This window comes from Thalia democratica, chromosome 2, assembly GCF_965202585.1.
Source record: "Thalia democratica chromosome 2, ktThaDemo2.hap1.1, whole genome shotgun sequence".
NCBI lineage: Eukaryota > Metazoa > Chordata > Thaliacea > Salpida > Salpidae > Thalia > Thalia democratica.
In genome coordinates this window covers 43,998,846-44,070,934 of record NC_139166.1, presented here as the reverse complement: position 1 = coordinate 44,070,934, position 72,089 = coordinate 43,998,846, and the positions used below count along the sequence as shown (strand labels likewise).

The 72,089-nt window shown below is 25.1% G+C and overlaps 3 protein-coding genes across 3 annotated transcripts; 1 reads left to right on the top strand and 2 right to left on the bottom strand.

Moving 5' to 3' along the window:
* The first annotated feature begins 20,747 nt into the window (after window positions 1-20,747).
* LOC145829697 (uncharacterized) lies at window positions 20,748-27,898 on the top strand. Its single transcript, XM_082937554.1, has 7 exons — window positions 20,748-20,864; window positions 21,967-22,084; window positions 23,494-23,571; window positions 23,893-24,001; window positions 24,167-24,228; window positions 24,871-24,954; window positions 27,026-27,898. The coding sequence occupies exons 1-7, from the start codon at window positions 20,757-20,759 to the stop codon at window positions 27,115-27,117; spliced, it is 651 nt and encodes a 216-aa protein (XP_082793680.1). The 5' UTR covers window positions 20,748-20,756; the 3' UTR covers window positions 27,118-27,898.
* A 10,305-nt stretch (window positions 27,899-38,203) lies between these two features.
* LOC145829324 (lamin-B3-like) lies at window positions 38,204-56,073 on the bottom strand. Its single transcript, XM_082937088.1, has 13 exons — window positions 56,029-56,073; window positions 51,778-51,831; window positions 50,702-50,822; window positions 50,348-50,422; window positions 49,605-49,741; window positions 45,502-45,632; window positions 44,831-44,982; window positions 44,091-44,255; window positions 43,738-43,863; window positions 42,527-42,747; window positions 42,263-42,380; window positions 42,007-42,045; window positions 38,204-38,579 (listed from the first exon to the last, which is right to left on the bottom strand). Exons 2-13 carry the CDS (start codon window positions 51,801-51,803, stop codon window positions 38,544-38,546), a joined length of 1,347 nt encoding a protein of 448 aa, XP_082793214.1. The 5' UTR covers window positions 51,804-51,831; window positions 56,029-56,073; the 3' UTR covers window positions 38,204-38,543.
* Window positions 56,074-62,670: 6,597 nt separating this feature from the next.
* On the bottom strand, window positions 62,671-63,773 carry LOC145828601 (ras-related C3 botulinum toxin substrate 1-like). The gene is made up of 4 exons (XM_082936357.1): window positions 63,768-63,773; window positions 63,403-63,596; window positions 63,041-63,212; window positions 62,671-62,877 (listed from the first exon to the last, which is right to left on the bottom strand). The coding sequence occupies exons 1-4, from the start codon at window positions 63,771-63,773 to the stop codon at window positions 62,671-62,673; spliced, it is 579 nt and encodes a 192-aa protein (XP_082792483.1).
* Between the last annotated feature and the right edge of the window lie 8,316 nt (window positions 63,774-72,089).

The following is a 72,089-nucleotide window of genomic DNA, read 5'->3' as shown; positions in this document are numbered from 1 at the left end:
TAGTGGTATAAATTCCTATATATTATTGTTAAGTAGGTAAGTGTATGAAAATTTTAAATGATATTTCAAAATATTTACTTATTTTTTTAAGATTGATAATAAAAACTAAAAAGTTAATACTTTTTGTGAAACTTTTAAATACGTCTTTTCTAAAACAATACCTGTAGTTAAAAAAGACTTAAGTACTAAAAAGTATAAAAATCAACCAAACTTTAAATGGAACTACCACTGTTGCCTTTTATAAATACCAATCTTCAGATGTTATCCTCAAACGCTGTTCTATATTTTTTTTCTCCGGAAAACATTCGCAACTGCTCTCCATAGATAAGTCATAGCACTCTTTATCCTTCTTATCCTCTCACGTCTTTCGTTTCTTTCTATCCTTCTGAAATGTTAATAATGAAAATTCATACCAACACTTTTCCTGTATTGAGCTACCGAATTAAAAAAAATTTTTGGATTCGGCCAGATCCGAATCCGAGCCTTATTTTCAAATTAGGATTAGGCCGAATCCGGATCCGAATTTCAACTTTGAAATTTTGATTTGGCCGAACCCAAATCCGGATGCGAATCCGAGTTCGATTCCGAGTAATTTAATAATTTGAATCCTAAGAGTTTAAGCTGCTTGTTATGTTAATACAATACAAGTTTATAAATAATGAATACTTACTATATCATTACTTATTTAGTAAATTAAGTTTGAATAACATTTCTAACGTGTTAATAAATAAATACAATTTTATTTAAGAATAATTCATTTAAAAAGCGAACAAAAAAACGAATGTATTGCTGAAAAAAAAATCAAGCTACATACACAAGAACTTAGCTTCAACATTTTGATCTCCATGATAGCAACATTAATAATTTACTTGTACTTTTGTTATGTAAAATAAATAAATCATCGACTTTATTAAATACTTAAAGCAGAAAACAAATCACAAACAAAGTTAAAACATTTTACGTTTAACTTTAAAGTTAGTTTTTATTGTGACCATAAACGAATTAGAACATAACTTTTTGCAAGTGTTCATATTCATAAAACAAAGTTCAATTAAAAATAACGTTGAGCCGTAATTAATTGAAATGTATTACCAACTATAGTAAAGGCCTAAGAAGGAATAGGAATTAAAATTGTAATAAAAAGTTTTTAAATTCCACTTAAGATTACTTTTTTACCATTACAAAAAAGAAGTATAAATTAACCTTAGCAACTGTTTAAAAATATAAAAGGAAATACAATTGCAAAAGATGTCTTTTTTATACTACAAAAGACTATTCTTGTATTTTCAAGTTGTGGTGGAGAAATAAAGTTTTTCGCCGGTATTTGGAAGCAATCAAACACGCTTTTCCTTGTACAAACTACCATCTTCAAAAAATAATCTTTTAGAATACACAGAAGATGATAGTGCAGCAAGATATTTTCTTGCAAGGCTGGCAAGATGTGGGTATTTTGTTTTGTTAAAGTTCCACCAGTTTAAAACTTATCCTCTTCAGTTTCTGCATGTAAATTCCCTGTAGCAAAAAAGCCCTTTATTTCTGCTTCAATTTCTTCATCAATATAATCCTGTTGCTCGTCCCTCCTGTGTAACTGTGTTTGATTCTGTTTTAAACAAAGAATAGTAAGTTGAAAACTTTTTGGGATTAAAAGTTACAGAGGGTTATGGTTTTGGTTTCTCTGGCGGCAATATAGGGGAATCACCTATTTGATAAGCCTCAAAAAAGATATGCTTTTTAATATTAAATTTTAGCTTCCCTTTAACATTATTTTTGAGGTAAGCGGAAAGTTGATATCGTGGGTCAACAGCTGTTGTGACTAGTAGTAGTTTGTTGTCATTCATGTTTAAGTTGTTATTATTGGTATAGAAAAGGGTGGGAATAAACGGCTCGCGGAGTTAAAATGACCGGCCCCGACTGTCTTTTGAATTACACTGGAATCTGGCCCGCAGATGAAAATTACCGGCCCGCAAAGTTTAATATTGCAAAATTTTTATAAAACTTTATATCTTATTTTTACAAAACAAAACTGTAAGACTTTGACATAAAAGCATGTTTAAAAATGACTTTTCAAATTAATGTCTACTGGTAAAAAACATTTTTTCCTAATATCTTATGTTGTTCTAACTTAGTTGGAATATATTTTTGTCAAATGACCCAAAGCAAATTGTTTGTTTAAATCTGATAATTTGCATACCAACCTTTGTTAATTACCATGCCAATTCTATTTGTAGACATTACATAAACGGTTTACATGTCTCAATCTACATCTTAGTTGTCACGTTTGAGAAACTTTTGAGAATTAGAAGGATTCAGAAAAGTGATCAACTGTATTTATCAAATTAGATTCCAGCCGAAGCCAAATTTTTTATTTAGTTTAGAATCCAACCGGATCCGGATCTCGATTTAAAATTAGTATCCGATCAGATCTGGATAGTATTTTCAAACTAGGATCCGGCCGAATCCAAATTTAAAATAGCGTTATCTGGATACTGGATCTGGTGAATCACTAATTTGAAATGCTCCGGCCTCCAAAAGACAACATTTTCCGGATCCGGTCCGATTAAACACGTTGCCCACTACTAGTATAGAACCTTCTTTCGCAAGCCTCTCCTATATATTTGACTAAAGTTTTACAAACATTTGATAGTTCTTCTGAATTTTCATTAGTGTTAACAAATTTTGTCAGTGATCTTGCATGTGGTATCACGCTTGAGAGCAATGCATTGTTTTTACTACATTCATTTGTTATAAAAAAGGTTCGAGCAGTAGAATATTGTGATTAACTAGTTGCCAATCTTTAGCTGTAATAATCGAACCTTGATCGTTTTTATAGTTAGCCACATAGTACCGGACACCTGATTTAACCTTTTCAGTCTCTCTAGCATAAGATATGTTGAGTTTAACCTTGTATACACATCTTGAACAAGAAGCAAGGCTTTTTGTTTTGTTTGTGCTTTTTAATGTTTCTTGCATTGTCTCGCGAAAAAACGTGAACATGATCCAAGGTTTTATTCCAATTACTAAGCATATCCTTAATGTAATTACAAATGTTTTGGCAAGTGTGCTCACCCTCCATTTCCCGGCAATGCCAAACACGATGTTTGCACTTAAAATTTTCATTCAACCAATGCACGGTTAAAGAAATATATGATTTAAAGATAAATAACAATTAAAGATCTCCAGTTATTGCTAAATAGAATTATATAGTTTCAATTATTTTAAGATTATGTTTTTAAAATAATCTTTCACTACAAAAACAGATCATCTAATAAAATTAAAGTATATTAAAAATTAATTATGATTTTAAGAAGAATTAAGAAGAATGGTTAAAGTGACTAATAGCTTGACGAGCCTTGGTTATTAACACACTTATGTTATTTTCTGAAAACAGTGAATCTTTAATTATCACTTGAAGCGTGTGAATGAAACAGGGTGCTGAAGAGGATTCTAACATCAACATACCAGCCTTCATGTTAAATGCATTGTCGCGCAGAAAAACGCGAATACGATTCATATCAATACCTCAAATTTCAAGCATCTCCTTTATATTTTCACAAATATTAAAGCCAGTGTGAGAACCTCCTATTTTCTTACAGTGCAAAGCTCGGTGTTTGTACTCAAAGCTTTCATTTAACCAATGCGCTGTTAAAGAAAGATATGATATCTTTGTCTTCAAATTTGCCCATATGTCATTTGTAAATGACAAAAACGAAGCTTCTAATAATTCAGTTTGTATTTTTATATTCAAACTTTCATAAGTCGCAGGAAACATTGTATCAGTGAAGTATTTAGTGCGTGGAATCAAGTAACCTTGCTCTAACGCAGCCAACAGGTCTATGGAACCTTGATTGCTAGGAATTGAAAATGGTTGATTGTCCATAGCAATCATGTTCATATTTTTTAATGAACTTGATTGATTTTTGATCGTTAATTTTCAATTGTTTAAAAGAGCAATAACTCTCAATACTAGCTTGGTTCATTGCTGTTAGATTATTTTGTTTTAGAGAAAGGGATGAACTATCGCTGACTGCTTTATTGGATGATGAATTTCTAGCCTTTGAAATTTCTCTTTGATGTTTAGAACTCAAATGTAAAGAAGAAGTGCTGTACGAATTAGCATTACCTCTTTTAATGAGTTTATTGCAAAGACTGCAAATTGCATAACAAGGGTCTTCCTCACTTACGTTGAAAAATTTCTATGCAATTAACATTCTTAATTAAGGAGAAACAAGCTATGTAACTGTAATAAATTAATTATATTAAAAACAGTATGATTAGTCTTTTATTTCTACAGGGTTGCCACTCTTTTTGCCAATGAAACTGTACTGAGTCATTCTGAGTTTTATCACATGCTTTAAAATGTTTTTCTAACCTTTTAAAATTATTAAAATTCAAGTTTTTATCAAAAAATATGGCTATAAAAAATTAATTACAAGAAGTTGAGTTTCATTAAATCTTACTTTAATAAAAATTTAGAATATATATTTTCTAAAATTTCAAAGTTTCTTAAATTAACAAAACTATCCTGAATTATCCTGAGTATCCTGACCGTGTGTAAACCCTATTTCTAATTACTAATTTAAAAGAAGAACCACATCTTATCTCCCTAAATTTATTTTAAAGGAACTAAAAGAATATTTTCTACTCCAAAAGGTTTTCAAACATCAATCAATAATAGATTAAATAATAATCATAATTAAGATGAGAACTTGATAAATTTTTGATAAACTACTGTATGTGCCTGCATTTTTACAACAAATAATTGATTTACTACAAATTAATTAGTCTGTTTCGCTTGACTCACTTTATATATACTAAATATTCAAACACCAATAATCTAAGTATATAAAACTGAAAGAAGCTGATCGCGGAAAACAAAGTATTTTCAGACTAACTGGACCCGGACCCGGCCAAATTTCAACTAAGATCCGGCCGGTTCCGGGTACGGGACTTTTTTTTAATTAAGATCCTGCCGGGTCCGGTTCCTGATCTATTTTTAAAATTAGGATTCGGCCGGATACGGCTCCAAGCAAAAAATGGCCAGTTTCGGGCGGTTCCGGTTCCGGATCTTGGGTCCGGTAGATCACTAGATATTAGTAAGCATTAGTATCGCTTTTTGCTAGTGAAAATATTTTGTAATCTGCCAGCTATAATAAATTTTAAATTTTGATGTCATATATTATTACTGAAATTATGAGAACCTGTTGGTTAATGGAAAGTTTATACTAAACTGTTTAAAGATTTCATTTGAAAATTCTCGTATACATAGCTAAACTATAAAAATAAACTTTTTTAATTAGTTACTGCAATTTAATTAAAAAAATGTTAAATGTTAGTTATCAAATTAAAACTCCTACTAATAGAAAGAACTTTATTAGAGTAAACTTTTATTTTTACAAATATAAAGCAAATAAATATTAAGTTATATTAAAGCATACTCCCACACATAATTTCATATTATTACTAAACTTCTAAACTTTTTAAAAAATAAAAACCATTTCGTTCTCAAACTTTTGTTGGAATAAAGATTTATAATAACTAAATAAAAGTATTTAAGGTAGAGCAATTGCAATACTTATACTATTACAATATACAATAATTATACTATTAAAAAATCAAAAAATATTGTTAGTTATGTTTATTAAAAAATTGTAAGTACAACTTAGTAATAAAGGATTTTTCTTTAACTACAATTTTAAAAATTGTGCTAACAACAAATTTTAATGAAATCAGTTAGAAATACAATTCAGTGCGCTGAAAAACAAATTATTATTACTGGTTAATAACTAATTTAAAGATGAAGATTAAAATTAATTGTTTAACTGAACAGCTATCTATAAATTCTAAAACAAAAAATAAACCTAACACCTCTAGCTTAACTAGAGATATACCCGAGCGCACGATTATTCAAATTCAGACAATTCTTTTTTTTTTTAATTTATATGGGCCACAACTTAAAAAGTAATCTGTATTTTAAAAAAGTTTTCAAAAAAAGTAGATGTTGTTAATATCTACAAGCTAATTTTTATTGTTTAAAAACTAAAGAAAAATGAGATATAGCGAAAATAAGTTTTAAATGAATTAATTTTAATTAATTTTTAATTATTTAAAAAAATATAATGAATAGAAAAAATAGCTTGTAGATATTAATAAGACTTAAACACTTACTTTCAATTTATATATATATACTACTTTTTTGATATCTTCAATATATTTTTTTTCTAATTTGAGTAGTCGGAATTTTAATTGTACGAACTTGAGTTGTCATGCAACCGATGTACCCATTTGTTTACTTAAAATACTATTGTTAATATAAGATAATTTGATTATTTATCATGATTTAATCTAAAAGTTTTTAAAAAGTGTTTAAAATATCATACACAAAATATTCAATAATAATAAAAGATATCTACAAAGTAGACTATCTAAAAATTTTACAGCCAATATTTGTTCAGTTTATTTAGTTTTTTTTTCTTGTCTCTAACTTAAACATTTTTTGTTTTTAAGTTTTATCAATAGTTCTTATATATTAACTTTGACAGAAAATTTTACAAATACTAGTTAAGAGGAGCATGTATAGACTTTTTTCATGGTAGTCGCACAATTTTTTGTTCATTAAGAAAAAAAGTATTTTAAAAAAGAGTATTTTTATAGTACATTTTAACAATGCACTATAGAAAATTACAGAACTGTTTACAACATAACTGTCTAAAATTTGTCAGGTAAATAAAAGTGCTTAAAATTTGAATAGTCTTGAAACAAAAAAAAAACAGAATTCAAAATCTTGGTATATATTCTAGTTCTTTGTTTTTCAGTAAAGTAATTATAATATAAACATAAGTCGTGTTATTATTAACAATGAGAAAATTTTGCCTTACATTATGAAACTGACATGCATAACGAAAACTTTTAAACATAAAAAAATAAAGTACTAATCAAAATTAGTAATTAAATTATCCTATTAATTAGTTTAATCTTCCTATTAAAAACCCAGTTGAAGTGTCATGATTCGTTAACACACAGAAACATATGTTGGTACAATAAAGGAAGATTACCGTATAATTTGTTTTTAATTAAATTGTCTTTATAATAGTAAACAAATATTTTGAATAGTTTGGTTTTGGTACTGGTTTTAACTAAAAAATTTAAGTCACTGATTTTCAAAAAAAGTTTATTAATTAATTTTGTTTAGCACATCCTCAGAATAATTTTGCTAAAAACTATTAATGTTATAGTGCAATTTTAGTTATATACAATGAATTTGAAAAGTCTAGCTAAAAATAGTTACGTCATAAAGTATAAAAGTCTGTTTAAAAAGTTTAAAATAGAATTGAGTTGTACTAAGCTAATTTGAACTTTGAAGTAATTTATAAGAAAAATTGCAAAAACATTCAAAATAGTAGAATTTTTTTACCAGAAACTATATTAAATAAAAAGCACATTACAAAATACGACAAAAACGACAACAATAATACTACTAAAAACATGCTATTTATAAAGTTTTAAATTGTAAAAATCTCGTTGTTTGCAATTTTTTGGCTCGCGAGTTCTAATAAACAATGATTCTAGAACTGAGAGATGGTAGGTGTTTCTAGCTTGGGATAGAATTTCGAACCTACTATCCAGGTAGTTCTCGGCATAAACAGGGTTGTTGAGGAGGTGCTGATGAAAAAAATATTCAATAATGTGTAAATAAGTTGCTTAGTAAAATAGTTCCGGTTAAAATAGTTTAGCTAAAATCAAATTTTAATCAATAACAATTACATTTTTGTAAATAATTACGAAGAAGACGTGAACAATTATTTTACAACTATACAAAAACAAAATTGTAAAACTACGGATTTTGTAATGTTGTAAAAACAAAAGCCACATGCGAGTTGGAGACTATATAATACAGTCCTTATCCCAAATGCACATTGTGTCCACATCAAAAGTGCGTAAGAAAACGAGAGAACGTAACTAAACGAATGGTAGTAAATATACGTACTATATTGGCTGTTTTTTGTTTTATAATGCAGGTAATTAAACACAGTTTGGTGACTTTCCTACTTTTTTGATTATAAAAATATTTTTTATTCAAGTTGTACATTATGTGAAATGTTTTTTTTAATTGTTTGAGTTTTTAGAAGGTATTTTTTCTAACTTTTTCCTTGTCCACCTAAGATTAAACTTGTCTTGGACGTTATTGGAGAAACATCTTTTTTTTAAATATCATTGCCACATTGTGCTGAGAAATTTCTTTTGAGCTGTTTCATTAGATATTTATTCATTTTGTTCTGAACTTTCATTATCATAGTCAGATTGTTAGTCAATGAAGTTTATTTCAGAACTCTAATTAAAAATGTTGTTAACTAGTAAAGTTATATTACACAGAGGCACTGTTAAATGTTTATCCAGTCTCCAAGGAAAATAGTTTTACAAAGTCCAAACAAATACAGAAGTGAGTTAGCATTAAAATTAAATATATTGTTAAGTCAATACATACAATAAATTTAGAAAACTGAAGACTAAAAAAAAAACTAGAAAAATTTAAAATGCGTAACTAAACGAGAGTGCGTAACCAAACGAGTACGTAATTTCTACAAGACTGTATAAACTGTTTTTCTACAAGAAAACTTATAAAACTACGTAATTTTTGCAAACAAAACTAATTTTTACTTTATAGCAAGCTGTTTTTGGAGAGATATAAATTCTAATAACTTATTTTAAAAGAATATCATATTCTATCGCTTTTTTATTACGTTTATTAAATTTTTATTTAAGGGATTGCACAGGAAACAGGTCGCCAGTCAAAGCACGCCCCTGCTAGTTAATTAAACATTTTCTAGTTTTTGTTCAATTTCTTTTATTAGTTTTGTTTTCAAGTTTTAGCCAAAAGTTATTATATTTACTATTACTTTCTTCTAAGTTTTTTTTAGTAAATTTTTATACTGTTATAACACAGTTAAAGAAATAAGTTCTTGAGAAAAACAAATCTTTTTGTTATATATAATAAAATAAAAAAAGCATTATTTTATTAAATGCTTTTTGAACACTTAATTTTATTTACATTGTAAGAAATTATTATTTACTTTATATGTGGATAGTTACTTCATTTAAGTAAGTTTTTTAGAGGTAAAGTAGAAAGTACTGTATTATTTAACAAAAAAAGTATGTGCTATCCAACAAAAATAAGCTTAGCTAGACCGGTGCACGACGATTCAAATTCTGACATTCAAAATATTTTAATTATGAGTAAATGTAGTATTGTTTGTTAAACCGCAAAAATGAGCTCAAGAAATTTGGTCTAAGGACTTGGAGTACAAAAACCCTTTCGGTTCTTATGTAAGCTTTAAAAACAGAATATTATTAAACAGACCTGCTATATGTAGCTTTATTTTTTCAAATTTAAATCTACTTGAAATATGACAAGAAGAAATTTTCAAACTTTCTAGAATTGACTGTTTATTTAATTATTCGTTTTCTCTTTAAATAAAAATGTTTTTACATCAATATAACTTAGTTAAGACTTGACCTTAACAATTTTTTTAATTTAATTTTTTAAATTTAGTTGCTCAAAATTTATTATAATAGTTTGAGTTTTTCAATCAATTTTTTTCAAACAGTCATTTAAATAGCTCAACCTTCTATAGTTTCAAGATTTTAGTTATACGAAAACTTTGTTAATGTAAATACATGTGTGAATTAAAAAAAAATTAGCAACGCTGCTCCTAATTGACACAAGTTTATGTAAAAACTTTTTATAAAGCTACTTTTTATTAAAAAAATTCAACAAATAAATAACAATTATTTCAAACAAAAATAAAATCTGTTTTAAATAAAATCAATGCTTTTATACTTTAGAAGTACATAGACATTAACAAAAAAAATTAAACTAAGCCGTATTCACATGTTATTTTACAGCATGCAAATTGCAAACAAAATTTAACTTTAATTTGAAACTGTATTAATTATCTTCACTAGATTTTTTAAGTACAACCTGTAATTTGCATATCGTGTTTAGTTTCTAAATTTTAAACTATTTTTGTTTATCTTTATTCTTTAGTCCCTAGATTTTTATGAGAAAATCACCATCCATTTACTAGAACAGTAAATTTTGAGCTCTGTCCTCATTTAAATAAAAAAATGATGCTAAGGATCAATAAGGAACTATAGCAGTTACAACTGCTAAATTTACTCTGTACTTTAATTTTAGCAATTATATCTCGTTAAAAGGTTATATAAAAACTTTTAAAAGCTGTAACAACTCAAAAGTTTAATATTTATATGTACAGAAAAATTTCTTTATTAAAAAGTAAATTAAGTTAGTTTAAATCTTAAAATAAAAGATGAATAGTTTAAAAAGCTTAAGTTGCGTGTTTTGAAATTAAAGTTTATCGATTATAACAAAAATTATAAAGTGAAAAACTAGCATTTATTTTTAGCATGCTTAAGAAAAAAAAGGGAAGGAACTATAGGTTTAGGTTAGTTATGCCAAATATTTTATAAAATTAAACTACAGAATTTTTATATTTTTGATATAGTAGTAAAATTATATTCATCGTATTTAGAAATGTGCAGCAAACATGTAACACATGATAAAAATATGTTATAACCTTAATATTTAGGCATAAGACATTTTCTACATTTGTTTTGATTTTGCTAAAATAAATAAATGCAATATAATTTATATACTATATTTTAAATAAAAAAATACAAAATTTTGAATTTTGTGTCTTGTATCTTTCAAAGGTTTTTCTAAAAAGTTTTTTACTGTAGTTTTTAGAATCTCACTAACTAAAAAAATATATGTTTGCTTTGTTAAAAAGTTTATCTCATATACAGCAATTGCTAAGAAAATTTATAACATATACTTCTACAAATAATATTTAAAAACATTAAATAAATAACAGAATTACCACTCATACCAATCTGGCATAATTTAGGATAATTTTCAGTTTCAGAAAAACTCTATAGTTTGATAGTTTGATCTTTTCAGAACCTCTAAGAAAAAATCAAACTCAATGGATTAATTTAAAGTCTTTTTAAAATCTCAGCTACTGAACAGCCAAAACAAACTTTCTTTTTTTTTTAATACAAAAAAAAAAAAGTGTTCATAACTACTATCAATGAACCTGACATGGAAAGAGAACTTACTTTACATCACTAATGTAAATTAATTACTTCAGGCTTTGTAATTTTAGAAAAGAATAATAATCTTTATTTAAAGATAAGATACAGCAAGTCCTAGAGGTCCAAAGAAGCAGAGCTTGTTGGTAAACCAAGTTACAATAGTAATCAAGAATATAAATCTTAAAGTTTCTGTAAAAGACGATTAAAAGGATCTTACTTCCCTGAATTTCCCTAGTCTTCCCTGTATTTTTGCTATTTTCTGAAAAATCACTTTGTTTGCTATTTTCTGAAAAATCACTTTGTTTACCTTGGATAAAATTTAAAAAATCATAAAAATCTTGTGATTTCTTTTTTTTATAGTGATGAAATAAAAACTAAAATATGAAAACTTGTTTAGTTTAATTGAGTTTAATATTTTTCAGAGATTTAGCATTAAAATATAGTTTGGAAACCAAAATTATATTTTTGATAGTTTTTATTTTGTGTGAAGGAAGTAAAGTTATAGGTGATATATTTAAAAATTCAAAGTGGTAATTTTACACTAGACAAATATTTCATCATCTTAAATACTATTGTAAGTTGTTATTTATGTTTATTTTAGTTGGTGTAAAATTCAAAAAAAAAACTTATTTTTTAGAAAACTTAAATAGTTCTATTTTGTCCATTACTAAACGCTTATTGTTGTAGAGGAAAGAGTAAGTCTGATGTTATTCTACCATAAAATAAACTGTATTCAATTATTATTTCTTTTAGTTTCTGAAATTTTAAAATAAAATAATGTTTTATAACTGTAAGAGTAAAGTTAATTGACAGTTGTAAGTGCATAGGAGCGGTTTCAACATTTTGTTTTCAAAAATTAACTTTTTTTTCTTATGGTAAAAAAAATCAGTTTCAAACTCTACCCCTTGTAACAATAAAGTTTTCAGGGGAAAAGTGAGTGTGTTACATCATATGTAATTTTACTTGCCCCATTAATATTTAACTTTAACTATACCAAAATAAAATTAATAAAAAAAAAAGCTTTTTGACATGCCATTTGGAGAATACTCACAAGGCTAAAATCTCAACACTAAAAACCACAAAGTGTGGGAAAATCATGAAACTCAAATCCCCGTCGCTGCAACAAAAAATCACACCAACAATCCAATCATGTGATCACAGCCACCATAGTGAACCCACAATCAGTTGTTGTGAAAATGCATTAAACTAGTATTAAAATGAACACATTAGCTATCTTAAAGCTTGATAACTAATTATTTTACTGAAATGTTACTCAGAAAAAAAAAATCTAATATAAGTAAGAAGAAAAAAAAAAAACTTATAGTTATGCAGTAGAAATTTAATATATACGGCTAACAAATAAAACGTACCAACATTGACTCTCATATCAAAGCTAAGAGTATACACAGTAATATAATTTTTATAGAACCAAAAAATTCAAATAACTTTTGAGATATAACTAATTTTGTAAAAAAATTCCAATGCTTTATAGATTTAAAACTTTTCAAGGCCCAATTTTCATAGAATTTTAATAAACTAAATAAAAATCTATCTCTACCTTCATTTTTAAAGCAATTTACTTGAAATTTTTAGGAAATGTTCTTTTAGATATTACTAACAACTTGTAAGAAGCATATTTTAAAATAAAACTTATTATAACTAAAGTTGAAAAACACATTTTTTTGTATATAAAATTTTTTTTTTACAAAAATGTGTTACTTTATTTTTCTAAGCTTTAAAATGGTAAAAGATTAACATAAAACCTTCGAAGCCAGACTAAAGTTGCAAAACTTTCCTAGAAACATGTTAAACTATTACCCTATTTGAACAAGTAATTATTGTATTTAATTTTTTTAGTATTGATGATCTGTGGCAAGAACACTTCCATAGTGAAGCTTTGATATATAGTGATACTTTGACACAAAAGTCTTTTTTGCAAAACTTTAGAATCAAACTGTTTTTATTTTAGTTAATTATTAAGATGTTAATGATTAAAAACATATTTTAGTGTTTTATGTAACAAGTTTATGTGTATGGTTTATCTTTTAATTAATTTTTTTTCAGAGTTATATAAGTTTTAAAAATAAGTAAAAGCAGATTATGTTATTTATTTTAAAGATTTATAACAATTAGTAGGAGGAAGTATTTTATAAAACAAATTTATGGTTTACTTTATTACAATTGTTATTAAGTTTGTAAAGTAAGTAAGAGTAAAAAATCATTTATTTATTTTTTAATTTAACGGGGTTAATTTAAATGAAATAAAAAATGTTTAATTTATATAATAGTTAAGTTTACTTATTTGTAATATTTAATAGAATTACTTAACTTTAAAAAAAAGTAGATTTATTTGTTTCAAATTTTCAAAATTAAAGGGTTTATAATAAATGATAAGAGGATATGTTTTATATAACAGATATATACTTTACCTTTTATCATTTTACAGTTTCTTAACTCTGAAAAGGTATTAAAATAATTGAGGTTTTTTCTTGTTTTTCAACCAATATTTAGCTATATTTTTTCTTTCAAGCTTGATTCATTTTTTTTTTGTAAGCATTAGTTATTAGCTTATAGTTTATACTATTTAAATTGTTTTTTAGGTCATTTACACTCTAAACTGTTTCTTAATAAGAGTTAAATTTTTTATGCATCATCATTTCATAAATAATACATTACTTTAAAGTTTAGATTGTAAAAAAGATTCTAACGCTTGTTTATTAATAATAGTTACTATTTCATTACATGCGTTGTTTTCTTTATTTTCGTTTGTTTTTGTAAGGTTTATTTAAATATTTTGTTTAAGATCATGACTAATTTTTTTAGTATACATCATAATATATATAAGTTTTTAATTATAACAAATGAATTACAATTTTTTGGTTTAGCTACCATTTTTTGTTTTACAGAATTTATTATGATTGTTTGATTATTTAAATTAAAAATTTTTTGCTAGTAGTTTACTTTACATTTGTAACACTGAAATATTATTTAAAAAAATATAAGCAATGAAAAAAATGTTCATTTAGTTCAGTGCAAAAGTTTTTATATTTAAGTTTATGTTATTTGTTTTTACATTCCAATAGCTTATTATTACAGTTATCTTTTGTTGAAGTACACATTATGAACACAACAGCTACTCAATAGAAAGTTTGTAGCTAAAAATTACTAGTTTAAATAAAAAAGAAACCTTTTTGTTTCAGAAAGTTTTTGTTTTTTTATTCAAAAATGTGTACTGAATTAGAAGTGCGTACTTGTCAAAATATGTGTACTTGAATTGCATACTTAAGAGGCAGATAGAAATCAGGCTAAATAGGTCAAAATTTTTATAAGTCAGGCTAAATTTACAAAACTTTGTGTGGTAACCCTGTTTAAAGTATTGTAACTTTTATAAAACTAAAAATTTGCCTAATAAATTTTCAACTGTTACACTTTAATAACTTATACCTAAGCAACTTCTTATCATTAAATTATACTGTTTTTCTTAAACTTTGATCAGCAATATTCTGGTAATAAAACTGTATATTAGCAAAAGGTATTAAATACAATAAGTTGCTGCTAAGAAAGCTTGGAGTAGCTCATAGGACGTGAAACTGATTTAGGATGAAATAAATTTGTAATAAATCAAGTTTAGTTTATAAATAAGTGTTCTGATGGTTTTAAAAAATAATGTATTGTGTATTTAAATATGTTAAAATGTAACAATACTCAAACTTTTAGTTTCTATATTTTATTTAATGTACTTAGTGTTACAATGTTGATTTATTGTTTTATTACACTATTGTAAACTTTCCCACCTGTTATAAATAAAACAATTTCAAATCAGGGGTTAGGATATAATTAGTCATTTACATCATTATCAAAGAAATTATCAGTGAAAGTCTCAGGGTTGCTTGACACTTAAGATATTTTTATTTTTTAACTCAAACTGACTAAGGATAGTTTTGTTTTACTTAAAAAACTCCAGACAGATTTTTTATTTATTTAAATGAGATTTTGTTGGTTTAATTTTAATATTTGCAGGGTTGCCACACACTCAGGGAAACTCAGGGAATTTTCAAGTTATAGAAAATCTCAGGGAAACTAAGGGAATTTTGATTTTTTTTTTAACTCAGGGAAACTTGCAGTTTTGGTTTTATCTAAAAATTTCAGGAAAATTTCAAGATTTTTTAGGAAATCTCAGGGAAAATATTTTACAGATCTAGAATGAGATTTAGTTAATCCAGTTTCAATATTTTGTTCAAAAAAGTTAATTTTAATTATTTTTAGGTGCTTATTTATAAGTTTTTTAGCCCTGTGGCTAGTTCTTCAATGTTTTTAGAATTAACATTGTAATTTTTTAATAAATAACACAACTTTTAAGGATTTTAAAAAGACTCAGGGAAATTTAAGGTTACTCAGGGAAGTTTCTGGTCACTCAGAAAAGATTTTTTGACTCTAAGAGTGGCAACCCTATATTTGTTATTTTATAGCCTATTTTGTTGAAGAACTTGATTTTCATTAGTTTTGAAAAGTTTTAATTTTTTTAAGATTTGAAAAAACTCAGCATGACTCAGGACAGTTTTTTGAATCAAAATAGCAACCCTGGTCTAACAGAACCTAAGCCTGGACTTATGTATATTATGATACACAATCAGTTTAATAGTAATTTGATCATACCACTTATTTATGTTGCCATAATTATATATACTTAATATATTTGCTAGATGAGTTGTTTACCATAGTATTTTGAAAACTTATGAATTCAAAGTTATTAAAAGTTTACTTGTTCTTTTTTATAGATATTAAGTCATTTAGTTTCTATTACGTATTTATGTTAAGTAAAAATTTTTATAATTAATTAAAAAACCTGTTTCCAGCATTTGGTAAATATAGAGTTTGCAAATACTTACAGCCATACTCTCAAGAACACTCTTGGGCAAGTTTAAAATTTACAATAAACCCACCAACTGCATACAACTCGCCAACTACATATGGAAATTTATGAATAAGTCAAAAAATACACAATTGAATGGAAAATACTTAGACAGATCAACAGCAGATTCAAACCAAACTTCATGTGCTTATTATGTAACTTAGAAAGACTATACATAGCAAATGCTAACATAAAAAAAAAAAAATAAATATAAAAGAACTGGTTACACAATGTCCTCATTACCCAAGGGAATATTTTTAAAATTTTATTTATTGTTTTGTTATATTTATGTTTGTATTGTGTATATATTTTTGTTAAGAGTTACAACCTTTTCATAAAAAGACCATTTTGTTATTAAAAATCTCCTATAACTCCTAAAATTTACATTTTTTCAAAGCTTAATATAAAAAATATTGTTTTAGTCTTGTACAAAACTAATTTTATTTTTCTTTATTTAATGGACTTAGATAATGTATAATTAACAGAGCAACTTGTAGTTTAGTTAAAACTCAATAGAATAAGACTAATATACTCAAGTTAAACTAACCTATATTTTTATTTAGTTTTTATCAACAATATGTTAATGGTAAGTTATATTTTTAATTTAATTTTTATGTGTATTCATTTTCCAATCAATTGTTCAGTATTTTTGTTTTTCAGCTTTTGTTTGCGTCTGATGAAGTGCTCTCTGCAGGGAAATGGCGTAATGCAATAAAAGTTAAACAATAAATTAGTGTAAGTTTAAAACTTTAGATAAAACTCTGACTAACTTGGGAAAGTTTGATTTTCTTTTGTAAAACTCAGCCTAAAGATCTTTAAACTCCACTTTTTTTCTGGTAAATTTTGTTTTTTCATTTTTATTTAAGGGCATAGTAAATCATCTCTTTCACAATTTAGTCTCATTTTATTGAGTTTTAACTACGCTACAAGTTGCTTTTTACAGATTTTGAAACTTAAAAATATTTTTTGAGATATTGCCGGTTGAAGTCAAAGATTACAATAGGTTCCTTATGGGAGGCGCAAACTAAAACGGCAAATAACTAAAAATCTATCTCCTATATTTTTTGAGATAACTACCTCAAACTATCAGGAAATATTTAAAGAAAATTCTGTCAGAACAAAATTTAAGAAAATAAAAAATAAAAATTTTGTGACACAAGAAAAAAAACTGTTTAAACTCCATACAGGGTTGCCACTTTACCTTAAATCCTGGAAAACCTGGAATTTTAACAATTTTCACATGTTTAGTAGTAAAATTTAAATTTGACTCAAAAAATCTATCATACAAATAGAAAAATTTTGTCATCATAATTTTTTTTTTTTTTTAAAACATATTTAAAGTGGCTTTACAGTATGTTTTCAATGTTTTTATACTATTTAACATAGTTTCTTACTTTTAACTTATCTTTAAATTTAAAATAGAAGACCCAAAAATGTGTACTTTTAAAAAACCTAAAAGAAATTTGAAAAATCTGGAAATTTTTTTTAATAAACAAGTGGCAACCCTGTCTTTAAAGTAAGATCAAGTTGTGAAAAAAGTGATTTACCCCCTATGTCCAAAATTATTTTGTTAATATTTTAATTTAAAATTATTCAAGTACGTTTATAGTTAAGTTTTTAGTTTTTGACTCTTACGTAATTAGACACTTGACTTTTGTTTTTCCAGACTAAAATTCTATTTAGTTGTAAAATTTCAATATAACTTTTTATTCAATATATAGACAATTTTAATCAATAATTGTTAAAAATTTGGCAATATAGCTAAAAACATACTATAAAATGGATTTTGTGTAAACATAAATATTGAGAAAATCCCGTTGATTTTAGTCTTTTCTATGCATTGTAGAATTATGTTTCTCAGAACTGACTATTATTAAAAATAAGAACAAATTTTTATATAAAATCAAGTTACTAAAAATTCCGTACTTACAGCTTTCATATAACAACCATAGCTTGCTTACTACAATCAAAAAAAATGGTTGGAGTATGACCTTAAGATTTAAAAAGATACAGGGTTCTCACTACACTGGGAAAATTTAAATTTACAAAGCATACAAGAAAAGTTTGGGTGAAATTTGAAAATCACAAGGGAATCAAAGTTTAATTTCTACTAGTGGATTATTTTTGTAAAATATAGATTTGCATTATGTGATAAATTTTTTTTACTGAATTTACATGTAAACAAGCAACCCTTATATACTTCATTTTTTATTTTTAATAACTTATTTAATTTTTTACTTTACTTTCTTACATGCAAAGATTTAGTTAGTATATAGTTCTTTAGACTAGAATAGTATTTAAATACTTTTTATTATTAAAGATAAAAAATGTGCTTTAACTAAGGTTTTGTGAAAAAAAGTTTCTACAAAGCTTCAGGGTTGCCACACACTCAGGGAAATTCAGGGAATTTTCAATTTATAGAAAATCTCAGGAAAACTGGAATTTGGATTTTTTTTTCAAATCAGGGAAACTCAGGGCAGTTTTGGTTTTTTCTGAAAATTTTAGGGAAATTTATATATTTAAAAAAAAAATCTCAGGGAAAACTATTTCTAGATCTAGAATGAGATTTAGTTAATCCAGTTTCAATATGTTGTTCAAAAAAGTTAGTTTTAATTATTTTTAAGTGCTTATTTAGAAAAATTTTAGCCTTGTGGCAAGTTCTTCAATATTCTTAGAAGTAACATAGTAATTTTTTAACGAATAAAAAAAGAGTTGATGATTTGAAAAAAAAACGTAGGGAAGTTTAAGCTTACTCAGGGAAGTTTCTGGTCTATCAGGGAAGGTTTTTTGACTCAAAGAGTGGCAACCCTGAAGCTTTCACTTCCCTTGGATAATTGGAATATTACAAAAAACACTGGGTTTGTCTAAATAAAATTGAAAACATCATAATAATACTGGATATTCCTGTATTTTACTTTTTTTTTTCTTAGTGCTGCAATAATTTTTAGTTATATATATGCCGTCATTTATAATAATTCTTTCTATATTTTTGAATGAAATAAAATTAATCCTCTTAAAAGCAGTTAAAAGGCCTATAATATTTTATTCTATCATATTGATCTACTTGAATGCTGCTCATGTATAAGTTGCCATATTTTAAAGAAAGTTGTTAGATTTAGAGGTTGTAAATTCTATGGTTTTCTGTACTAAATTGGCATGGGTTTATTATTAATGAAGTATTTTTTTAGAAGAATAAATTTTTGAACTGCAAGATCAAAGGACTTTTTATCTATAATGGCTTTGCTTTGTAAACAATATTTAAGGGCATAGGGGGGTCTGAAATTTTTTTTTTACTAAAAATAACATTGAATCTTATATGAAAGCTAAAAGTGCAAACTACAAGCCAGTTTTTATAGAATAAAACACTTTTTTTTTGATTTTGAGATATTGTAATTTTTATTAAAAAAATTCGATACAAACTTATCGATTGCAATTTTTTCAGGGTCAATTTTCTTGGAAATTTAAAAAATCACTAAAAATCTGTCTTCTTCTTCATTTTTATGCTAGAGACCTCAAACTTTCAGGAAACGTTCCTTTTATAGCTTAAAAGACTTTGAATGTTGGAATTTTAAAACTATTAAAAAATAAAGATTTTAGATAAAAAAAACATAAAATAGTTGGTTTTTTTTTAATAAAAAAATTTCTTTTTAAAATTAGAAAATTTCCTGCATTTAATCTATTTAATATTTAATAATACACTTTCTGTGAAAATTTGAAGAAGATTGCTTAAAAAATGAAGGAGGATATAGATTTTTAGTGAAATGGTCTTTTTTCACGTTTTTAGTTTGCGCCTTCCATTAAGAACCTATTGAGATCATCAACTTTGATCGTTCATATCTAAAAAAATATTTAAATTTTTTCAAGCGGTTAAAAATTTCTTATAGCTCAAATTAAACTCTATAAAATAAGATTAACTTGTAAAAATCAAGGTTGACCCTCCCTATGCCCTTAATCAGCTTAAGTAATGTGTTCAAAATTGATAATTAAAGGAAAATTCCTGTACAGCTTAGGTTGTTCAGTAATACATTTGTTAACAAAATATTATTTTTGATAATAACTCTACAAAATTGATTTTTTTTCAACTTTTAACAAAAATAGTTATAACAAAAAAGAGAACAAATATGTTGTAATAGAGTCTGGGTCTTCTAAAAGATAAAACTTATTTTTAAAATTTCCTGTGTTTTAAAGCATTCTATTGGGAAACCTGTAACCTAGTACAAAAAATATTTAGTTTCCTGGTTTGTTTGTGTTAAGTAGTTAAGTACAACTCTTTAAAATTACAAACTGCTGTTTCATGAATTAAATTCATATAGAAAAAAGGATTTAAAAAATATTTTTATTACTTGTTAAGGGTTCACAATTTTTTATCTTATTTCATCAAATAAGAAACACTAGTGTATAACAAAAATTGTCTGAGCAACCTTATTTACCTTTTTGGATAGCAGCTGACAGCGCCTTCTACCAGATAGCTATTAAATTTTTACTAAACTTAACTCTAACATTACAAAATTAGTTTTGAAAGTACATCGGGAACCGTGGATATGTTTAATTTTTTAACACTAAACATTATTTTATTACACAAATATATTTTAATGTTGATAACTTTATAATTTTTAAACTTTATAATTTAAATAAATGATTAAAGTGTAAGCTGGTATTTTTATTTTTGATTCTATAATAAAGAATTTATTTTAGTTTTACTAGTTAATTTCTAATTTTTAGAACACATGTTTTTATGTTAATAATAAATTTTTGTGGAACTCGTAGAAATAAGATGTACAATAATGGTGAAGACAAATATTATGATAATCATTGTGAATACAATGAGCATTTAATAAATAAGGTTGGTAATTTATTTTTTTTGCAATTATAAAATGTATTGTTTTGTAATTTAAAACAAAAAAAAGTTTAAAAAGAAGATTTTGTGTAACTTTCTGTTTAAAATATCAAAATATGTTCACAAAATGATAGCATGGTGGCCACACTCATGTTTGAAATTTAGGCTTTTTTAAGAACTCAGATTGACTCAGGCTTGTTTTAAGGTTTTTATTTTTTTAAATAAACTTATCGATTTTTTCCTTTATCTTAGGCTAGTTTTAATGACTTAAAATATACTTAGTTATAAGTTTTTATTTTCCCCTAAACCTAAGGCTGTAATTTATTATGTTTAAATCTACTCAGTTATAAATCTGGATTTTTCTTCTTGATATTAACCCTTATGTTATTGTTATGATTTTTTAAACTTTTAAGCTTAATAGAAGTAGTTTTTTGGGTTAAAGTCTCTTAATGTAAATTGTGGTACAACAAAAAATTTTTATGCAGGGTTTCCATACATTTAGGCCAGATTGAAAGTTTTACAAAACTCAGGCTAGTTTGAACTTAGTGTAGTATTCCACAAACAGTTTGAATTTTTTAAACTAAACCTAGTTTAAATATGTTCATAATACACTCAGGTTAGCTTTGTTTAGTTTAAACTGGATTGAATTCTAAAAACTATGATTCATTTATTTAGTAAAATATTTATCTTTGTAGCTATATTTTCTTATTTTTTAAGAAGTAATCTTTCTAAAAATACTTTAAAGCTGAATAATGTTGTAGAAAAATAAAAAATGAACATGTTCACTCTAAATTATTATATGATTTATTTTAATTGTCAATTATTTTGAGTATTTATGGTATTACTAAAAATATTTTGTAAAGATAAGATGAAAGCATATATTCAATGTCATACTTTTTAAAATACAAGTAGAAACCTAAAAAGAATGTAAATTGTCTCTACCAGAATTTTTATTTTTAGCAAGCTCAAGCAAGCTTGTAGTGACTCCGGCCAATTTTGTAGTTGAGTTGTGTATTTAAATTGTACTTTTTTATAAGTTGATTTGTTTAAATTAAGTGAAACGATGATAATTTTTAAGTTAAAAAAACTAAATTAAAAATTTTATCAGCATTTAGATTGTGAATCAAAAAAAGAATTTCAATGTTTGGAAAAGAAAAAAGAGCTTGAACAGAAAGCAAAAAGCAATTTTTCAAATACAGCGTCTGCTGTAGCTCAACTGTACAAAGGTTTTTTTATAATCCTGTTTGATGTCTTATGGTTGATTTGGCAGTAAAATAAAATTTAATCTATACCATAGTTTTTTTAACTAAAAATGGTATCTAATATAAGATATAACTAATTTGAATTTTGATACAACAAAGTGTTGCATTGATAATTATTTAATAATTTTGGTATGTACAGGGTTGCCACAAGGTCAGGAAAAGTCAGGAATAACTAAAAAAAAAGACAAAAGTCAGAAAAAAATGGGGGTTTTTGAAAAACGCTCAGGAAATTTGACAAAATTTTAAAAAACGCCAGATATTGTCAGTTCAAATTTACAAAACTCCTAATTTTCCAAAGCCTTCAAATGGTAAAAAATCAATTAAAAATCCTTTTTCAGACTAAAATTGCAAAATTCTCCTATAAATTTACAAAGTTACTTAATTTCCAATGCCTTCATCTGGTATAAATTAATAAAATATTCTTTATAAAGCTGCAAAATTTTTCTATTAACATATTGAACAAATACCCTACTTGAACAAGCAGTTTTTGTATGTTTTTTAGTATTGATGATCTGTGGCAAGGACACTTCCATAATTAAACTGTGATATATACAAAATTTTATCGTGCTGAGCTTTATAATCAAAAAGTTTTTTGTTTAAGTAAATAATTAAGTTCTTTATAATTAAGCACTAAGTTTAGTATTTTATGTAACAAGTTTATGTTTATACTTTAGCTCTTAATTATATTTCAAAGTTGTTTAAATTTGAAAAATAAGTTGTTATAAGAGAGGTATATGCCATTGTTAAGTTTACTTATTTGTAATTTTTTAAAGAATAACTTAAACTTTTTAAATAAATAAGTGTTGATTTATTTGTAACAGATTTTATACTAAATGATAAGAAGAAATATTTTATGTAACAGATATATAGATTACTTTTTTATGTATTTTTTACAGTTACTTAAGTATATTCTTTTCTAATTGATTTTTAATTTACGGATTTTTAATTAAATGGTTTTGGTAGTATTTATTAAATTAAGTGAAAAATTATAAAGGTATTACATGTTTTAGATAATATTTTTTATTATTAAATATTATTATCTTCTTTTTTTTTTACAACATTTATGCTAAGTGTGAGTCTATTTTGTTGATAGAGCTGTTTATTAAAAGTACATCAATCATAAACAGATGGTTCAAGTGATGTAATGGAAGTAAGATGATTGAATTTAGCTAAAAAAAATTGTTTTAACCTCTATAAAAATAAGATTAAAAACTTTAGATAGCTTTAAGTGTTAGAATATATATTTTATAATAAGTTTAAATTAAGAAATTGATTTAGAATAGTCAGAAAATTTTTAAGAATGTTCTATTGACATTTACTATTATTTTTATTAAGCAAAATAAATTTATTTATTATGTTTATATTTTTTACAGATGGGTGTTCTGGAAGACGTGAAGACCATTGGATTTCCTTTCAAAACGCTGCAGAACACACAACTGTGATGTATAAAGGCAAGGCATAATTATTTTAAACCAGAATGTTTAATTAAGACTTATTCTTAAGTTTTCAAAAATTAAAAGTATCTATTGTGTTTTGTGTATAAATTTAATTCATATCAAAATACTTGTATCATAAAACGTTAAGTTACTTAGATTTTGTTAATATACAATCTTTATTACATCTGTAAGTTGATTAAAAACTAATAATTTGATATTATTCAGAATTCAAAGTTTAAGAACTTCAAGGCAAAAAAATACTAAATATTTTTATAAAACAACTCTAACAATTTTTTTATTACTATAAACGTAAAACTTTAAATGATTACTAAACAGATTTCACTGACGGGTTAAAAGGTTACTGTGAAGCTGCAGATAGATATGCAGTTTCAAAAGCAAGAAAAGAAATATACTTTTGGCTGAAGAGAAAAAAAAAATTTGTCAGGTTTGTACAAATAGTGCATGTAAAAATTTTTAGATATAGAGTAGCTTTTAGTTTTTTACATAATTTTTTTTGTTGTTTTTTTCTTCTGATAAATGTTTGATAGTATCAATTATCTGATAAGTTTGACACAATGAAACTTGAGATAATTGTTATATATGCTTACAGAAAGGATGAATTAATGAAGTTTTTGGCTGGTAGTCCTCCGCCATACAACAGAAATATAAGTGGTTAGTTAAAAATATGTCTCTAATATTTTCGAAGTAATATTGACTTTGTGTTTGTTATTTTTATTATCATTGTTTGGCGTTTGTGGAAATAGTTTGTATATTAAATTTGGGAGCAGGTCAAATATGCTTAAAGACATTTTTGCACGGAGGGTTATTTTTGCACGAAAGTAAAAACAAAAAAATATATATAGAACGGAAAAAAATGATAAATTAATAAAAAAAAACAAAAAATAAGAAAAATAAGCTACCTATCGAGGTTAAGTGTTAGGGGTAACAGTGATAGTAAAAATAAAACAGAAATAATAAAAAATATATAATAGCAATTACTAATAAACAAAAAAACTAAAAAGAAGTTACCGACTGAGGGTAAGGGGTAACAGTGACAGTAAAAACAATATAATAAAATTATTAATAAAACATAAATAAAAAAGAAGAAAAAAAAAGTTACTGACCGAGAGTAAGAGTTAGGGGTAACAGTGATAGAAAAAAAAAAAAAAAAAGATAGATATAATAAATTTGTTCAACCCGTGTGAAAGTGATCCTTCGTGCAAAAGTTTTTTCGTGCATATTTAACACATACCCATTAAATTTATGTGTTAAATTTCTACATATTAAGTAAACAAAGTATTTTTAACCTAACAGTTTTAAGCAAAAATATGTCTAGCTGCCAAGTTACTCCTGATGTAACTCAATGGTCAACTTCGGCCCAGTATCAAATACCAATTGGTTAGTTTTTTAGTTTTTACATACAGACAAAATTAAAGTAGTTATTTTATGATATCTTGTTAATTGCTAACAATTGATTGTAGAACGACATTTTATGATTCATACAATTTATGTTTTATTATTTTTGTAATGAAATTACAATATTGCTTATTAACACTAATTAATTATAAATGTTTTATAGTAATTTTTAAAGTTATTGGGAAGTAAAACTTTTTTTTTAAGAACTTTATTGATAGATTCTTTACCAAGCTACAAATTGCTTTTTACATTTTTTTTAAATATATAATGGATCAAGTTTGGAGAATTAGCTCTTTATGGAAATCATAAACTAAACAATAAAAATTGATTGTTTTAATAAAAGTATGTTTTCTTCTACGGTTTTAAAACTATGTTTATAATTTTTCTCACTCAGTTTTTATAAACTAATAAACAAGTTATGGTTTTTGGTTTTATTACATTTCTAATTATAATTATTTTTCTTTCGATGTAAATCATAATCAAAATGAATAACTAATTTTGTTAATCATAATTCTTTGAAATCAAAATATTATGTACAAAAATTTATTTTGAATAATGCTAGCAAGTTTTGTGAAAGTTTACTAAAGAGCTTTTTGTAAAATATTTAAAAGTTGTCAATGTATAAGTTTTATAACTTGTTAATGTGACATCAATCATATTATGTAATTTAAAAGTTTTTAATAAGTTAAATGTAAAATAAACTTAGGTTTTTCTTCAAAAATAGCTTCTTTTTCAATGACTTGACTTAAAAAAAAAAAGAAATTATTTTTAATGTTTAAGCTGTAAAATATTAAACAAATATTATATTTAACTACATTTGAATAAATACAAAAAAAATTGTTTCTGGAGATTTACAGAAATAAAAAATTTTAACGTCAGTCATGAAATATTCAAGGTATTTTATATTTAGTAGAAGAAATTCACAAGTTATTATAAATAAAACTGTTTATTACTCAGTATACTTATTGAATAAATGAGTGATAAAAGATTGTTTTAGTCTGTGAAGATTAACATAATTTGTAACTTCAAGTAAAAAAATATATATTACTATGTTAGAAAAAATATTTAGAAGGTTCTCGATAGAAAATGTTCATCTTTTTTTATTTGAAAAGCTGTATACTACAAACCCAAATTAGTTGTAAACTAAACAATAATGATATAAAATAAGACATGAAACTAAAAAACAAACTAATACTTAGTTATTCAAATATCTGTTTAGATATTTGTTTTTATGTTATCAATGTTGTTGCCAGAACGACATCATCATATTTTAAACAATTGTCTTTTTAGCATAGCTTTGTAAAATGTGAAATTTTGCACATTGCTATATATATTTATATGATGATTAATTTTTTGAGATTAATGTGTAGATTTTAAGTTCATAAAATTTTATACTTATTTTATGTGATTACCTGTAAATTTAAGCTGCAAAAAATTATTTGAATTTAGATAGTTGTAGTATTTTTATTTCTAGTAAAAATACTTTATATTAATCAAAAAAAAATTTTAAGCATATTAAGTTTAAAATATAAATAAATGTTTAAAATGTAGTATAGTACTTATGTACTAGTTAAAAAAGTTATTTTTAGAACATTTGCAATGCTTGTCTGGTTATAGCGATTTTAATTGAGTAAGAAAAAAATCATTCTAGCTGTTTTCTGTTTTTGTTATTGATTGCTATAATTTAATATTAAAAATTGAATAGTAGTAAAAAATTAAGTTTGTAAATTGATTCGAAAAGTTAAAAAAAATAACTTCAGAATTTGTTACATCCAACTTTCGCTTTTTTTTTGTAAATTGCCAATTTTCTATAACTTTTTACAAATTTTTTATTTAAGAGAAGCATATATGAAAGTGTAGTAGGTCCTCTAATTCAGTTTTTGTTTGTAAGCTAGTATAGATACAAAAATTTAAATTTACAAAGTAAAAGATCTTTCTTTTAACATTTTAAATATATACCCTTCATTGCAATAAAAAAATATTTTTTTTGCAGAATTAAGTTATAAATTAATATTTAAGTTATATTTTTTTAAATAGTAAAAATAAATATAAGATCCTGAATTAGCAAGAAAGTTCCAAGTTCGAAAACGAAGTGTACAAAGTAACTTTCCCGGACACATTTCTCCAAAACGAAAGAAAAATTGAGATAATCAAGTAGACTACTATATTAAATCATCTAAAGATTGGACAGGTTACAGTATCATAAGTGTCTTTTTTGTTTTAGTTGACTGTACTATTTTATCATAACACTAAAACGAGCACGATATTTGTTACTTCTTTTCGAAGTGTAATAAACTCTTAAGATATTCGCATTCAAGTATTTTTTAATAGTATAAATTGTCTTCCTTTACTATTAAAGCTGTTGTTTAAATTGTTTGTTATAAATATGAGTATATTTTTTTATGATATCAACAACTAGTTTTCGTAACCCTATAAATTTATCATTCAGTTATAACTAACTTGTTTGTGAAGTATACTTTTTTCGAGTTTGATACATATGCATGAAAGTGAATGCTTAATCTTATTGGTAGATAAATTAATTATCCACAACGTGCACAAACTCTTGTATATTTTATTTTTGAACAAATTACATGTTGAATATAACTGTTTATTTATTGTATTTGAAAATATTATCTTTAAATTGATATCTTAAAACGAAGTACAATTTAGATTACTACTTTGCAAATATATTTCAAAGATTTTTGTTTAAAAATTATTTTTTTTAATTTGAATTTTACAAAAGTTATTGTATAGGCTTAGTTGAAAGTTATGCAAAAGTTGTTTAACATATTTTAAAAAAGATTTTGTTAAAAAATTTCAAAATATTTTTTTAAATATGTGGATTTATTTTATGATTTTTACTTTTTTATTGTCTAGAAATATATTTTAAGACTAAGAATAATCTATTCTAAAGTTTACTACCTTTGTATCGAAAAGCTATTTTTAACTTTTATTTATCGTTTTGTTTGTGAAATCGTTTCAGTTGTTTAGTTTCAATTAAAACTTAAAAAATAAGATTTTTTTAAAGAAATATAATACTAAACTGTATAAGTTCTAAATAAACTGTAAACAACCAACATTTTGTTTCAGAAAGTTTGTATTTATTTTTAAGACTAGGTCTTTGTTTTTGGAAAAGTATTTTTTAAGTTTTTTCTATTGAATTTTGAAATTAAATAAAAATTTAAAGGTAAAGCTAATCAGTATGGTTGTTGTTAAATAATCTAAAAAATATGTGTTTAGCTAAATATTTCAAACAGAAGTTAACTGCTAGTTTACCTAATTTAAAGACCTTTTGTTTTATACAATAAATAGTTATTAATTATTAGTAAATTTTGTCTGAGTTAGTTTTTATTTATTGAAAAAAATAAATGTTTCATAAAATCTTTATGGTTTAAACACATTTGGCTGAATGAAAACTTAAACTCGTTAAAAATATTATAGAATAACATCTAAAATAGTATGTATATTTAAAAAAATAAAGTTTCTCATGTACAGGTCTAAATAAAAAGTTTATAAAGGTAAAAAAATATGAAAAAAGTATTTTTGAAATGATTTAAACTTTAAAATACAAGAATTGCTTATGTAGTCCTAACCAAAAAGATTGGGAACGGGTCTAAATTGCACGAAGACGATTTTGCACCAAGGGTCAATTTAGCACGAGTTACATTTTTGCATGCGAGTAAAAAAAAAAACTAAAATATGATTTTAAAAAAAAAAAAGAAAAAAAAAAGTTACTGACCGAGGGTAAGGGTTAGAGGTAACAGCGATATTGAAAATAATTTAAATTAAAGTTTGAATAAGATTAACGAAAAATAAAATTAATAAAGCAGTTAACCCGTGCAAAAGTATCTTCGTGCACTTTTATCCCCTCGTGCAAAAGTATTTTCCTGCAATTTAGACAGCTACCAAAAAAGATTATGGTGGTAAAATATTTTGTTTCAAATTTTAATACATTATTAACAAAGTTTGAATAGTTGTGCACCTAAGTCAATTTTGTCTAAGTTGTTTTTGTCTGTTCTTTATAAATGATTCTTTTTAAACCAAATATTCCAGTAATTTTTTCAAAAAGTTTTACCTAAACTATAACACAGTAGCACAATTAAAGTTTTCACTAAACATAGATGATTATTGACTTTCAACTTCGCAATCACGATCGAAATTCTCACAACCATTAGTATAATGATTATAATATAATTAGTCAAAAATATGACAGATAAAATATTGGTTGTGACAGAGTGATGAGTCCTAATAAGGCCTCAGTCTATCGAAGCTTGTGGCCTGATGATCGGATTGGAATGATCAAACCTTTTGTTAAACTTGAGCTTGTCTCACGGCAAACAAAAGTCCAGGCTTCTGCTCTGCAGACTTTCGCCGAAGTTTATGTTGACTTAAACTGTTGTGAAAGATGCTAATTTAATGTGAAAGCGCAGCATACAAAATATCTTCCAGTTCAAAAATATATGGTTGTATTAGATCTTAAAGAACAATAATTGAGACTGGTTCAAACAATTTTTACTTCCTAAACTCTAAACCAACTTTTCAATGAGTATACTTGCCAAAAAAAAGTTATATTGTACGTAAAAAGTACATATCTATGATGACAAGTTGAGTACTGTAAAAACTAACTGTTATGGGAACATTTAAAAATAATATGTAAAACAAAATTAATTTGCATAAAAATATTAACTATTTTAAGCAATTTTGTTGTAAGTTTAGACAATTATCTTGTAATGCATCAATATAAAATACCTCAAGACGACCAAACCTTCACTACAAACATGATGACTCGTCTGCCGGACAGCTTCTAATCCTCTTCCCCATGCCGTCTACGTCATAAATATATTCTCTCCTCACATACTGGCTTGACTTTTTTTCAAATTTGTTTGCGTCCAGTATGTCAGTTTTAACGACAGGTCCTCTATCTACTACTACTTATAACTTTTCCGACTCAGTCATACAAACTCACGGCCCGCGAAACTCAATAACAGACGAGTTAAAACCAACCCTGGTTATCGGTTCCGCGTTTGCTAGGTTCGGTATAACAGCAGGGGGTCGCTTTTTTCATCATTACATCGCTGCACTTTGAAACGCGGTAAATTTTGTTCATGACGCAAGCCAGCTCGGGTTGATTTGGAAACGTCGAAGTTTTTTTGGTGCACTTCTTCATTGGCCTGTAGTCCACGTGGGAAGGTTGAATTTTTTTCAAGGGGTTTTTGGAGTCGCGGACCAGAAAGATGTCTCTGCAAGCTCCAGCATTTTTTTCTGATGCTTTCTTTCGCTTCCGGTGTCATGAGTTTCTCAATAGGATTGCTTTTGCTTGCCTTGTTTCTTGTAGTATTCAAAATAGTATTGTTACTTTAAGATGCTTAACAATATAGTACAGATGTTTTGGATATAAAGTAAAATTTGATGTGAAAACTTGATGCATAATTTACTTTATTTTATTATTTTTTTACTTTGATAATGCAAACTTAGTATAGTACATAAATTAAAACTTCAAAAAATATCAACTTCTAAATCAAATTCATCAAAAATGGTAAAACCGCACCTTTTACTTAATTTAAGTAAGTCGGGGGCAATAACTAATAAGAAGGTGAAAGGGGGGACCGTTTGAAAGTCAAGGTAGAAATATAATACTGACATATTAGCTTGCTGTTTAATATTTGGCCCTGAAGTGAGTTTAAAAAAAGACCCATTTTGCCTAATAAAGAAAATAAGAGTTCAGAGCAAAGCTCCAGTAAAATGGGCAATTTTACCCTTAAAGCAATTTTCGATATAAGGTAGCATTAACTAGTATAAGATAGCATAAGATTAAATGTGCAACTAAATAGCAAAGAGGCGATATCTAATAGGGTGAGGGGCGATTACTCTTTAAATTTCTGTCAAGGGAACAATTATGAATATGGTTTTTGGAAATTTTAGTCTAAAGTGTTAGTATAAAAATTTAAAAATTGTTGTTTAAAGTATTCTTCAAGTGTTAACTTTTATTCTTTTTAGAACTTTAAATAAAATCAAGTATTTAATATTACATTATAAGGCTAAATTTTTATGTCAAATTAAAGGACTTAAAAGCAAGTTTGAAAACACTAACTTTTTCAAAATAACTAGTTGAGGTGAGACTAAGGATAATTACATAGCTAGTTAAAGTTTTGTAAGATTCTGTCAAATTATACAAAACGGCAGTGTCCTTTAACAAAATCTTTCCTAAATCTACTTCGCATAGATGCATGTTGCACTCTTTTGGTACACTGACTTTAAAAATCAATCTTTTACATAGAACAAAATCATATAAGCACTTAAAAACTAATTGAAGTTTGGTGCACGACAATTCAAATTCTTAAAAAGACTTAAAGTGCTACAGCTAAAAAGCCATTTCATTTTTTTGCAAAATTATAATTATTTTATTAGGTATGGCTAAAATAACTTTTAAAATGTACTTATATTTACTACTGTTTAATATCTCAAAAAATAAAAAAAAAGTTAGAATAAGGTGAAATAGCTTGTAAATATTTATAAGACCTACATATAATTTTTTACAAATATATACTATTTTTGAGTTGTAGCCCTTTAATTTTTTTTAAGAGTGTTAATTATTGGAAATTTCCGTACTTGAATTGTCGTTTAACCATTGAAGTTAGTTAGAGACTTTGATCATTATAAAAATTTTTATAAGTGAAGTTTACATTTATAATTTAACGAGAATTTTCAAAGTTATTAAAACCAACTTTGTAAGTCAACTTTTAAAATCATTAACTGTTTAAATTTTGGGTTAGGGTATTTTCAAGTCGGCGTGCTAGATTTACCAGAAGAAGACTTTTGCTGGCCTAAAAAACAGTTTTTTTCCAAAAAAGTTGTTTTATAGAAAAAAAAAAACAATTAAAAGCGAAACGTATGAAAATAATTGTTTAATAAGCACCAATGTGTACTGAAAATCAAATTAGAAGCAACCAATCACTTAATTTTTTTTTTAAGTAAATCAAAAAAACTTTTCTCACTAATCTACTTTAAAACTAACAAAATTCTTCGTTCTTAAATTTTTTTAAATTAGGCATAGCTTTGAAAATTTTGCATTCTAAAACAAATTTTAATAACAAACGCTACAAGATAAAATGGTCTTTTTTTTGATAAGTAGCTCGTAGCTAATTGCTTTAAAACATTATATATTTTTTCCGATATTTTATAGATTTTGCTATTTTTGTCTGTAAAATTATATATGTATTTAGGAAAAGTTTTGTTATTTAGTTTTACTTCTACCTTTGAAATAAAAAGTTTGCAATTTTGTTTATCTAATTTAAGTACTAAGTGGTTAAGAACATAATTAGAAGTAAAAAAAGTCAATTACAATTAAATATGAATAAACTATTTAAAATTAAAGATAGATAATCAAAAGTGTTTATTACTATTCGGAAATTTAATTTGATTTTTTTGTATAATATTTAAAGTTTTACTTGTAAGAACTTAGCTGTTCTTTTAATTTTTCTTAATAAATGATTAATTTTTTTTAATTTATTATGTAGCTTAAAGAGAACTTATGATATAAAAAAATTAACACATGTTTTTTTGCTGTAAACTTATTCAACCTATATTTGAACTTTCTAACCTACATATATGTCTTTTTTTAAACTAGATCTAGTTTAATTTTATACTTGTATGACTATTATAAAACACTAGTACATCTTTAAATGTATAAATAAGTTTAAGTATACTTTAAAAAAAACTTTTGTTGTTGGATTCAAAGTTATTTTTAATTTATAAACGTAGTTTCAGTCAAAACCATAAACTTTTTCATAAATAAAAAGTATAATTATATTTAATTTTTTTAACTAGCATTAACAGTATACAAGTAAAATTATAAAACAGAAAATAAATAAATAGCTGATGATATCATGCTATGTTACTGTATGAAAAGTTCTCAAAAACTGTCTTTTTTTACACTGCTCACTGACCTAATCTAACCTAAGTTCAATAACCTAACTTTATCTATTTATCAAAGAAACAATTAAAAATTTAAATAATTTAAATTCAAAAAAAGTAAACCTTTAATTTTTGTAATAGTACCATTACTAACTAATGAATGGGTCAGTAAAAGATTATAATTCAAACAAACTTAAATATTTTTAAGATGATATGGTTTTAATATAATCACGGAAATAATCTCCAGTGTAATAGTTATAACAAATAGCATAAATCAAAGTCGATAAAATATACAAAGTAACAAAACTTATGTTTTTTTGCTAGATTTTTTTTTATAAAATTTGTTCAAATAAAATCTTAAAATCAAGACTTACTTATTGACTAAAGAGTTAATATGTATGCACTAGAAACAAAGCATAAACAACATAGATAATAATTTAAAAATAAGGTACTTAATTGTTCTAAAAATAAAAAAAGTTTTTTTTTGACCTGAAAAACTTAAGTTTTTTACGCTACAATCTAAAAAAGGCAAACATTGTTTTACAAATTATACTAAAGTTCTGTTTAAAATAAATAATAAACTTCTGTTTATATAAAGTTATAAGAAAATAAAAAAATAGTTAAATATATTAGATACTATTAAGTAAAAAATAATTTAAGTTTAACTAAAAACAAGTGATAGAGCTTATCTAAGTAGATAAAAAACGTATTGTAATTTATTAAACAAGATACAATACAAAAATACATAAGCAATTTATTAATGATTTTTTTTAATGATAAAAACTGTTAGCCACTTATGAAAAAGTTTTATAAAAATTGCAAAACTTAACAATTGGATACTCAAACCTTGGTCAGACTTAGTTTGAGGTCCGCACTTTTAATTATTAATAACGTTCACTTTCACTGGAGTACTTTTCAGTGTTAATTTTAACTTTTTTATACTATATTGTTTATCAAACGATGAAAAAAAGCGCTCAAAAAGTTTGGTCTAAGGACCTGGTGTACAAAGGAACCTTTCGGTTATCGATTAGTACACCACTATTATATTACCACGGCTGATACTTTTATGTTTAGAAAATAGTTCGAAATTTAATAACTTGATTTTTGCTACTTGTTTTTGCAATTTTCACCCACCATTGTAAACAATTTTTAATCTTTAAAAAAATAATTAAAATAACATAAAACGTGTTAAAGGTAGGCTAACAATTTACTTTCTATATTATGTTTGTTAGAAAAGAACTGTGTTTTGTATTCTGCAAAATAAAAATAATCACAATACCACAATTTTATCATATTTAAGTATAAAAAGTAATAATTTTATAATGAGTTTACTTTAATTATAAAATTTAACGTGTAAGTTTTAAGTAGGATAGTTAAGTTTTTTTTTATTGGGTAAACAAAATACTCATTTAAGTAGTATTTTATCTCGTAAAAAATTAGTACAAAATTGTAAATTTAAGTTGGTTTAACAACTTTACTTACTTTATATCAGATAAAAGAAATTCTAAATACTGAACAAAGGTTTTTTTTTCATAAAATTAGATTTTACACGAGTAATTTTTGACGATTTGTTCATAGTAATTTTGCAACTATGTTATAACGTAGGAGTGAATAATTTTTCAGTCGGCGGGTCAGATTTACACAACTCTTTGTGCAAAAGTGCAGTCATAAAAAAATGATGATTAGTTGAAAAGTGACATTTATGCAAAACTGACACTGTGCAAAAAGGATAATGTGTAAAAGTGACAATCAAAATTGATTGGTTGACAATTGATTCGGGTAGGAATTGGTTGGGTGAGAACTGATCGTGTGGGAATGGCTACGGGTTTGAATTTACTCGGGTGGGAATTGAGGGGGTTTTAAACTTAATTTTAATTTCAGTTTTAGATGTTTTCCGTCCTTATGACATCAAAAATAAAACATGAAGTTTTTTTTAATCCTTATTTTAAAAAATTCATCTGAATTTAATTCAGACATAAATTCAGATGGATTTTTTTTAAGTTACTGTTTAATTTCCGACATACTAATTCAGACATAATGTTTTTTTTTTTTGCTATGAGTTAGATTTTAATATATTAATGTTAAATTACATTTGTAAAATTTATAGTTTGAAAAAAGCCTTTAATTTTTTTGTTTATCTATTTTTAACATTTGTGTTTCTTGAGCGCATTGTTTTCATCTGTTGCAATCTATGTTATAGCTCTTTTTTTAAGAAAATATTTAAAGTTAACATAACTGAGTTTTTATTTTTCGATTTAGTTAGAACCTTTTATATTCATGTACATTTTTTGATAAATTAATTATTAAATTTAATGTATGTTTTGTATTGTCTTATTTTTACAAGTCTTTGTTGTGAGTTTTTCTTTATTCAAAGTTTGAATTGTAACTGTTTGTTTTTGTTCATTACAACTTTTAATTAAAGCAGATGACTGAAATGTTTCTTTGTACACCAAACCTTTATACCAAATTTTTTGAGCTTTTTTTTTGATTGTGTCTAATAAACTTATTATTGACGTAGTCTTTGAAGGATCGTTTTACTTTGATCTTACTGATTATCCAAATAAGCCTGTTTTTTATTTACAAAAAATTCCAATGCATTCTGATGTATACTTTTTTGGATCCTAGAACAAGACTTAGAATCAGATGTGTCCGATGATGAAGAGACATATTACTTTTTCCAAAACCAAAATGTCCTAGACAGTGAGCCCAAGAGTCGTGATTAGATTAAACCCTTGCATTAAGGTAACACAAAATGACAAGCTAGTTATTTTGGAGTAATTTTCTTTTTAAGATGTTTAGCTTCTCATTAAGATTATTTTTTATTTGGTCGTCAGAGTCTGATGTGTGCACATATATGCTAATGAAAGCTGCAGTTCCTATCTTGGTATGGCAATACGTTCGTTACCGTAAATACCACTTAAACAGATTCTAAAAAGTACTCTTGACAGCAAACCATAAACAATGTTCCCTTCTTTCATCAACAAACTTACCATATGAAAAGAGTGTATAGTCTTTTTCTCTAATAGAGCTTTTACCTTGAATGCATGTTTCCTGAAGAGCTGCAATACCAACCTTAACACAAAGAAGATCGTTGGTTATAATTGCAGTTTTTTTCGCACCACTTACATTTTAAAGGTCCATACTAGTAGTAGTGATACAAAAAAAGTTACGGCTATCCAGTTTAAGAGCATGCCTCTTTTTCCGTTTTTGTTCGTCAGGTGACTCATTTTCAAAGCTCAAACTTTCCAGCAAAAAAAAACCTACGAAGCTGGAGTGACCTCTGCAAGTACAAAGTCAGATCATAAAAATGAGATTCCAACTGCTGTCCGTGCATCAGGATATTATTATCCACAATGAGGAGAGGCTCAGCGGAACAGCAAAGCTGATACAGCTGAGATTCATCATTGTCGCAGGAGATGCCGGAAAAACACTGGATACAGAGTTAGATGGCCTACGAAGCTCAAAATACGACTTTTTGGTAAGAGTTTTAAAGAAAGATTCAAGTACAGGTAAGACTGGTTTTGTTTGTTTTCTACTTCAATTATTTCAGAAGTTCTGTAATTTTGAGTGCAGCCAGCTTTTGCTGGTTTTCTATTCAAAACTTACTTTTTACTATTCAACAAATTAACTTAAATTAAAACACGAACATACTTAAAATAATTATATATAACTGTTTGTTTACCTTTTTTATTCAGTATGGTATGTTTCCCATTAAAAAAATAAGCTTTTTGAAAACTCAAAATATTTGATGTTTTTTTATTGCATTATAATCTTAGGGAAGTTTTATAGAGTAGAACTAGGGTTTTAAAACTTTTTTGCCTGAAAGAAACCTCTTTTTTAGTCTAGAGCTAATATGTTAGAAAAGCTACAAAAAAAAGCTTCAGAAAATTTAGTTCACAGACATAAAACTATACTTTAAGGACTTTATAAGCACATTTTGAAAAATGTTTATTTTTTGAAAAAAAAGTGGTTTATAAAACTTAAAAAATTAAATTTTTAAACAACTAATCTTATTTTTCAATAAACAATAACTGTACTAAATAAAAATGGTTAAAAGATTATATAAAGTAATTACTTCAGGTAATATTTTGTAGCTTTTGTAAGTGATATTTTGAAAAAGCTCTAGTAACTTTTACCTAGAAAGAGCAATTTTTTTTTCATTCGAAATTACATAACTTCTTTAATAGTTCAATCAAATTAAAAACAGTTTTAGAGACAAGAAACCAAGTTCTATCGTCCAATTATGTATAACAGCAAATTTATTTTGTTCTCTTAAATTATCTTCCAGTAGTCAGTTGCCGCTCGATCTTTCTTTCAGCCCGATGAGAAATGTGAACTAGGAAAACGTTTTTAAATTGTTTAGCGTGGTATATATGTAATCTTATTCTAATAAAACTCTTATACTTAAACTACTTACAAATTATTATTACTTAATCAAACTGATGATAAACATGAAAAAACAAACGATTTCGGTAGTTTAATCTCTAAAAAGTTTTTAGCGTCGAGGTTTTACAAGTATCAGTTTGACTGTAAAACTATAAATTTTTAGTCATATAATATTAGACTTAAGCAAATACATTGCTGTTTCATAGCTAAACGTATGGTATTTATTTTATTTAATCAGAAAACTATGAAAAAATATAAAATAAAAGTGTTTATAGGGTAAATTGCATATATCAAATTCAAAAATGTACAAGTGTGCATCTTCCAACTAAATTTGTGTAAAATTTGAAAATCCTTATACCGCTTACTTTATTCAAAGCTAAACAAATGATAATTTTAAACGCCCACTTATTTTAATTTTTCAAATCAGACTTTCAAAATTAATTTTGATAATTTATATCATTACAACTAGATTATGATAAAATTAAGGACATGATATAAAGAAAATTTCGTTTTCTATCTAAAAACATCATAGATGTAGTTTATAAACTACATGAGTATTTTAGTAAAGTAATTACTGGAAATTAAAATTCAATTAAAACTATCTGGCATATATAACTGGAGTTGAGTATAATGATATATCTGATAGCGTGTATACGTGCAAAGGTTTAAAGCTTAATTTCTATTAAAATGTTAGCAGATTATCGGAACCATAAAGCTTAATAGTTAATAACATTATTTATATGACTTTTTATTAATCTGCATTGTTTTAAGACTCCTGCTAAATACGATAAAATCTTGAAGTGTTTTTTATTTTTGCTTCTTATTGTAAAACACTATAGTTACAAATAAGTTAATACAGTTATGTCAAAAATTATTCTATTTATTTTCTATATAGGTTAGAAAATGTTATAACAAAAGTTTACAATTTCAACGTGTAAGGACTTTATTATCATCAAACTTCAATAAAACGGCAAACTATACGCTCAAACTGTACAGGGAAGTCAATTTTAACTTATAATCATAGTAATTAACCTTATTTACAAAAACTAAAATTCAAACTTTGTACAATATATATAAAATCTAATTAAACACCTTCATGATGGTAATAAAGGACAAAAGACAAGGCACATTTACAAAAACAGAAAAATTTAACTTTAATTCGGTTATGTTAAAATTTTAGTAATAAGCATTTATTTAAAATGTAACTTTTGTTTTGGGAATGAAAAACAATTATTGACTCAAATCAGGTGAATTTACACATTCTCAAGTTCTTACATTATCGCACAACTGTTTTGTTCTTCTGGGTTCTGTGAAAAAAAAAAACTGTTGATAAGGTTTCGTAAATATTTTACTTATTGTAAACATTCTGTAGTAGTCATAGTATAAGTACTACAACAACCAGCTATAAATGAAAAACCGATTATTAAAAAAATATAAGATTTCTAAAAAAGGTTAGAAATAATAAAAAATTTTGATTTTAAATAAAAGTCATAGAGGTATGCTGGTTTTTAAAGATAAACTAAAAATTCTAATCTAAGTTTGGAAACAATTTTTTTTTTTTAATAATTTAAACAAAAACTTATTTGATCATTTCAACTGTACTTTAAAAAATACGAGAACTTAAGCTAATTCACATTTATTAACTTATACAGACCAAGTTTTTATGAAACATACAACAGCAAGGCTAATTATGAAGTAACTAGTGCAATTTATTACAAATGCAAAATACCTAAAAACTACTATACAATAAAAAAACTTTTTTAAATGAATTGAATAATTAGTATGTAGAACAATTTACAGCTCAGAAACTGCTTTTAAATTTTTATTTAAATTTTACAATATATTTACAACATGCAATTAGTTGCATTAACTAAAATATTTCGTTAAGCTTAATTGTGACAAAAAACTTAAACATTGCTTTGCGACATACTTAAAAAAACAAGTACTAGTCTACTTCATAATTATTGAACGCTACCTTTTTCTTTTACTATTTTATTTTTACTTTATCTATAAGGTAGATTTTTTGAGTCAAATCAAAAATTTTCTACTTAACATGTAAAAATTGTTTAAAATTCCAGGATTTTAAGTGATTTTTGTTATAAATTCCAGGTTCTTCCAGTTATTTTTTCCTAAATTGTCAAATTCCAGGTTTTCCAGGTAAAGTGGCAACCCTGTATATATTTTTTATTTTAAATTTCAAAGGAGAACTTGTTTAATTTTACGATTTCACTACTTTGATTTATTATGGACATATTTTACAGTTACATAAATTACAGATGTAGTCGTATAGAATGGATCTCAAACCTTACAATATGTTTGCTCTGTCAGCATGCAAATGGTAGTTTACTATCTTTTTAAACAATATATATAAATCCTCTATAGCTTACATCATCGGCTACATTTTACTGAATCCAAAAGCCTTGGATGTGAAAAGCAGGAAAATCTTGTTAAAACTGCAAGTTTTTTAGAGATGTGCTATTGACAGGTTGGCCAAATGTTTTTGGCAAATTTTCTCCAGATTTTCAAAATTTCTTCCAGATTTTTAAGATTACACGTTTTAGGATCTATTTTCAGTTTTAATTTAAGTTTAAGGTAAAAAACTGTTTTGAACAGTGTGTTGACATTGAAAAGATATCTTAAAGCTTCTTTAAACATGTTTTTTGATAAAAAATTTTTGATGATAACAACAAAAATTTACCTATACAATAGATATTAAGTGTCAAATCAAAATTTTACTACTTACATGTAAAAGTTGTTTAATCCCAGGTTTTTTAGTGATTTTTGTACAAAATAAAGTTTTTTTTTAGTATCTCAAATTCCAGGTTTTTTTAGCCTAAATTGTCAAATTCCAGGTTTTTCAAGGATTCCAGGTTTTTTGGCAACCCTGTATTGATATTTACTTTTAGAACTTACAATGCTCATAACAATTTTAATTTTAGGTTCAAGATAGAAGTATGAGCTAATTTCAATGAGAATAACTTTAAAAAAAGCTTGTTTTGCAATTCTTGCGTCAAACAAACAGTTTTAAAACAGTATAAAAAAAAAATATTGACTTATACGGATTTTTTTTTAATTCTTGACCAACTACTAATTTTACTAGTTATGATTATCACTTAATTACTGCTGATTCTTAAGTTTTTTTTAGCTAGTACTGAAACTTTTAAACTTCTAAAAATTACTAAAGGCTGTGTAGAATAGTTTTACTCAAAAGTTTAACCTGTGTACAATGGTGCACATAATTTTAGCAAGTTGTAAAAACTTGTTTGTTAAAATAATTTTAATATAAATACGATATAAATCTAGTATGCATCTTTTTTCTGAATCCTTGAATTTTTTGATACTAAATTAAATAATCATTAAAAATTAAGTTTAGGAGAATGTATTTTTGATTACCTAGAACAGGGGTCGGTAAACTGCGGTCCGTGGGCCGAATGCGGCTCTTAAAGCCAAAATATGCAGCCCAAGAGGCTTTTTTTAGCTAAAAACATACTTTTTTAAACCACAAAAAAATTATTTTAAAAAATAGAACAGGGTTCTTATTTCAATAAAAACTCTTAACTAGTGCTTTATTATTGCTTAGTATATCAAACTTTGATTTAATACAGTATTTTTATACAGATTACTACTTTTATTTTTAAACAACTGCGGCCCCTAAGAACTTTTTCGAAATAGTGCGGCACGCGAGCAAGCCTTTCTAGTAAAATTGGCCCGCGAATTACAAAAGGCTGCCGATCCCTGATATAGAATGAAAAAAAGCTTTATTTAGCTCAAAAATGTGCACAATATTCCATTATTTTGAGAACCATTGGTATAAATCAAACAATTTTAGTTTTATTTAGTCAATAAAAAACTCAGTTGATTAAAAAGTGCTAGTTTTACTAATGGTTTCATGCAATAATTTAATTGATAAATTAATTTAATTACAATAAATGCTAAATATTTAAATGATTAGAAAGCTTCGTTTCAGATACTAAAACTAACTTAAGTTTTTAAAGTTAGTTCATTTTAAATTAAAATTACGACTGCAAAAAAAGTCTAATATTAAAGTAATTGTATCTAAAATGTTCTATGTACAGTGCAGAAATTAATTATTCTGAACAATTAAGATCTTTTCGTTTAACTATACATTTATGGATTTTTCAAATTATTTTTTTTGCAACAAGAACCTCATTATTGAGCGTCTTGTTAGTATAACGCTGGTACTTTGTTGTCCTTCGTTGTTCGACTTGAACCTTAGATTTGATGTGGTCAACTTTTAATTGACTTTTATCAATATTTAAGTATTGCATAGTAAATAAAACACAGTTTTTACCCAAGTCAAAACAATTACTTTTAACTAAGTACTACTAGCTTAATTTAAAAACACTATTTAAAGGAAAATTGTGTGGAAAAGTTTATTTTCAAACCAAACTTCTCGACGTTTAAGGGTCACGTTAAGCGGTTTACTTCTACGATTTGACCGCAACTATGTGGACTATTTTGCATTCAAGCGAAAAAAACAATCGGTTAGTTATATAAAAAGTTGTTACCTAACATTACTCAGTGGTTTTTATAAATTTTGTAAGATCGACTGACAAAGAAAATCAAATTATTTTGGTAAAGCTTTTTATTTAAAGAGGTTCAAGCATTTTATATTTAAAGAGGCTATAACTATTAAAATGTTATAAGTATAAAAATCCTAGTTTTTAATCTTGTATTAATTATAACGCAATTCAGCATAATAAAGAAACCAACCTCAAGTCTAGATCTCTTTACAGGGGCAGATTGCTGTTCCTGAAATATATATAAATACTTAATTATTAATTAACATTAAAACTTTTCATTGAGTAAACAAAAATTAAACAAACATTTATAAAATTTCAAGCCATCTTAAATCTTTAATAAATTAACATAATTTAGACACTTTTAAATGGTAAAAAAAAACAGAATATACAGGTAAATATTTAATATAAAATAATAATCTGCATTACGTAGACTTTTAAGAACGTACTTGTGCATCAGATGAGCTGGCAGAAAACATGACGTCATCTTGCACTGCAACTCGTTTCCGCTTGCGACGAGGTTTCGCTTTGGAGCGAGTTTGCATTGGAGAGGGCGTCATATGCAATCTTTAATTTAGTATAATTAATATTTATTTTATACTTATCCAACGTAAACTTATTCAATCTAGTTATAAGTTTCAATAAATGTTTTTATTAGCTGGTAACCATTTCTTTTTGGAAATTTTTGCACTAAATAAAATTTTAAAGCAAACCTAGTTTCTTCTTCTTCCAGAAGCTTTCTATAGACGGAAATTTCTCCGTCGAGTTTCACCTTGATGTCGGCCAGCTCCTGATACTCCTTCTCCAGCAAACTCAACGTTTCCTTCGTCTCGTCTCTCTCTTGCTCCATCTGGCGAATAGCTGCTGTGTGAATTTCTTGTTGAGTTTCCACTTTACGCTGCAGTTCTGCGTTTGAGCTTTTCACTTCAGCGTGCTGTAATTTACATAAACATGGTAAAATGTACATTATAATAATAAATTTTCTATAAATTACTATTAATTCAGAGTCGGAAATAATAAATGATAAATATAATTTCATCATTAAATTTTATAAGAAACATTTCTTTTTAGAAAAATTTAATTTAATAATATCTATTTTCGCAGCACAGTATGCTAATTTGACTTTTACAAAAAAACTAATGATTGAACAAACAGATTGATTTAAAGTAAATTTACTATTATTAATTCTAGCCGCAAAAACATCATCAATTAAGTTCTACGAAGTTATAATGAAAAATGTTAAACTCTTTAAAACCAATAAATGAACGCTTCCTTTTATAAAATTTTAAGGACAAAATGGACATCTAATTTGAATTTTATTCTAACTAACCTAAATTTTCTAGAATATTACCTTTAGAGAATTGTAACCCGATATAGATTTCGAATGAACAAAAATAAAAAACTATAATAATTTCTCTAGTACAATCATGTCTAAGACAAATTCTAAGTGCAGGGTATGGTTAGGGGTAGCAGCTTTTCTAGCCGGCAAGTTAGATTCACTATGAAAGTCTTTCACTAGCCCCGGTGTTTAAAAAATTTCAGGAATAAAATATTTTATCCTAATTTTATTGAACTAATCACTTATTAATCAAATGTGTACTGGAAATCATTTATGTAAAAATTTTATGCTAAAAACACTCAATTTTATTTGTTTTTACAAGTTATTTTAAAATTAAAATACCTTGCATGTTTTTTATTGACCTCCCTTAAATTAGGTTGCAGTCTACCGACCCGTTTGTAGTTTATCTAATTAATAATCACTATTATACTAAATAATATTGATTTTTATTGTAAAAGTTTAAAACTTATATGTCATGTTTTTTAAAACCTACTAAACTATTAAATAGGTTTTCTTACTTAAGTGTTAATATAACTTATTATAGGAACAAATAATTAGATCTTACTATATTAAAATAAAACATACTTCTTTCTGAAGTTTGTTCATGCTGATTTTAAGGTGATCAATCTCAACTTTTGTAGCAGTGAATTGTTCACTAGAAGTCGTGATTGCAGATCTTGAAACTTCTAGACTCGACTGTAGCTCAGAAACCTTTAAAATTACACAATTTAAAGCAAGTGTAGATACTTTACTTAACAAAGATTCAATTTTTTCCTTTTTTAACATATTTTTTATTGTAACTTTACTTTAAACAGTTAAAATCATAGAAAGAAAATGAAAATAATTTACTTAATTCAGTTTATTTTTTTCATTACACATAATTTTTATTTTTATTTTAAACAGTTGAATGCAGTCTAAGTATTTTGTAAATAACAAACTTTAGATTGGAAAGCAGATTCAACATCATCCTTGTACTGTTCCATATCAACTTCATGTTGTTCTCGCAGGTCGTTAATAGTAGCTTCCAATTTGTTTTCATACTCAGCTTTGAATGTTTCTTCATTGATTGTAACTGTTGACACTTTACGTGCCTCTGTAAGCTCCTGTCATGTTTGTTAGAAATGTTGATAGAATTGTTATACAGCTAATTTCAATCAAACATACTTCAAAATTCATAACCTCGATGTGCAATACTGTCGGTTGTAAGATAGTGCATAATTTGGATAATATATTTAATATGTATTTTAAATAATAATAGAAAAACTTAATTAAACTAAAATGAATAATGAACATATATAACTTTATTTTTTTATCCTCAATTTTTAGTAAAATAACCTTCAACCTTTTTAATATAAAACTTAAAAAATAAAACTTGGAGACCATTTTTAAATAATATAAGTCGTTAGTATTTTGTTTTGTAAAAATAAACTTTAGATCAGGGTTGGGAATACAATAATATTTTATTGCAACAATAATAATAAATTGCCTTTAGGGGCGATTTTGGCTATCAGGGGACAATAATCAGTAAGGAGCTGAATAAGTAAATAGGTAACTGAACAGTAATGGCTGGTATACAACAAAAGGGGCGTTATTTTTTAATTTTTACCAAGGGGGCAATTATGAAAATGAGTTTGGGAAACCCTTCTCTATATAGAATAGAGTGAAACTTGTTTTTTACCTCAGCATGGATTCTTTCCTTAAACTGAAGGTCTTCTCTGACAGATTGAATTTTGTTTTCAAGATCAACTCTTTGCAGAGTTTCTTTTTCAAGAACTTGTTGACAACTTTCGTATTCTTGTTGCAATGCTGCTAGCTTGCTAGATAACTTCTCTGTAAAAAAAAGTATTACAATTACCAAAAAAAAGCAGACGTTTATTTGAAAGTTTTATTTTCTACCTATTTGAACTTATTACTAAATTTAAATTAATATTTTACATATAAAAACATTTAGACTAATCAAAGCGAAACTAAATTATAAATATGTTTTATTCAAAATAATATTAACTGCTGCCTTTATTTACATAATGCATCCTTCCATTTTGTACCTTAAATTTATAAAACAAACTTATATTACGTTTTTTAAAGCTATATTTCAATTTTGGTTTACATTTGCTTTATTAAGCTATAGCGTTAAAAGATTAAACTTAAATAAAGTTAAAAGTACTAACCTACTTTTATAAAACTATAAATATATATTAAAAAATAATAAACTATACAGAGTTTTAAAACTTTTGAAAAAAGTGCTAATTTTCTGCATTTATAATGTTTAACAATATTTAACAGTTTACGTGAATAGTTTCAAAAAAAATCAATTACTAAAAACTACTAAAAAAAGAAAAAAACAAATACCATGAGATTTTTTAAGTTCGTCAAAGTCTTTTGACTGGGTAGCAATGAAGTTTTCTTTCAACTGAAGACTGCTGTGAACACTTTTCAACTCAGCTTGAAGTTTGTTGTTAGAACTTAAAAGTTCTTCGTTTCTGTTTTATTTTATAAACGTTTTACATACAACTCAAAAAAAATTCAAAACTTTTATTACTTTTACTATAATGATAATAAATTAAGTACGTCCAAAGAAAAGATAAGTTCAAGTCAAAAAATTCAAGTAAAATTTATTGGAAAAAGTATGCTTTAAATGTTAATTTCGCCTTTTCCCTTAAACTAATATTAAAAAAAATCTTAAAAAAACAGCAGTTTTCAAAGTCAGTTTATGTACCGTTGTTGAAACTCAAAATTAATTCTTTGCTGATTTTGTAATTGCTGCTGATACTGACTATGTGAAGGTCTTTTTGGTTTCTGTTTAACAATTCTAACTTCCGCCATTATTACTTAAAAGATTAAAGATACTAAACTATTAACAAATATAACCTACTACGAAAAAAAACAATGTTGTCAAATAATGTTAATTTCTTAAAAGAAAACCTGAATAAGTATAATGAAAAGTGTTAACTGATACGTAATTAGTAAACATAACTTAATTTAAAACATCTAGTTAAGCTCAAAAAGCTTTATAAAGTTAGATAGAGATAGGAAAAAGAAAACAAAAATAGAGTGCATTAAAGGAATTTATCAGCCTCTAAAGCTAAAATAATAAAAACAAAAGAGGAAATTAACGCTCTAATAATTATTGCTTATCTATAAAACTTCGCAAAATAAACCCTTATTCAATGTATTAATTCATTCTTTGACGAAGTTATAAAATTACTTGAAACTAATAACAAAAAAAAATATTATACTACTAGTGCGAAATATATAATCGAATATAAACTTATATAACATTAAAATTCTTAAAATTTTTGTAGATACTTTTGCGCACGCATTTTGATAAGTTTAAACTATTGAAAAACTGACCACAATCAAGCAAACAAGCTCAGTTTCAATAAAATATTAGAATAGAATATATTTTGTTTAATAACCACGACATAATTATCATAAAATATAAACACTAAAAAGTGTGCTAGTTTATAAAAGTAAGCTTAGTTTTAAATATTAACTTTAACTAACTTCGTTAAAGAGCTAATCAACTTATTTTCAAACTTAAACAAAAAAAAAGAATAAACGTTTGCTTTGAAAAAAGACTGAAAATTTGTTTAACCCTGGCAAATCCTAAAAAAAGTTTCCTTGTTAAAATGAAAAATTTATTTTTTATTAGTAATGGTTATCTAAAAAAGTTAAAAGCAGAAGTTCCAACTTTTTTTTTGTAAAAAGCAGAGATAGGCTAAATTTTAAAATAAGTTTTCATTTAATAATGGCTTTGTGAGTTGATATAAAACTACATTATTTTTAAAAAATTAAAAATGTTAAGTATTTCTTATACAAGTATGCAGTAATTTCAATTTATTATTGATAAAATGAAGCTAACATACTGTGTTGCTAAGTAGTAATGCTGCTGTTGTATAAAATTTTGTTCTTGTGTTTGCTGATGATGTAAACCATTCATTATAATATTTTTATCTATAACTAACACTACCACGAATTAAATTCCATTGTTATAGAATATGAATCAGACTCTATTTATTAAACTGACGTACTTATAGTTGAGTCACAATGAACTTTTTTTTTATTAAAAACCATTAAATTAATCATATTCAATAACTACAAAAGAATTAATTTTAACCCAAATTTAACTCAATTAGTGCAACAACTTATCAGTGAACTTATATGTAGGAAACGATACAAAAATATCAAAAATCAATTATGTAGTTTGTTTAATTTGATTTTACATTTCAGTTTCAAAAATTGTAATTAATCACTATAAAATACTGCTAAAAGGGATAATAGCTAAGCTGGCGGCTACACAACAGGTGTTAGATATTCTACGCACAGCAACGCAAAATCGTTATCGATTAGTTAACTGTACACACGTATAATGTCTTAGATTGTCGGTAAATTTTGCAATAAATGTAATTTAGGTTTAATTTTTAAATAAATTAAAATTTACTTTTTAAAGTTAATTAAAGTTTGTGATTGAACAACAATTTCTCAAAACTTAAATAGTAGTGACGAATGTAAGAATTCTCTCTAGTAATAACTTTTACGACAGCGCTATGTGAAAGAGGACTACAATAAAGAAAGAATTCTAAAAAGGTCGAATGCAAACTCGCCGTATGTTGTTGTTTGTTTAAGAAAGGCGGTGTGGAAATTTATTATTTGGTTTCTCCTAAATATCACATACCATAACAAACATATCTCACAGAACAGCGTATTTTGCTCATTATTTTTATAAAATAAATATATTTGGACGTACACTTAAATATTCAATGAAAATTTAAAACCACTTTATAAATAAAAAACAATTTTTCAATAAACAATGTATGATACAAATTCTAGATTTTTTATAACAGTAAAATAAAATATTAAAAACAAATATTCAAATTGAAAGCTAAATAGTTCAGAATATATTTTATAACAATAGAAACAGCAAACATTTAAGATACTTCATGCGTTATGCCAATCTAGGGCGGGGTTCGGTAATTCTACCTCAACTATTTTCACAAAATATTGTGTTTGCGCTGTTTTAGTAGCTATACGGTAACTTTAGAAGTAATTACTTATATGATATTCTAAGCAACCCTTGCAGTTACCATTATTATTTTAAGACTTACTTAAACTACAGCTATAAAAGTTAAATTATCACAAATATAAAATATAATTTAAATATATTCTCAAATAATTAAACAATAAACATAAGTTTTAATTTAAAAGTAATAATAACAAAGTTTTTTCTAGTCTTACAATGATATCTAATAATACTTATAGTAATAATGAAAACTTCAACAAATAACTTATTAAATTCTTAATAAAAGTTTAGGACATTAGACTTTTTACGACAAACATCAAATAAAATATAAATAAAAGATGTGTGCAAATTAATTTATTTTTACTCAGTTTAAACTAACAAAATCAGTAGTTGATAAATTTTTCAAATAGTATTCTTCTTTTACAACTATCAAAATCAATTAATTGTATGTGTAATCAGAACTTTCTATTCAAGTAACAAAGTACCATATAAAGAAATTAAAAAATTAGAAACTGTAAGGGAACCTTGTGAAAAACTAATAACATATGTTGATTTACTACGATGTAGTAAGTAAGCTAAATTCTCACTCGAGTTTAATTTTCATTTAACTAATTTTAACTTCATTATTAGTTAGAAGAGAAAACAAATAAAAAACTAAAACTGAACATTCAATAAACTTTCAATATCTGATATGCTTGATATAAATTGTTTATATTTATTTTAAAATAAATTTAAGTAACTTCTTTAATTGCTTACTATATAACACAAATAATTAAAATATCAACTGTTTTATAGCAGTGAAACAAAAAAACAGCAACAGTTTTCTAAATAATTTAGAGTAAAAGAAAGTAAAAATAAAGGAATTTTCCTATATTAAAGTTTAAAATTCCTATATGTACCACAGATTATGCAACAGGTTACAAAACACATACGAATTTTCAGAATTTTATGCATGATTAAGTAGTACTAAGGAGCAATGTGATACTAGCCCTTCTGCTAGTAACCCTTATAACCAAACAACTTAAAAAGTTCCATAGCTTTATAAAGCAGCCTAAAAAGTAAATAAGATTATTCAAAGTTTCTAAGTTAACTTCGTACTTGAGTATGTCAAACTGTCTTGTTACAGCTTGATTTCTGTACAATATTTTGCTACACTTTTTTACTAAGCTGTTTATAATAATTACATAGACTAAAAATTGAAGTATTTAGTTTTTTTTTTTTTTTGTAGTAATAAAAATTGCTGAATATTTTGTTATGTGAGGTTATAAGACAAAATTTACCTTATCATTTTTAAGTTAGGGGCTTAGAAATACAACTTTTAATGAAATCACATCTAAAAAATCAAGAACCAATAGAAATTACCTTTTCTATATGTTTTTAAAACTTATTAAAGATAATAATGATATTTCAAGCATTTTAAATAAATACTAACTCTTTTGTTGCATCATTCAATTTGTCAGCAAAATTTGCTCTATCAAGAGCAAGTTGAGCTTTTTCTTTGGAAGTTTCATCAAGAAGTCGCCTAGCTTCAGACAACTCAGCTTCATAAATGCTCTTTAGCTTTGTAGTCTAAATATATAACTCTAATATGATGTATATTTATAACATTATGATTTATTAAATAATACTTAACATAATACATAATACAAACTTTGATTAATTATATCAAAAAAAATTCCCTTTTTCTAGAAAACATAACAACATTTTTTGTTTGTTTCAAGTACAAATAATTAATACCAACCAATAAACTTAAAGACTTAGATAAATATTTTAAAATTCTAAAATTTTATCTAAGTTATTTTTCATCCTTCAACTTTAAAGTTGAATATAAAAGAAGTAAATATTGTTTAATGGATTTTACTGTAAAACAAGATTTGTATACTAATTATTGTAAAAACTTTAATAACATTTTAAAGTTTAACTGATAAAAAAATGCTTTAAATTTAAATTAATTTTTATTTTTCAGAACAAATATAGGATCAAACTTTAGAAAGATTTTACCTTAAAACATTCAAAAAAACTATCTATTTTTATGTTTTAACTTTTAAATTTTCACAACTTAATACACACTTAACTTTTTTCAGTCAGATTCTTTAATAAAAGTAACTTAATAAGTTATTCATTTTTTACTCTAAATATTTTGTTAAGGAACTACTTTTCTAAAAAAATGCAAACCTTGCTTGTTGAAACTTCTTCATATTGTTCAACTTGGACTTTCAAAGTGCTGTTTTCTGCTTCAAGAGATCTGACCTGTAATTATAAATACTTTAAAAAAAAAAAATTATACTTGAAGATTATAACAATCGAAATACAATATTATGCTTATTATAATAGATTATACTTATAATATAACATAGTGTTGCATTTTGATATATTTAAAATATAATTTCAAAACGGTAGTGATTGATCATATTAATAACTTTAAGCTTCAGACTTGTTACTATAAACAACAAGCGTATTTCATTAATCATCGTCCTTTTCAATAAAAAACTATTTATATTACAACAGCTAAGTAATTTCATTAAACACCTTTTCCACATAAGCTGCCATGCGATTGTTGAGATGAGCCATCTGATCTTTCTGTTCCTTGTTGGAGGAAACTGATGGTGACAGAAAGGTGGGTGAACCACCCATCATTGACTTTCTAGTCCTTGCAAAAAATAAAACATTATTTAGAAAAACTGTTTTTTTTTCAGTTTAACTTCAACTCAAAATATAAATGGTCGTTAGATTAGTACTTAAATGTGGTTTACAATTAACTTTACATGTTAATTGTAAAATGTTACAATTTTCAGTTGTAATTTTTTTAACAACACAAATGTTTAAAAATCTGAAGTTACTTTTATAAAAAATTATGTTCAACAATTACAAATTGATTAATATACATATTTTAATATTATGAAACATTTAGACTGTATTTATATAAGTTAAAAGTAATTAAGTTGTAAATTAATGACTAGGATTTAAAATAATTAGGATGTTCTACTAATTTTTTAATAATACAAAGTAAGAATACTAAACAACTAGAAAAAGACTATATTAATTTTATTAACTATTTTTAATTTATATAACTTTAAAATATTCAAATTCTCAAGTTGTATAAATTTAAAAAACAACTTTTATTTAAAAATATTTAAGGAATTTTTTTTTCACATATAAATATGATACTAAAATTTAATAACTATTTGATGTAAAATAAACTAAAAATTTACTTAAATTTAAAGACTAGTATAAGTCTTTAGAACTGGGATTGTCTTTAGGCAATTCTAAAATGCAGCAATACTAATAATTAATATTGTTGCAACAAACTAACAAATTCAAGTGAACTATTTTCATTACTAAACTGCTTATTTTTTCTTTTAAGACAAAACAAAATAAGTAGTTTTTTTTTAAATAGAATAATCTACTACTTTGATCAAGGTTTTTAATAAAACAATTAAGTTTTTTTTTATTTTTAATTCTCATCATTTAACTATAACTAATAGTAATGTGATTTTAACTTTAAACTTTTTTTTTGATTTTTATATACAAAGACTATGTGTACATAAATATTTCAAATAACACTTGAATTTCAATAAAATTTTAATACTAGATGATACACTTACTTTTTTCGTTGAACTGGTGTCTCCATAATAATTTTATAAAAAAATCTAGAAAACCTGAAAAAAAACATCAAACTTTAATATTTAAAAAGCTTCAAAGAAATTTTTTACCCAACTTAATCAATAGTTAAATTTCATACATTAATTTACACATTAAATAAACTGTTTGATATAAACAAGGTTGCCAACTGGTTTTTTCCAAATTTTTCCAGGTTTTTAAAAGTACAAATTTGTGGGTCAATTTTTAGTTTAAACTTAAGTTTAAGGTAAGAAACTGTGTTAAATATTATAAAAACATTGAAAAAATTCTGCAAAGCTACTTTAAAATTGTTTTTTGATAAAAAAATTTTGATGATTATAAAAACTTTTTGTTTATATGATAGATTTTTTAATCAAATCAAAATTTTACTACTGAACATGTTAAAATTCCAGGTTTTTCCAGGATTTTTTTTACCTAAATTGTCAAATTCCAGGTTTTTCCAGAATTCAAGGTAAAGTGGCAACCCTATATTAAATTCAACACTGTCACTAAAAAAAGGTGCTACAAATGAAATTATAGCGGTTTATGAGGAATATATAAGTTGAGCTTATAAAATATATAACTTAATGTTTAATGTTTAACTAAAGCCATAGGGGAGTTTTTAAAATGATGATTTTGTTACAATGATATTTAACTTGGCCAGCAGTTGCTTTTTACTGTTAGAGTTTGGTATAATCATATAAACATTTGTAATCAATTAAAATATATAAATTTCTTAGGGTTGCCTCTCTTTGAATCAAAAACTTCTGCCTTGAATGATCAAAAACTATATCCTGAGTCTCCTTGAGATTTTCTAGAATTTCAAAATACCATGAGTGTGTTGCAACCTTGCAAAATGTAACTAATTTTAAAATTTAGTTTAGATTTTTTTTTTGTTAAAATGTGCAATACAGTAGGGTTGAAAAACCCAATAACTTCTGAAGCAAATTACTCAACTTTTATTTTGTATAAAAATTATTTGAAGACTCTTCTCTTTTAACTCGGTTATTTTTTGTAAGTCTATTTGTTTAAAAAGTCAACCTTTAAAATTGCAGTTGAAACTTTTCCAAAACATTTAAAATCTAAACCGTTAGCAACCATTAAAACAGCATATTTTTAAAAAAGATTTAAGTATTAAATGCATTGATTTATCAAAAGTATTCAAAAGTTTTTGATTTTTTTTACTTTATAACTTTATTTTTTTCTTTTAATTATGATTTTATGAAAACTAATTTTTCAAAAAAAAAAACATTTGAACAAGAGTTAAAAAATTCAAAAAACAAATTGGCTTAAAACCAAAACTTGAACAAAAAAATTTAACATATTTCAGAAAAATAAACAAAACTTTAAGTTAATTAAATAGAAATTTATTGAATTTTTTTTTATATAAGGCTAAAATATAGTTTTAAAAGTTTTACTGGTTGCTAAAGGACTAAATTTTTAGATTTTAAAATTAAAAATTTGAATACATGATTAAGAAAATAAGTATTGGTTTTTAAAAAAATTACTGAGTGAAAAGAAAAGTCTTTGAAGAAAATTTCAATAAAAAATATTTCAAGTATAGTAATTATTTTCAGAAATTTATGAATATTTTAACACTAGTTATGGTTATAACAAACCCACACACATGCAAATGATTCTGAAAAAATTAACAAAATAATTTATGATTTTATTTCACAAATGTTGACACAATAGAAACTAAACATAAGCATTTTTGTACAAAACTAAAAATTACCTTTAGTGAATAGTACTCATTGCCTAAATTGCTTAGCTTATCTGAGATATAAAATACAAGAATAGAAATCTAATGACAAAAAATACTTTAAAGAGTTGCCTTTTTTTTTGAAGCAAAAAAGCTAAAGTAAACAAAAACTAGCTTAAGTTTATGACAAAAAAAAATCTCTTAATTAGGCTTGAATATCAAAAATACAATACTAAAATGACTTATAGATCTAGCTAGAATTAGAATAATAATTATCAAAAAATTAAAAGAATTTCAACCATAAAAACCAGTCTGAGATACAGTAAAAATTTTAAAACTAAAGATTTTTGTAAAAAACTTTAAACAAGCCTAATTTAGCAAGTGTTTCTCTAAAAGTTTCAAACTAGCCTGAGTTGGCAACACAGTTTTTAAAATTATCTAAGTAGCCTGAGTGTGTTGCAAGCCTATATAAATTTGTTCTATATAATACTTATACTTATTTAGATAAAAAATTTATTATACTACAAATAAAAACTGTTTGAATTTCTAGGTATTTTTCAAAAATAATCATATCTAAATTTGTTATGCTTAAGTTTTTAAATTTTAGGTTTTGAGGTAAATTGGTCACCCTAAAAAACTATAACAAAACAAAATATCAAGCAAAAAGTAATGTAATAATATGTACTGATTTCAGGGTTACCACTCTTTGAGCCACAAAAAGACTATCTTGAGCCATCCTTGGTTTTTAATTCTTAATAAAAGTGTTTTGCTTCATCCTGAACTAGACTGAGTTTAAAAATAAATCATAGTATCCTGAGCTGTCCTGAGTCATCCTAGGATTTTCAAAAATTTCAAAATATTCTGAGTAACCATAGTAAATGGCAACCCTGTTACAAGCTTTCTTGTCTGATGGTTAAAATAGTATTTTAAAAATGTTTTTACTAGTATAAAATTTCTCAAAATTTACTTATTTTTTTTTTTTTTTTTTGGAAAATGTTTAAATCTTTTATAGGACACTGTAGTTAAATTTCTTGAGAGTTGAATTCTATCATTTCACATATAAATAATGAATAAAGAAGGTTTTTTAATGATACTTAGTCAAAATTTTGAGTTTTACAGATTCTTTCAAAAAGTATTAAGTTCTAGGGTGTTCCAGTTTTTGTTACCTAATCTTTTAAATTCAAGTTTTTTTCAAAATGGCTATCCTGTAGAAAGGACAATATACAGAGGGAGAAATAGTTTGTGACAATTATATCTGTAATTTCTATAATGAAGAACAGGGTTGCCACTCTGTTATTCAAAAAACTGTTTTGAGTGACTTTAATCTGCCCTGAGTTGATTTATTGAAATTCTAAAAAAAAAAAATTTAACTTTTCAAAACTAATAAAAACCTAATGATTCAGCAAATAGGTTAAAAATAACAAAATATTGCAACTAAAATTTATTAAAAATCTTTTAAACACTGTCCTGAGATTTAAAAAATCTTAAAACTATGCTGAGGTTTTTATAAAAAACAAAACTATCTTGAGTCAGCTTGAGTTTAAAAAAACTTCAAAATATCTTGAGTTATACTATGAGCGTGGCAACCCTTTAAAATGGCAGAAAGAAAGAAAAAAAAGAGAACGCTCACAACTATGGTCAATGGATTGGTGTGGAGAAAGACCTTTTGGTCATCAAGCCTCACACCATATATGTGTAAATAACTTTGATAAGTTTTATTTAAAACTTTGATAAAATTTAATTTTAAACTAAATGTATGTTTTTTGTTTTTTTTAACTTCAACTAATTAGAGAAATTAATTCCTAAAAGAAAAAAAAAAGTATGCACTCTTTTTTAAACCCATTACTACCAATATTGACCATGAAAATCATAGTCTACCATGGGCACCACACCGTCTCCTCCAAAAAATTTCAATTTTTATGATCATGTACGTTCACATTTTTCTTGTTGCCATAGATTTTAAAAGGATTTCTTACTTTTCAAAATGTTTCTACAACTTATTGTTAAATTTTCATTAGATTTCTAGATTTTGATAACTATTAAGATCAAAAAAGTTAACAAAAATAAATGCTGAGTTGCTAAAAAAGCTATAGTTTTCCAATTTATTTCTCTAAAGTTTGGAGCTTTTTTCTTCCCTACCTTTTCAGCAATTTATTGTTCAGTTTATAAAACAACAAAAAAATAGCTCAAAACTTTCGGTCCTAAGACACAGTTAGTGAAACTTTGGTTTATTGAGTGGCACAGCTCTCGGATACCTTTTAATGTCTTGTCCAGGACAGAAGGCTCAGTAAACATAATTTACTTTAAAACTTATATTTAAACTTAGTAAAGATATCTAACATTAAAGTTGACAAAAAAATTAATAGAAAAAATTGCAGCTACAGATGTTATACATCCAAGTTTCAAGGATTGACAATAATGCTTTATCTGACTAGTTTAAAAAGTTAAGTTGACTGTACAAAATGCTGTTAAGAATCCTTTACAGTTTTTACAAAACATTAAGATAAAACTTAACAATGTATAACCTACTTACTTTTGGAGTAGTGGTCCTAATATATGCAATGAAAACTCATGGAGTTTAGCGTTGTAAAATCAAAACCCAGTGGTTGTCACATATACAAAAAAGCAGTTTTTTTCTATCTTTTAAAAATCTATCAGTAGAGTTTATCTTCAACATCAGCACAAGTTAATTATTTTTATTTACTACTAACAAATGAAAATTTAGGTTTATAAACTATAAAATAGAGATTGTTTCTAAAAATTGAAATACTTAAATAAAATTTAAATTTTTAATATCACAACTAAAAACACTACTTAAATCTGAATTAAAATAAGACTTATGTATTAATTAAAATAAAATTAGCACCAGCTTATACTTATGGTTCTTACCAAACCCATAATATTTTTATAAGTTTATGAGTAGTACAAATTCAAAATTCATTTTAATATAAAACGAATTCATTGAAATAATTATTCAATTCATATTGTTTAAATACCTTGCAAAAATTTAAAGTGGTATATAATTATGATAATAATGTAGGTTTTTTTAAACTAGCTACAATTATTTACAGTTTGTTTACGCTTGGCGCGCCTTCCATCCTACTTTAAAAAAGTTAAAATGCAACTTAATTCCCTCTTTTAGTAAAGAGCTGTAAAACTAAAAAATTGATAGTTAATTCGTTTAAACACTAAATAAAAAATAGTGCTACATAACTGTAAAGTTTAATAATTATACAGATTGATGATTCAACTGGTTTTAAATAAGGAATTTAACCATAATTACTTAAATTTAAAAAGTTTAATAATTGATTTCAATTATTGCATTATCAGAATATAGTGTTAATATAGTTATATACAAAGATTTGAAATGTCTAGCTAAAATAAGTTACGTCATAAAGAATTAAGTGTAAAAGTCTGTTTAAAAGGTTTTAATTAGAGTTAAGTTATACATTGCTGATTTAAAGTTGTTTATAAGAAAAAATTGTTGAAACAAAAACATTTAAGATTTTAGAAAATTAAACTAAAAATACATTACAAAATAAGACAAAAAACGACAATAATAATACTAAAAACACGCTAAATATAAAGTTTGAAGTTGTAGAAATCTCGTTGATTACAAACTTCGGCTCGTGAGTTTTAATAAGCAATGATTCAAGAACTGAGAAATTATTGTTTATTTGAATTTGCGAGCCAAAAAAATTGTTAACAACGAGATTTCTACAATTTATAGTTTTATAAATTGCGTATTTTTAGTACTTTTATTGTCGTTTTTTGTCGTATTTTGTAATGTAATTTTTAATTTAGTTTCAAGTAAGATTTCTATAATCTTAAATGTTTTTGTTTAACAATTTTTTCTTATAAATAACTTTAAATCAGCAAACTATAACTTAAGTCTGATTTAAATCTTATAAACAGACTTTTACACTTAACTCTTTATGACTTAACTATTTTAATCTAGAAATTTTAAAATCATTAAATATAACTACATTAACACTATATTTTATCAGTTTTTAGCAAGCATATTCTGATGACGGGCTAAATGAGTTAATTGATAAACTTTAGAAATGAGTGATTTATGTTATAATCTTCAAATATACAGCTAGAGTTGTATTGTACTATCAAACATATTTCAAAATACAAAGAAAAGTAAAACTAAGTAAAAAATTATATATGAAAGTAACGTATTTTGATTGCATACCTATAAAAACATAAAAAAACACTCTTTGATAAACTTAATTTCGATTAAGTCACATGGAGATATTTCTTTTAAATAATCAATTATTCTACATAAACTAATCACTTTTTTCAATTACAGTTGTTATAATTTTAATTTTTAAATGTAAACGAACATTAATGATAATCAAATAAGATAAGTAACAAAACTTCTATACAAATTTTAGTCTCAAAAGCAGTCATATTAAGCTAGTTTTAGTGTATGTATACGATTCCAGGATTGCCAGAAATAAAGAGCTCTGTATAGCTGACCTTCTTTTTTTTAACTTAAAAATTTATAATAGAGTTATTTTTGGCACTCTTCTTATCGTCAAAATAGAAAATATGGTATTGAATAATATAGTTTTTAATATTTATGATTAAACTGTTTTATTATTAAATGATAAACTTAACACTTTTATTAAATAATAAAAACATTTTAATAAAATAAAATTCAGCATGACGGCATATTATTAAATCGAAAACTAAAGCAAATAAAAGTAAATAGATTTCTATGCTTATAATTGTGTTATTAAAGTTTTACCTATGCTATAAAAAATGCAACTAGTTTTTGGGTTTGACAAGTTATTTAACTAAGATTAATTTTCCATTTTATTACATAACAAACATTTTTTTATCGAAAGTTATAATTATTTTTTCTATAAAAAGAGCTATTGTAAATTGTGATCTTTATACACAAAGCAGTAAAAAAGAAAAAAAAAACAGCACTATAAGAAATCGATATAGGTAGAGAAATAAAAAATAAAATTAACTCTGTTTTTTTCACTTGTAATTATTTGTTTTAGTTTTTGTTTTGTTCCATAACTCTGTTTTAAACTGTCTTTCTTTTTGTGCATCAATTACATATATTTTCTTTACACAAACTTATTTTATTTTAATTTTGTTTACATATCCTTTGACAAAACACTTTGAAATTTTTAATTACTACTTAAATAATGGGTATCTAAGCAGATCTATTTCAAGTAAAAATACTACAACAACTCAATTATAAATAATGTAAACTATTTTAATTTGGAAAATCAGAAAAGATTAGATAAAAAAATGCAAAAAAACTAATCAGAATTAAAAACAGTAAATGCAAATATTTATAACTAGCGAATAAAAGAATAAGTCTAAACTAATTTAAACTTATTCCAAAATATTATATTTATATAAATTTATTGTTAAACTTTTATTGCGTTACGCCGTTTCCCTGCAGAGCAGTTCATCAGACGTTAAAAAAAGCTGAAAACAAAAGTATACAGGGCGATGAATTGGAAAATAAAAATACACACATAAAATAAATAAAATTTACATTTAAAATATGAGTTTTAACTAATATGTAGTTTACAAAAGTTAAATTTTAGTTAAGTTAAATCAAAATGAAATATAGGTAAGTTTAGTTTAAATAATTTATTAACTATAGATTTTATATATATTTTGAAAATTTATTTACTAAGCATTTAATATATTAGGCTTTGGAAAAAATGTAAATACTAAGATTTATAGGGGATTTTTAGAAAACAGAAATGGTCTTTTTACGGGAATGTTGTAACTTTAAAACAAAATCTTTACACAATACAAAAATAAATACAATGTAACAATCAAATTAAATAGAATAAAATAAACTAAGTTAATGCGATAAAAAATAAACTAAAAGTATTCTTTAAGGTAATGAGGGCATTGCGTGACTAGCAATATATAAAAAATATTATATTTAACTTACTAGTAATTCGATATATATCTCTAGTATTTATTTTTACTTCATGCCGTTAATATTTTATTATCATTTATAAAATGATAGTATAGTGCAAGCTCTTGCGTGTATTTTGTTTTTTTCGATAACAATTTGGTTTTAGTTAATCTTATTTTGTAACTTTTTTTGTAAAAAATTTCACATTTTAATACATAATATGGTATATGTTTGTCTAAGATCTTATATTTAGTTAAGAAACATAAAATCACACTAGAATGTAGTTTTCTGTAACCCTGAAGGGCTTTGGAATTAAAATGCTAAAGTGATAAAAAAAATAGGACACACAATGGGACTAAACTAAATCGCGCTGAACTGGGGATAGGGAATAAAAAGTTGTAAAAAATCGATGTTTACAAACATTAAAAGAAATTGAATTGTAATGTAGCTCAAAATAGCATTAATCAATTTACTGAATAAAAACTACTTTAAAGACCAAAAGATATTATTTTTATAAGAAATCTTTCTAAAATACTATTGCTTTTTGAGTTTATTTATTTCAAAATAAAAAAGAGATAGTTAGCTAATATTCAATTATATTTTTGTTGTTAACGCTTGTAGAAGTCTTGTCTAATAAACAAATATAAAACTTATGTACAAAAACAACACGTTCTACCTACCATCTTAAATAAAAACTAAAATAAAAATATAGGGTGTTTTTTACGACAACTGTAGATATAATAAAATAAAATGATTCAATAAAAAACGGCAAATGGGTACTATTTTCTGGTGAGACTATCAAAATCTAAAAATTTAAAAGTTTCAACTGGTTTAAATATTTATAAAGTTAAAAAGAATCGTTTTTTCACAATTTTTCATCAAACTACTAATTAAATTAGACAGACATTCAAATACGTTTTCAAAAGTAAAAAGTACCTTTACTTATAATTTAATTTTTAAAGGTTATATTCTTTCACGGTTAATCTTTTAATTTTGGAGATACAAAATTAGATTTAAATAAAAAAACTTGCAAACAACATATGGCCAACTTTTGTTTTTGAGTTTTAGTGAAAAAATTAAAAAAAATCTATCATGAGTCTTTTTTTAATGCTATATAAAAAAATAACTTTAAAATCAAACAAATAAAGCTTTCAATTATTGATCCATTCAGTAAAACTGGGTTTAAGAGTTTAAAGTTATTGTAGTTTTATCAAAATTTTTCTTGTAATTCAATATTAAAGGTAAGTAGGTGTTGTCTTCTTAAATTTTTTGTTTAACTACTTAAGTTTGATAAAATTACGAGTTGATAACCTAAAACAACAACAAATAAAAAAATAAAAAGTCTTTACGACTAAACCTAAACTAATTACTATCTAAAGGGAAAAAGCTTGGCACTTTAATTTGTAAAACGTTTATAAATACTATCTTAGACAAACTTTTAGTAAACAAACTTAGAATTAAAAAGCATATAAATCGTATTGAATCTTTTATTCCTAAAAATATAAGAGTTTAAAAAGTTTTTGATTCTTGTAAAAAGTGTCTTGTGTAATTTTATTAAAAAAAACGAAGTTAGATTTCAAGCTCCGTAAGCAGTAATGATTATTTATTCGTTTATATTTTTATTAAGCAACTCTAGACCTACAAGTATAAATAATCGTTTGGTTATCTAAACTAAAGTAAGTAGCAGTTTCAAAAGTGTTTAGTGTATAAAACGGGCTGACATTAGTTTCTTGGTTACTCAGTTTATTCTATCACTTATTTCTATGGGTGACCAGGCGACAATTGATTATTAGTTGTAATAACTTTATTGGGTCAAGGTATTTTTATACCGTTTTAACAATATTGAAGTTATTTTGTTATCAGTTTCTAAATTACTAATGAATCAATGACTGGGACTCGATGTATGACTCGATCACCGAGAGGTCTTTTGTACAGCTGGACCTTAGACCAAATTTTTAAAGTATTTTCTTTTTTATTATTCTTAAATTTACTCACTATTAAAAGTTTTAAATCAATACTTGTGAAGTAGTAGCTAATAGTAAACTCTAGTTGAATATTTACTCTATTCTGAAAATTAGGCTATGATTAATATCATTTAAGTATTTTATCTTTTAAAATTTCTATACATAACCTACAGATTTTATCTTACCAACTGTAATTTTCTATAACTCACATGCTTATTTTAATTTTTTAAGCTGTATAGTTACCTTGGTGTAAATACTTAACTTGAAAAAAATTAATTTTTTAACTCAATTAAAACCCAACTAAGGCTTAAAGTATATATGGGATTATTTTTAACAAAAACAAGCTCAATAAATTTAGTTTAAAGACTTGGTGTACGAAAGAACCTTTCAGTAATCTATTTATACACGACGGATACAGTTTAATATTTTGCCAGAACATACATTTTTATTTCTGTTGTTTAAATAGAATTGAAAAAAAAAATCATTTATACTACTAGCTTTTAATAAAACCAAAAACTTAGCTATTTAGAAAAATATATTAAACTTAAAGTATCTTCTAAATTTAATAGTTAAAAAAAAATAAATGTTCCGTAATTTTTTTCTAACTTTTTGTTTTTATTACTAAACATGATTATCGATTGTCTTTTTAGTTTAGTTTGTCACCAGTTTTTCTAACATTAGTATCAGTGCCCAACGGACCCCTTTTTAAAATACTTATGCTTCAATTTTAAAAACAGTAACTTATATTTCGAATATAAATACTGTTTTTGATTACAAAACCTTTTAAGTTTATTATGATTACGAATTCAGTTTTTTATAATAACCTTTTCTTAACAACTACTAGCACTAAAATTTTTAAATTGCTAGTAAACACTTTTGTAACCTAGAATTATGTATAAGAATTACTAAATAAAGTAAAGATGCGTTGAAATGGTTGTATTGATTACGATCAGCTGTCTTGCCTAGTGGACAATTTATTAAACGTTGCACGGCGAATGACAACTAAAATGCTGACATCACTGTAAAATTCAGCAAACGGTTGCTTTGTGGTAAAACATAATAAACCGTTTGTAGATTGACTACTGCAAGTTTTTCAGTTGCAGCTAACTTACAAGTTTTATTGAGGACGAAACCCGCATCTCAGTCTAACAAAGGCTTGTGGTCTGTTGATCGAATTGGTATGATCGAAACTTTTGTTTCGGTAATTATAGTTGTAGTTGTAAAAAATTTTATTTGCTAAGCACAACACTGTTTATATATCTTTAAAATAAGTATTTAATTTGTAACTTTATTCTACTGTTAAAACTCAAATAATATTACATTCTTCCTTTTCTAGTTTTGGTTTTGGTGACAGTACCGCTCTTATTGCCTCATGAAACACATTTTTTATGTTTTCTTGATTTTTAGAAGAGCATTCAATGTAATTGATCGCTCCAATAGTTTTTCTCATTTCTTCCGCTTCACCCATTCCTACTAAATCCATTTTATTTTCGCCCAAATATTTTAATGTTTCCTGTACGGTTATAAGGGAAATTGTCTTATTTTTACTATATTGAAAGTTTTTTGTGTTGTTTATTGGTGTTAAAGCTATTTTTTTCAAAACAAAATGTTATAAAAAACTGAAAATAACTTTAATAATGTTTTATCTATAAAGTCATAAGTTGGAAGTCACGAACTGCGTTATTCCTCAAATCTATTTTTGTGCCGACCAACACGATTGGTGTGTCTGGACTGTGAAGGTTAATTTCCTTGAACCATTTCGCACTCACATTACTAAACGATGCCGGAGATATAACAGAAAAACAAACGATGAAGACATCAACTTCTTTGTACGAAATCGGAGGCATTCTGGTTGGTAAATTTTATATGTTTTTTAAAATCAAAATTGAAATTTTAAAACATAAAATCTTTGCTTAAGGACTAAAAAGTTTTTGCTTTGCATTTAAAAAAATCTAAAATACTAACATGTTTTTAAGTTTTTTGCGTACCTAAAAGCTTGTGTGTTTTAAGAATATTAAACGATTAAAATAAACTATGCCTGTCAAAGTCCTCTTGTCCCATTGTGTCCACCAACCCAAGGTTGACCTGTTTTCCGTTCCACCAAACGTTTGCCAGGTGGTTGTCGAAAACAGTCGGTATATAACCTTGTGGAAACGTGTTGGTCACGTAAGTAATCATCATACTGGTTTTTCCTACACTCTCATCTCCAACTACTACGCATGTGATGCATTTCTACAATACAAAACAAAAATTATTTGTTCTTTTAATCAAATTTCATATAGAAATTATTAGCAATAGCACGAATTATTTGTTACAATTTTTTTTTATTGCCTAAAACTAAATATCAACACAATTCTGTAAACTAATGCAATCAAAATACTGAGTAATGAAAACAAGATTAACCTTCATTGCTGAATTTTCTTAGTTATGAAATAAGAATGAAGGGTTTTGAAAGTTATTTGTCCTATTAGTTTAAATATATTTCTTTAACAAAAAAAAACATATCTTGTATTACAAACCTTTAAAGTTTAAAAAATAAACCATAAAACACCATTTTTAAATATTGATAGTTTTTTTAATACTGCTAGTAGTCTGTTATGGTTTTTTAAATAAGGTTTTATTTTTTAATTAAAAAATGAAAAGTGCACTGTACAAAATTCTGCTTTTTAATAAACTAATTTAAGGGCACTTTATTATTTTTACTGAGAAAGTTTAACTTAAAATCTAAAATACAATTTAACAAATTTGAGTTCTTATCAAATGTTATCATACTAGATCAACAAAATATTTAAGTAAAGACTGCACTTTTTATTTAAACCTAGCTAGATTAAAATATAACAAAGTTGCAAACGCATTAGATACTAGTAAAGCAATAAAGAAGTAAAAATCATGTCAATTTATTAATATTGATCCAAAATTAAAGTATACAGAAAATAACTTATCAACAAACGAAAAGTAAGGTTACACACAAATATTTATTAAGAGGTTTAATAGTAAGCTGACGACACTAAAATGCATATCCGGTATTATTCAATATTGTTACTGTAACAAAACATACGATTAAAAAAAAGCATAAACAGTAGTTTGTATGCTTGAGCTGCTTATAGATAAGTTTAAATTCAAAAAAAGATGCAAAACAAGACTTAGTTTATTTTTTTCAGAAACAAAATTGTTACTTCAGTTTGTAATAACTGTTTAATTCTAAAAAAATACTTGAAATAAAACCATAAAGTATACTGCATAATTATGTATTATACGTACAATTTTCCGTTTTCAACTTGTAAATACACCATAACATACTAATATACTGACTAAACTAGTCATATATTTGGTAAAATTAAAATTAACTTTTTAAACATATGAAAGTTGTTTACCTTTAAAATACTAAGAATAAAAAAAGCATTGTTATAAAAGTAAACGTTTTTATGTCGTAAAAAATCTTTGTAGTATAATGAATTAAAAAAAATTCAAATTGATTTAAAAGCGATTGTCAATATACTACTTCAAATTTCTAATAAAAAACGTATAATACAGTAACCTGCAAACTAGGTACGCACTGCCGGCATAGTACTTACTTTTTAGCTGAAAAATGCTGTGTTCCAATTGCAACTTTTTTTACTTTGAAATTAAAAAAATTAAATCTTAAGTTAGCAATACAAAAGTATTACATTTAAATAAATTATACTGTGCTAAGTTCAAATGAAATAAAACTAAATGAACCATAAATTAAGTTAAGAATTTACAAATTGTATATCAAAACTTTAATATCGGATGTCAATTTTAGTTACAAAACAAGAAGCTTAGAATTTAAATACGAGACTTTCTGTTTTATTATATATAATTCTTTATGGAGAGATCTATCGTATATAAGGTCGTATAAAAGTTATAATTTATATAAAAAGAACATAATAAACTTTTAAAACATTTGTTAGTCAAAAGTTTATTTTTGATTTTACATATTTTATATTTTTCAAGTTTCGGTTATAAAAATTTAGATAGTGTAAAGCTTTAACTAAAGTTTCAAACCTTAAATTTTTTAAATACAACTAGACAATAACTTCTAAAAGTATTTATTAGATTTATATTTTTTGAGTAAAGTCACATAACAATTTAAACTGTTTCTATTTTTTATATGAAAATAAGTGATTTTAAGAATTAAAACTTTCTGTTTAAATTGTGTTTTGTCTTTTAATAAAAACAATTTGCGCAGTGCTTTTTCTTTATCAAACTAGAATATGTTTATGTTTTTTAAACGAGTTAACACAATCCAACGGAGTTCTGTAAAAAGGTATAAATACTGTTATTTGTTTTAAATGATGCCCAATGTTTAAAACAGTTTGTATTTAAAATACTTTAAGTCTAAATTAAACTTTGTTATCTTTTAGAATCTTTTAGTAGAGCTATCTCGAGATTTAACTTAATTATAATTGAAAGCGTCCAGAAAATGATTATGTCGAAAGACTAAAGTCGGTGCCATATCGCGTTTAGTGACTAAAGAAATTGACTGGCTTATATTAGAGCATTAAAAAAGTGTACTAAAACTGATTTATTATTAATAAAATAAAATCCTAAATATTTAAAACACTACATATGAAATAGTGTAGGTTTGTCATGTAAGGAAATAAGCAAAGTTAATATTAACTAACCAATAAACATGCTTTTATTGACCCAGCTATAAATATTAATAAAATTAATCTAAGCCTAGTTTGATTTCAGATATTTCTATTTTAAAACTTAGGTTTAAAATTTTAATAAGTTAATAAAACTTTATAAGTGTTTAACTTTTTTAATGAAATGAAATACTGACTTGTACCATTAAAGCCAAGAAAATTTCGTAAGAATTAATTGTTAATTCCTTAACTTTCTTTTTATATATAATATACAAGTTAATATGTAAAAATATTTTCAATCAGAGTACTTTTTTAACAACATTTCTATTTGATTTTAACTTTTGTCTATATAACTTATAAAAAAGCTAAATATTTTATTACTAATTTTAAATTACAAGTTTTTAAGACATTATACGCTTAGCACACGTATTTTAAAGACAATTTCAGTTGAAAAAGAACTTTGTTCGAAATTTATTTTCATGTTAATTGAACTTTTTATTTATTAACAAACTTTACCAAATATACAGTTTTTCATAAAATAGTTAAGTTACAAATTACATGTTCTCTAAAAGTTTTAAACAAAATCAGTAAAAACAATTAACGGTTGTTGACGTTTTTCTTTTAGAGTTTGTTTTAAAAAAATATATAATGCAAATTTAATATTTTATTCACTACCAGATTTCAGTAGCAAAAAAAAAACGACCTTGTCAAGTACAATAAAATAGTTTTGGTAGTAAATAAAATGATTAATTTTCACTAATACTATTATTTCAATAAGATCTTTACATAAAAGTAAATTGAACAATATTTTCTAATTAAGACAAATAATTTAAAAGCTTGCTTTAAATTAATTTCTGTTTGTTTTTTAGTTTGCCATTTAACATATTACTTCCTTGGTAAATCCCTTTTATACTTAAACTAAATAAAAAAACCTTTACTGTAAATATTGTGCTTTGTTTGTTGTAAGCTTTAACTAAACAAAAAAATGTCTAAAACTAAACAAATTTACGATTATCTTTTACTTAAAAGTTGAAGCATTATTAAGAGTTGGTAGATTGTAAAATTGATTTGAAATAAGTTTTACAGAGGCACTTCTTGATTAAAACAACTGTTATTTTGTAAAGTAAATAAAAAATTACTTAAAAAAAATCCTGTGGATGTGGACCTTACTTCTAAGCTTTTTAAACTCAATACAAGGTATTTCTGTGATAAATGCATTATATAAAACAATTTTAAGCCTAAAACTTGCAGATCGAAATTTTATCTCCTACTCAGTTTAAATTAGGCTTGTTTTCCAAAAGAGTCCTGTCTGGAAGGTAAACCTTAGAGGTAAGCCAACCCAACCAATTTTTTTGTCCTCTAAGCACAATTTGGAGTCTTTTAGGGGGTACAAATAAAAAATGTTGCTACATACCCCTACGAAAAATATTAACATTTTTATAAGTTATTTTTATCTTATATAGATAGATTTAAATTCAATTTTTAAATCTTATGTTTTTTCTTGCTACCAAGAGTACAGCCGTATTTAAAAAAAAAAAAGTTTTTGTCTGTTGTAAATTTTACCCGTTAATATCAAAGTCTTCATTCCTACTTTTTGAGTTACAAATGTTTTTAAAAGCGTAGTTATAAGTTTGTATTTGCTATCATAAAATGAACATTTATGCCTTGTGTACCTACTTTTAAACTATAAACCTGATTTAGTGATATACACTACATAATGCTTACTGTTATCCGATGCTATAACTTCTATAGATGACATTTGTTAATAAACAATTAAAATTCACTATGCATTTATCTTTGCAGTTGCGTAGCTTTGATTCCATTTTTATTATCCTCTAACTTTTAACGGTTGTAAGACATTTTCTGACTGTTCATACTTTGCATACATGATTACAAAACTTTCAGCAATTTTCTTTTGACTATTTTGTTGTACGCGTGCGTTGGGCCGAAATTTCGGTTAACATTTTCTAGGAAACGTCTAACGATTCTAGTCTCTAACGTCAAACAATAATAGACGTGAAGTATAAGATGTTTTTCGAATACTAGAAGTATAAATATATAATATTGGTACATAATTAAAAAATTTTTTTATCAATTTAAGTTTAAAAAAAATTGATCTTATCTTTAAATTATAAATGTGTCAGCACAAAAAGCTACTATTATTAACTACATTTAATTCCTAGAGATTTTTCATACCATAGTCAGTTTTTAGTCTGGGTAATTATTTTTTAAAATATCTAGCAATGCTAGACTAGCATGTTTATAAATATGGGAGATTCAAAGTGTTGCATGTATATGAAGCAGTAAAATGTCTTGCCACTAGTAGCGCAAGCCATTACATTGAAGTTTCCCATTAGTATGTATCTCATGACTACTTAGTGTAAACTATAGAGCACATGATTAATGTGATGTTTTTTAAGCGGAAAAACATCAGTACTTTTTTTTTTCTTTTAAGCATCTGTCCTAGACCAACATTGAACTGTGTCCATTGTACACCAGGTCCTTAGACTCAACTGTTTGAGCGCATTTTTGTTGTTCAATAAACAGCCACTATAAAAAAAAAGCTGCAAGGACAAGAAAATAACTACATCATTACTTCTTGTAGTGCAGTTAGAATGTAGTTAGAGTGTAGTTTTGAACATTTAAAGTGTTGTTACATCATAAATACTCAATGGATTCACTTAAACCTTGGTAAATTTAAAATATAGGTTTTGTTTAGTATGTTTATTAATTTTTGTTACTATATGTACAGTAGTGTTGGAAATTGTATGGTATATAGCTTGAAAATATAATATGAAGGAATTTTTGATTGCACTTTGTAATATAAATGTGACAAAGTGATATAGTTAATATCAAAATAATGGTTTATGTTGTTCATCATAAACACTAAACAAATTAACTCAAAATTTGGATTTTATAAAGTTCTCAGCAATAAAACTTCAACAAATTTTATAACTACATGCGCAGTAAGTTCAGAAATAGTTAGGTACCTAGGTTAATCAAGGTTCGTGCGCGTCAGGCTAAATCAGGCTAAGTCAGGCTAAATCAGTTTTTTTGAAAAAAGTTGAAAAACGTCAGGCTAAATCAGTTTTTTTATTTAAAAGTTTGAGAATCTCAGTTTTTCTCAGTTCAAATGCTTGAAAATTTTTGATTAAAAAAATTGAGAAATCTTTTTAAGATCAGATTGAGATGTGAATTTATTTCTTAATAAGATTTAGTTATTAAAGACGTAATCAGTCAGTATTTGTAAAAAAATGCTCAAAACATTTTGTTGAATCTCTAAAAAATTTTTAAGAGTCTTCATTATTTTGTTTTGAGTAGATTATATACGCCATAATTATGAAATTTCATGAAAAAAATAAAAATTACAGTTAGTTCAACAACTTAGCTGTTTGTTTGAACTTTTTTACATCAGCTATGTTTTTCAGAGCTTAGTTGGTTGAACTGTTTTAATTTCTAATTTAAAGGCTTTATACCAAATACTTTTTAGATTAAAACTCTTAGCAGTTTATTCATATATTTTACTGCTTTTTTAAAGTAAATTAGAGATGTTCACAACACTAAAACTTAGCTTTAAGATAGAAGTACTAAGTTTTGTGGGAGTACAAATTTTAGTTACAATTCATTTTTCTTCACAAGAACAAAATATTAAAGGTTTTTTTTTTAAAATTTAACTGTAAGCTTTTCAAATCCGATACGACATTAACAATCACTGTATTTATTTAGAGTTTAGTATTTATAATTATGTATCAAAATTAAGTATTAGTCAAAATACTATAATAAACATTTTTTACTTATTTTAATACTCGTGTAAGCCTTCCATTTTAAATTTTAATAAAACAAGACAATGCACTTGGTTTTATTATAAATCTTTGGTTATAATGTTTTTACTTAGTGCTTCATTAAATTGAATATTGTGTTTATTAATATATATTAAATTTTTACCCTAGTAAAATAAGATATAACTACAAAGATATAACACTTATTTTAAAACTTACCACTGAATTTCTTATATTAAGGGCATAGGGGGAGAGGAGGTCAATCAGTTTTCACAATTTAGTTTTATTTTATTGAGTTGTAACTAAGCTATAAGTTGCTTTTTGCAAATTTTTAAAGCTCAAAATATTTTTGAGATAAAGCTGGTTGAAGTCGGAGACTACAATAGTACTTAAATCAAGAACCCCCCAATACTTAAAATGACTTCTAAAGGGGATTTTTCTTACTTTGAAAAAATGTCAGGCTAAATTGGTCTCAGTCAGGCTAAATGAAAAAAATTTTGCGCACAAACCCTGTTAATACAAATTTATGATATGAAATTCCAATTATTAAGTTGATCAATTTTAGTTTTAAGAATGGGAAATAAATAAAAATCTTTTTATGAACTTTACTCCCATCAGAAGTACATACAATATATGTGAAACTTAATTACAGGGTTGCCAAACTCTCAGTATATATTGAAATTTTTAAAAATCTTAAGATAGCTCAGAATAACTCAGGATATTATAGGATTTAATGATTAAAAAAAAAATCTTAGGAGGACTCAGGATAGTTTTTATTTTTCAGGGTTCGTGCGCGTCAGGCTAAATCAGGCTAAGTCAGGCTAAATCAGTTTTTTTGAAAAAAGTTGAAAAACGTCAGGCTAAATCAGTTTTTCATTTAAAAGTTTGAGAATCTCAGTTTTTCTCAGTTCAATGCTTGAAAATTTTTGATTAAAAAAAATTGATAAATCTTTTTAAGATCAAATTGAAATGTGAATTTATTTCTAAATAAAGATTTAGTTATTAAAGACAAAATCAGTCAGAATTTGTAAATATAAATGCTTAAGACCTTTTGTTGAATCTCTAAAAAAAATTTAAGAATCTTCATTATTTTGTTTTGAGTAGATTATATACGTCATAATTATGAAAATTCAAAAAAAAAAACAGTTTAAACATTACAGTTTAGTTCAACAACTTAGCTGTTTGTTTGAATTTGTTTATGTCAGCTATGTTTTTCAGAGCTTAGTTAGTTAAACTGTTTTAATTTCTAATGTAAAGGTTTTATACCAAATACTTTTTAGATTGAAACTCTTCAGTTTATTCATATATTTTAATGTTTGTTTAAAGTTATTAGAGACATTCACAACACTAAAACTTAGCTTTAAGATATAAGTACTAAGTTTTGTGGGAGTAAAAATTTTAGGTACAATTCATTTTTCTTTACAAGTACAAAACATTAAAGGTTTTTTTTATTTAAGTGTAAGCTTTTTAAATCTGATACACGTCAACAATCACTGTATTTATTTAGAGTTTAGGATTTATAATTATGTATCAATTTTAAGTATTAGTCAAAATACTATAATAAACATTTTTTCTTATTTTAATACTTAATACTTGTGTAAGTGTTTCATTTTAAATTTTAATAAAACACGACAATGCAGTCAATTTGTTATAAATCTTCTGGTTATAATGTTTTTACTTAGTGCTTAATTAAATTGAACAATTGTGTTTATTAATATATATTAAATTTGTTCACTAGTTATAGATTAGATATAACACTTATTTTAAAACTTACCACTGAATTTGTTATGTTAAGGGCATAGGGTGTTAATCACCTTTTTCACAATTTAGTCTTATTTTATTGAGTTGTAACTATTCTAAGCTATGAGTTGCTTTTTGCAGATTTTTAATGCTCAAAATATTTTTGAGATAAAGCTTGTTGAAGTCAGAGACTACAATAGTACTAATCAAGACCCCCCAATACCTAAATTGACTTCTAAAGGGGAGTTTCCTTACTTTGAAAAAATGTCAGGCTAAATTGTTCTCAGTCAGGCTAAATGAAAAAAATTTCGCGCACGAACCCTGATTTTTATAAAAAACTTAAGATAGTTCAAGGTCACTCAGGATAGTTTTTCTGACTAAAAAATTAGTAACCCTGTATATCCTTAAATGGTTAAAGATTTTAAAAAGTTTTAGAAAAGACTAATTTGGTATTATACACTTTAAAACAATAGTGGTTTTTACCAAAATTAAATTTACTGAAACAGTATAATAATGTGTTAAAAAATACTTGTAAATAAATTTGTACCCTTATTATATCATAAGTTTAAAGATACATAAAAAAGGACAAGAGTACT

What these genes read in the sequence shown, in the direction of transcription:
- LOC145829697 (XM_082937554.1), top strand. Translation starts at nt 20,757, where the DNA reads ATGTTAATAATAAATTTTTGTGGAACTCGTAGAAATAAGATGTACAAT. An exon ending in AGAAAAAAAAAATTTGTCAG is followed by an intron (nt 24,002 to 24,166) that starts GTTTGTACAAAT and finishes ATATGCTTACAG; the next exon opens with AAAGGATGAATTAATGAAGT. An exon ending in ATACAACAGAAATATAAGTG is followed by an intron (nt 24,229 to 24,870) that starts GTTAGTTAAAAA and finishes TTAACCTAACAG; the next exon opens with TTTTAAGCAAAAATATGTCT.
- LOC145828601 (XM_082936357.1), bottom strand. An exon ending in GGACAAGAGGACTTTGACAG is followed by an intron (nt 63,213 to 63,402) that starts GCATAGTTTATT and finishes TTTACCAACCAG; the next exon opens with AATGCCTCCGATTTCGTACA. An exon ending in TAGATTTGAGGAATAACGCA is followed by an intron (nt 62,878 to 63,040) that starts GTTCGTGACTTC and finishes ATAACCGTACAG; the next exon opens with GAAACATTAAAATATTTGGG.
- LOC145829324 (XM_082937088.1), bottom strand. Translation starts at nt 51,803, where the DNA reads ATGGAGACACCAGTTCAACGAAAAAA. An exon ending in TGGCAGCTTATGTGGAAAAG is followed by an intron (nt 50,423 to 50,701) that starts GTGTTTAATGAA and finishes TTATAATTACAG; the next exon opens with GTCAGATCTCTTGAAGCAGA. An exon ending in TAAAGAGATCTAGACTTGAG is followed by an intron (nt 38,580 to 42,006) that starts GTTGGTTTCTTT and finishes TTTTTTTCACAG; the next exon opens with AACCCAGAAGAACAAAACAG.